The sequence below is a fragment of the Peromyscus californicus genome, unplaced genomic scaffold (genome assembly GCF_007827085.1).
Source record: "Peromyscus californicus insignis strain IS unplaced genomic scaffold, ASM782708v3 Scaffold_18__1_contigs__length_77618521, whole genome shotgun sequence".
NCBI lineage: Eukaryota > Metazoa > Chordata > Mammalia > Rodentia > Cricetidae > Peromyscus > Peromyscus californicus.
Window position 1 is genome coordinate 12,944 of NW_026294480.1, and position 72,089 is coordinate 85,032.

At 39.9% G+C, this 72,089-nt stretch overlaps 3 protein-coding genes across 11 annotated transcripts; 1 reads left to right on the forward strand and 2 right to left on the reverse strand.

Moving 5' to 3' along the window:
* Nucleotides 1-4,007: 4,007 nt before the first annotated feature.
* On the forward strand, nucleotides 4,008-36,756 carry LOC128113305 (zinc finger protein 420-like). Of its 9 annotated transcripts, XM_052742869.1 has the most exons (7): nucleotides 4,008-4,174; nucleotides 19,627-19,721; nucleotides 23,196-23,467; nucleotides 30,533-30,567; nucleotides 31,899-32,019; nucleotides 32,513-32,608; nucleotides 34,670-36,756. In XM_052742869.1, exons 5-7 carry the CDS (start codon nucleotides 31,986-31,988, stop codon nucleotides 35,848-35,850), a joined length of 1,311 nt encoding a protein of 436 aa, XP_052598829.1. In that variant the 5' UTR covers nucleotides 4,008-4,174; nucleotides 19,627-19,721; nucleotides 23,196-23,467; nucleotides 30,533-30,567; nucleotides 31,899-31,985; the 3' UTR covers nucleotides 35,851-36,756. The 9 variants fall into 9 exon arrangements, with proteins under 9 accessions (XP_052598829.1, XP_052598823.1, XP_052598827.1 ...); XM_052742863.1 differs by lacking the exon at nucleotides 30,533-30,567 and having other exon boundaries at nucleotides 4,008-4,215; XM_052742867.1 differs by lacking the exon at nucleotides 30,533-30,567 and having other exon boundaries at nucleotides 4,008-4,215; nucleotides 23,307-23,467.
* Nucleotides 36,757-43,836: 7,080 nt separating this feature from the next.
* LOC128113307 (uncharacterized) lies at nucleotides 43,837-51,723 on the reverse strand. Its single transcript, XM_052742870.1, has 2 exons — nucleotides 51,411-51,723; nucleotides 43,837-46,167 (listed from the first exon to the last, which is right to left on the reverse strand). Exon 2 carries the CDS (start codon nucleotides 45,134-45,136, stop codon nucleotides 44,465-44,467), a length of 672 nt encoding a protein of 223 aa, XP_052598830.1. The 5' UTR covers nucleotides 45,137-46,167; nucleotides 51,411-51,723; the 3' UTR covers nucleotides 43,837-44,464.
* Nucleotides 49,408-51,166, reverse strand: LOC128113809 (endogenous retrovirus group K member 21 Gag polyprotein-like). Its single transcript, XM_052743753.1, has 2 exons — nucleotides 50,794-51,166; nucleotides 49,408-50,705 (listed from the first exon to the last, which is right to left on the reverse strand). Exons 1-2 carry the CDS (start codon nucleotides 51,164-51,166, stop codon nucleotides 49,408-49,410), a joined length of 1,671 nt encoding a protein of 556 aa, XP_052599713.1.
* Nucleotides 51,724-72,089: the final 20,366 nt, after the last annotated feature.

Genomic DNA, 72,089 nt, shown 5'->3' on the forward strand with positions numbered 1-72,089 from the left:
TTTAAAGATCCAAAGCCAATGTATTAATCCTATCAATCACTTAAGCAGCAAAAACACAAACATGAAGATAGCAACAACTGGAAAACACAGATGTGCCAGAAAATGGGAAGAGGCAAGCGTCTAACATCAAGAAGAGAAAACTAAAATTGTCTCTCCACAGAAACTTCCCAAACCAACAAAAACACAAGGAACTCATAACAAGGAATTTTCTGAATACAAAATTGGTGAAGGTTCATCATTTTCCAGAAAATGAGCAATATAATTAGATAATTGATAAAATTAACAACATAGTTGATACCACTAACAAAACAAGACACAAAGACAGACCTATAAATATATATTGTGGTCCCTTAAACAAGAATGACAAGATTCTAATCAAAATCAAACACCAAGAAATCACTGACCAAAACTCATCCTGCACACTCCGGTCCTCTCCTTTTCCAATAACAGAAAATGGGTTGGGAGAGGAGGACTGTTCCACCAAAATTGAAGAGATTCATTTGAAGCTTTCTGATGTTTTAACTTTGTAGAAAATAGTTTTGACTACTAAAAGGATCTCATTCTCTTATGATAAAGAAAAAGATGTCTGTTAGGATCACTTAGACACCACTTTGTTTCCTATGTTTGATAATTCCCTGTAAGTCTGCATCAGAGTGAGGAAATAAAAACTTTTTAAAACAAAATTCAAGAAAACAGATTTTTAAGGAACACCTAAAGCAACTTGTTTTACTCTAATTGTTTTATAAATCAAAAGCACTTTTGAAAACAAGTTTGCTGCTACTTTTCTGAATAAGTTTGTGCAAGAGAATGTCTTCCACATGTGTACAGGTGACATACAAAAGAGGGTATCAGAGCCCCTGGATCTGGAATAGCAGAGAGTTATGAGCCTCCCAACTGTAGGTATCTTAACTCAGGCCATCACCAAAAAGAATATGTGCTAAGCCACATGCCAAGACCCATAATACCTTTTATCTAATAAAACAAAAGTCTTTCACAGATTAACAAAAACAATAACAAAATCTAAATAAAGTAAAGAAATGATCCTTGGGAGCATGAAGCATCAAAATTAAGATGTTCTGTATGATAAATTTGCACCATAAAATGAATACCATCCAATAACAGTGCTCAACAATTTATAACATGAAAGCTGATTACAAAGCTACATTCACAGTAGAAACATTCAGAATTCTCAATGGGATTATAAAAAAAAAAGGTACACAGATTGACATGACTTCTATACTTATCATAAAGATACAACAATCAAGAATGTGTAAAATATCTGTGAAAGAATAAAAGGGAAAGAGAGAAAAAGCCAGAAATGAAGGCAGGAAAATAGTCAACTTTTAATCAAAAGACCAAAGGAAACTTCACCAGGAAAAGTGTGATCTTGACCAATGTCACCCAGCTACCTATGATTCTATGTGAATAGAAATTAAACACAGACTTCACAACTTTCACAAAATTAACTTTAAGTGACCCTTAAACTGTTGTTTCTGACCCTCCAGCTACTGATATTTCTTTCAAAGACAGAAGCCCCATGATCTAAAGCTCTCTTTGCAAATGGAAGTGATCTCTTACTATGGCTCTGGAGCCCCTTATGCCTCTTTGTGGTTTCAGGTAAACCCAGCCCCACTGATGCCCAATCCCAAAACAACAGAGAAGAATAATTTAAAATCTGCTTTCTGCCACATGGATTATGGCACAAGATGTGAATTCTGCCCTATCTACCTGCCCAACACCATGCACAACTGAGAAATCTTTGAAGATCACTCCTTTTGTCCCCTGGAACTAAACTTCACCGAATCACACCACTGTGGCTGGTAGTAGCAGAACTTTAAAAGCATTCTAATCATGTATTGCTGACAGGTGATCCACATCACCATCTTTCTACCAGTTTCTAAACTATTTGTAACATTTATAAAATAAACCTGAAATTGGAATGCAATCAGAACTTCTAGAAACCAGACCTTCAGTTTTTCAATCTGTCTTCCCACTGCACACCAAAAGCAGTACCTGTGTGTGCCCACTGGACAGTGACAATACAAGCATCATATCCTCTCATGTCAGGGCTGCAGAGTCTCCCCTTCCCCAGGAAATCCATACACAGGGAGGCTCAGAGGACAAGGGCCACTGTCCAGGTCAACACATGGACCAACAGAACCAGTCTGCCTCATGGTCCATCCAAATCTCAGCAGAAATGACAGCTCCTTCACAGGTGTACCCAACTCTTTGGGTTTTAGTTAATTACAGTCAGTTTGACTACCAAGAATAGTCATCAAACAGCTAAGACAGAAGAAATGAAAGATTTCTTACCTGCAGGAGACAAGGAAAGTATGGGAGTTATTTCCAAAACAATGCTTTTCCTGAACGAAGCATAGGAAAACTTTCAGCTACACCGGGTCTTACCATATTGCCAAAGTTGACCCTAAATTTCTGGCCTCAAAGAATCCTTCTGCCTCACTCAGTCTCCCAAACATGGGACTTCAGGCTCCAACCTAAGTATCCCAATTTCAAATCTTATATCTCAGAATGTCAGCACCAGGACAGGAGTTAGAAGCAATTTTTACTCAAGCCCCTTCTATCTTGAGGGAAATTGAGATTACAAAGGGCTAATAATTCCTCTGGAGATGTCAAAACTTTAAATCCCAAGATGTCATACCTTTCACTTTGGGCCTGGACTCTGGAACCTCAAAAATGACTCTACTTTAAGACTGCAGAGATAGCTCAGAGGTTAAGAACACTTGTTACCCTAACCTTAACCCAAACCCATCTCCTACCTATTGTATTTCAATATACATACTAAAACTGTTTCTCTTGGGGTGTGTGTGTGTGTGTGTGTGTGTGTGTGTGTGTGTGTGTGTGTGTGTGTGTATGGATGTTTTATTTGAATGCATGTCTGTGCTAAACTTTCATAAAATGTCTGAGGAAGCAAGTGGGTGACAGATACCCTGGAATTGGAATGAGCTGACATAAAGGTACTGTGACTGAAATACAGGTCCTTTGAAAGACAAGCCAGTACTCTTAATCACTGAACCATTTTCCAGTCTTAAAACTTTTCTAACTATAAAATCTGACCCATTTATGGGCCACACATTTTACTAGATAAGATCAAGATTTTTTATTATTTCATTCAATTTTATTTATTTTAACCTTTTTAAAATTATTTATTTTATGTATACAAATGTTTTGCCTGCATGTACATATGTGCACCATGTGTGTGCCTAGTGCTTGCAGAGGTCAGAAGAGGACATTGGACACCTTGGAACTGGAGTCAAGAATATTGTAAGCCACAATGTGGGTGCTGGGAATCAAACCCTGGTCCTATGCAAAAGCAACAAATACTCTAAAGGGCTGAGTCATCTCTCTAGATGTATTTTCTTTTTGGTACTGGGTGTTAAAATTAAGACCTCCTGCATTGTAGGCAAGTGTCCTATCACTAAACTATCTCCCCATCACTTTGCATTTTTCACTGAGGGAAAAGTCTTACTAAATTGCCCAGCTAGGACTTGAAGGCATGTCTTTGGCCCTGCAATCTTGCTGCAGACTCCTGTGCAGTTTGAGTGTACGGGCCTTCACCACTAAGGCTGGCTTCAAAAATCATTTTTTAAAGTGTTAGGAGTGAGTTCCCATATTTTTTATTGTTTACTTTCAAGAAAGATTGAGTTGATGTCAATTTTCCATGTTATAATAATCATCTGTAAGTAGGCATGTGATTTTAAACCATCATAACCAGAAATAATATGTAAAACGAATAAAACAATTATTGTCAAAGGTTTTAACCACATTCAAATATTTCAATCAATTCATTTTGTCATTAGGGGAATTAAAAAGAAACATGATATTTACCTGTAGTTATTCAGTGTATGGAGACTGGTTGCTTGTATGACACCCTCAATCTCAGGAAGCAGAGCTAAAAACCCAGGAAATAATCAAATCTTTTCAAGGGTTCTTGAAATTCGCTCTCACAGATTTGTGGGAAATGTAGTCTTGCCTGGTGTGACGTCACAAGCAAGGGCCGTGGAAATCTTCTGTGCGCATATGTCCCAAGAGTCTTTCCTCGAGTTCCGGCCTCTGGATGTACTGTTCGCTGTCCTACAAGCTTGGGTTTGATTATTTGACTTGAAGGTACCTGCCAGCGGGGAGAGGAGCTCTACAAGCCTGAGACACTCTGCAGGTCGGAGGATGTTCCAATGCTTACAGAGAGCGGAAATGTGGGTGGGTATAAGGCAGATAGAACCTGTTTGGGAGGTTTTTGCGGTGATCTAGGCTGAGTTACCCGGTCAGAATCCGCAGGTCATGACTGGGGAGAGGATGATTGGAACAGTGCTATCTTTCAGTGGTCGCTCTGTTAGAATGTAGTGTGCTTCTAAGAATTGGACAGATGGCTCCCATAGCCGAATCCGACACTGCTCTCCTCGCTCCCTCCAGGTAGGGCTGTTTCAGCTGACTACCTGATCTTGGGAGGTGTATAATGTGAGTTCATTTTCCAGCTTTGCTGTGGAGAGGTCATGTTATCAGCTTAATGAGACTTACATGACTATTGTACTTATGAGATTCTTGGCGTATTTAACCAAGTGGAGTCTCTAGCCTGCCTAGTACTCTTTGTTTAACAGTTTATAAAAACAGTTTCTGGGGGCAGAGTTCTGTGAGGGAAGTTGATGTATTGGAATGTCGTTCCATTTTCTTTGGAATAAATCATTACAGATTTTAAAAGCCCCCCCCCCCCCCCTTTGAAGACAAATCCTCCAGGTACACTACCCTCTGACCTGAACTCTCCTAGCAACCCTTCCATATAGAAATAAAAGTTCCAGAAAGAGGACCACCTTAGATTTCCTTAGTCCAAGCAATTACTGATCCTACACTCTAGAGTGAAAAAAAATTTAATACTTATCAGGGACTGTGTGATGTTGGAAGCTTTGGACCAATTTTCAGGAGAGATGAGTTGGGCTGAGAAAGACAGTCATAGTCTTAGGAATTTTAAGTAATGTTGGAGGAGATTTAAGGTGTGTGTGTGTGGGGGTGAGGGGTATGACCTGGTGGTGTACCTGATAAGTCTCTGTCTACAGTCTCTACTCACACTTCTTTACATCTATCTATCCCCTTATCTATAGAGTATACGCTCTAAAATGACTCATCACCTAATGTGGCATCTAAGTACACTGATGCTCCATGTACATGACAGTTCTTCCTGGAAAGGCGTGCCAATATATTTATACTTTATCTGAAAGGTGAAAAATCAATTAAAAGAGATCTGACTTGCTCAGGGTCCCAAGATTTGTACATACTAGATTTCTAATGTCTTGTTCTGGTTTTACATATTTTGCTACATTTAATTAAGTTATGCCAAGTGTTCATTTGTCATGAGTCTGTTTTGTAGCATTAAAGTACTTATAAACACCTTATCTTTAATACTAATATTTTCTATGGATTATATAATTTTTATAAGGAAAACAACCCTGACACCTATCATTTACTATATATCTCTGATACGCAGGAAAATAATAGTATTCTATTATACATTATTTAAAATAGGAAAAGTATATTGCCTGATGCATATGAAGAAAACAGGTTTCTTAAAATCTATTACAGTAACATTCTCTCCAGTTACAAACCCATTTTATGTTTTTGTTTTCTGCATAAGTAAAATTTGTGGTGCATGCCTGACAGCAAGGCATTTGGGAGGGAGAGGCAGGATAATCAGGACTTCAAGATCATCCTTGGCAGGTCTGAGGTGTGGCTCACTAGTGGAGCCCTTGCCTAGATCATAATTCTAGCATGTGTAAGTCCCTGGGTCAATCCCTAGCACTGCAAAAATAAAAACAAACAAACAGAAAAACAGCTATGGAAGGCTCCTAATTAAAAACTATCTTTGGCTATGTAGTAGGTTCAAGGACATTTTGGACTATAAGACACTCTAGCCCAAAAGTGGAGAAATAGCCACATCCATGATGTACATGCCTTGCAATGGAAGAATATATTTAAATCATATATTCTAATGTTTGTTTTACCAAACCTAGTCAAAAGACAAAGTTTAGTTCATTGTTGAAACAAATTGTACAAGCATTCAGACACAGGAGAAACTGACATTGGGTAACATTACTGAAAGACTGTTCTGTAAGAAATCTATATAATCATGTGTTACAAGATACATACTTTCCATGATGCTTGGGTAAGTGTTGCAGTGAGGTGTGGAGTCCTATGTAGAATCCCTGCACTAAGAGAACAAAAAGTACAATGTATTTTTATAACATTAAGTTTAGTAAAGACAATATTTATTTTGTTTAAATTATTAAACAGTATCTTTTTTTTTCCTCTTTTGGGTGTCCACCACGCAGCTCCCAAATAAATACACAGAGACTTATTCTTGCCCAGCCTTAGCTTGTCTTATCTTGCTTCTAGCTAGATTTTCTAATTTAAATTAACCAGTCTCTCTTCGTTAATGTTTTGCCTCTGGACTTTTCTTTATTCTAACAACCTTTCTTTATTCTATATGTCTTTCTTCCCTTCTTACTCTGTGGCTGGTTGTGTGACTGGGTGGATGGCCCCTGGTGTCCTCATCTTCTCCTTTTTTCCCTCCTAGCTTTTCTTTCTCTCCAGCCTAGATTTCTTCTCCTATTTATTCTCTCTACCTGGCAGCCCTGCCTATCCCTCTCCTGCCTAGCTATTGGCCATTCAGCTCTATATTAGACCAATCAAGTGTTTTAGGCAAAGTAACACAGCTTCACAGAGTTAAACAGATGCAACATAAAAGAATGCAACACATGTTTATATCATTAAACAAATATTCCACATAAGGGAATATAACAATCTTAAACTAATATTTCACAACAATATCTTTAAATAACATGACATACTATTCTCCATTATCATACTCATAGATGCATCTTTAGTGAGTCCTTTTTGTACATCCTTCAGCTATATTTTCCCACACAAGGGCATTTTGGTGCTTTCCAGTTAATGTATGGGGAGAAGCAGGGGATTAGGGCCAAACAAGTTCTTATTCACTCCATCTACCTTTTCTCTTAGTTATATTTCCAGATGGCTTTTGGAATCTCCAAGAGTAACAAAAGTTGAACAAACCTCTGAGGAATTGTTATTTTTCATCTTATTTCTACATTTATGTACTTTAAATTGGATCTATGATTTAAAATTAAACCTAAGAAATAGTAAAACAGCTGGGCCAATAGTACAAGGACAGGATGGCTGTGGTGATGCATGCCTTTAATCCTGGGATTCTAAAGACAGAAGCAGGTGACTTTATAACCAACATGATCTACATATTAAGTTCTAGACTTGCCAAGCATGCATAATGAGGCCCTGTCTCAATAAAAAAGTTTATCCTCAGCTATAGAGTGAGTTTGCAGCCAGCTTGGCCTATATGAGGCCAACCCTATCTTAAAAAAAAAAAAAGAAAAAAGAAAAGAAAGAAATTGTGAAATACTTAAAGTTCATGTCTATAAGAGAGTCACCACTGACATGTAATCATAAGCAGGTGTTGTGCCACACTATTCCTGGGGAGACTAAATGCCTATGCACCCCAGATAGTGAACTAATGAGAGATCAAAGTAAGAATAACACCAAAACCCAACTTGGTGAACCAGTGAGTTTCCCCTGAGTTAGTTACTGAAGTGTAGATTAAAGGTTACTTAACAGGAGCAGAAATAACTCAAAGACAGCTGCATCACCAAAAACCTATCCTAGCATGGGTAATGCCTCACAAAAGCTGGAAACCTTGAGCTCACTGCACACCTTGTAGGCAGCTCAACAGGGTGTTTCTTTCAGGTAGCTCAGGTGTTCTGAGCCAATTTCAGGTGACTGGGATGGTCTCTGCTTCTTCCTGGCTAAGTGGCTCAGTTGCCTCTTCTAAGCAGCTTAGTTTGAGAGTGTCTCTCAGCAGCCCTTACTGCTTATATATATGCTTGGGACAGAGGGGCCTAGTGTATCTGATCACTCTGAGGGAATTCCTAAAGCAGTGGTTATCAAACTTCCCAATGCTGCAAGCCTTTAATATAATTCCTCATGTTGTGGTTACCTCAATCATAAAATTATTTTTGTTGCTACTTCATAACTGTAAGTTTGCTACTGATACGAATCGTAAATATCTCTGTTTCCCAATTATTTTAGGCAATCCATATGAAAAGATCATTTGACCTCCCAAAAGGATTGTGACCCTCATGTTGAGAACCATTGTCCTAAAGCTTTTGTTTACCTACTTAACTTAAGGACCTTCCCTGCAGGGTAGACTGTTTCACCTGTGTCTGAATGCTTGTACAACATGTTCCAACAATGAACTATACTTTGTTTTTTGACTAGGTTTGGTCAAACATACATTAGTATATATGATTTAAATATATTCTTCCATTGTTAGTTATACCCTTGAGCATAGATAGACTGTGTAGAAACCCATGGCCAGGACACATGCCCTAGGCAAGAGTAGGCAGAAGCCACTACACACATTAGGAAAGCCATCTTAAACCAACCTGTCTCAGTCAAGCACCAGACGACTAAAGCATTAGTTGTGATCCAACCAGCACTAGCACAGGAACTATCAAATGAATGCATTGCAAATATGCACAGCATGCTGAACAAAACAGGATTGATTGATTGATTGATTGAATTTTTCAGACAGGGTTTTTCTGTGTAACAGTCCTAGCTGTCCTGGAACTCACTTTGTAGACCAGGCTGGCCTCAAACTCACAGAGATCTACCTGCCTCTGCTTCCCAAGTGCTGGGATTAAAGGCGTGTACCACCACTGGCTGGCTCCACACATTTTTCTAAATTCATTTCTCCATGCAGAACACACAGCAAATAAAACAATATGAGAAAAAAGTCTACAAAAATACCATTGAGTGTGTTTTGTGTTGGCCATCTATTGGTGGGCATGAAACCTACCCTTAAGTATGTTTTAATATACCCAGTGAGACTCCATGGGAGAAAACTCAATTTTCCTTTGTAAGCAAATGCCATTTGGAGATATCTTCTTGGTTGCGGTGGGAACCCATGTCCACTACCCCTTCTCCACATTGGAACACCATCGGGCTTGAATTTGTGCAGAGCCTGAGGATGCTGCCACAGTCCCTTTGAGTTTATATTGTTGTGTCTGGAATACACTGTTTCTTTGAAGTCATTCATTCCCTTTAGCTCTCACAGTCTTTCAGCCTCCTCTTATGTATAGCTTGAGCCCTGAGTGGAGGGATTCGATGAAGACATCCCATTTATGACTGAGTGTTCCAAAGTCTGTCATACTCTACACATTGTCCAGTTGTGGGCCTTTGTGTTAGTTCCTATCTACTGGAAGAGGAAGCTTCTCTGATGATGGTTGAATCAGACAATGTCATTAGGAGTCATTTTATTGCTATGTTTAGCAGAACAATATTTGGATTCCCCCAGATTCATGGCCTAACCCGTCTCGGATTCTTCTCCAGAGCTGAATCAGGTATAGGTTCCATCTCATGGAGTAGGCCTTAAATCCAATCAGAAAGTAGTTGGTTGCTCCCACAACATTTGTGCTGCCTATTGTACCAACATATCTTACAGGCAGGTCAGTTTTGTAGATCACAGGATTTGTAGCTGGGTTGGCAGTTACCTTTCTCCTCTGGTTGTGTGCAGAGTACCTTCCAGTACTATGAATACTAGTCAGTAGGGGTGAAACCTCTAGTTAGGTACTGGCTTGACTTCTCTGTGTTCAATGAGATATGTAAGTGTTGTCTTCAGCAGTAGGGCCTTACTTTCAGCTTATGGAGAACAACCAATAGTCCAGGCAATATCCTGAGATGTTTGGAAGTTTCCATGGGGCCCCTTTGTCTAGCAAACAAACTGGATATAACCCATTCCTGGCAATGGATGTTTCACTTACTGGCAAAAGATGTCTAATTGGGGTATAATCTCCCACATTATTTAGATTTAGACTCCATTTAGATTTCATATATATATATATATATATATATATATATATAAAAGCCTCTAAATTGTTAGATTTCCAAATAGCCCCTCGAGTGGCCTTAGTGTTAGTTGTTCCTCCCCATATGTCCTCCCTTACCCCTTTCTTCTATCCCTCTCCCCATTTAAGCCTCACACTCCACTCTTTCCTCATCTTTCTGTAACTATTTATTCAATTTCTTCTTCTTTGGGAGATCCTGTCCTCTCTCCAGTCCCTGACTCAATACCTAATCTCTGTTATATGTATTGAAGCGTGCATATCAAGGGCTTAAAAGATAACATCCATATACAAGAGAAAACCTACAATATTTGTCTTTTGGGGTCTGGGTTACCTCAATCAGGATGATTTTTTTTCTAGTTCCATCCATTTACCTATATTAGTGAAGGTTCTCTAGAGTAACAGAACTTCTAGAATGAATCTCTCATATATATATATATATATATATATATATATATATATATATATATATATATACCTCACAGGTATGCCTATATTTTTGGGTTTTTACTTAATTCCAGATATAATCAAGTTGACAACTAAGAATAGCCATCACAAGTTCACCCCTTGTCAACTTGACACACAATCTAATCAATCATATCTCCTTATGTTGTGATTAATTTCCAATAACCAGGACATAATAACACCTAAACATACTGTATCCTACATATAATCAAAACACATTATATATTTAACCAGGTCATAATTACATGTAGCATGATATAACCATCCCTCGTACAACCACAAACACATTATAAATTTAGAATAGATGGCAATGTCCCTTGAGGGACATTCTTTTAGTATCTCAAACTTAAAGATTATAACCAGTAATAGTCTCTTAATTGATGTTACATCATATGATAACAAAATAGAGGAAAAGAAAACACAAATATCTGCACAAACACATTCTTAAAAAAATATGACAGAAACACTCATGTCAATTATAATCCTCTTTTCTGCAACTGGTCACATGGCCTCAGCTGGTATTTATAACTACCTTCCTCTATGCCCATTCTGTATTTCTTCCACCTCATGAAGTTTTGTCTCTTTTCCTGGAGGGGAGACCCATAACTTCATTTCTGATGGTTCTGTGCCCTTTGTTATCTTGCCTGGATTAGGATGTTGTAGTTTCCCATTGACTTTAATTACAGGACATGGTAGTATCAAGAGGTTCCCTTAAACAATCTCCTGCACTCCAAACATAAACTTTTTTATCTCCATTATGGAGAAGCAATTCAATTTCCCCATGGTAATTCAGATCAATCACCCCTCCTAACACTGTTGTTCCTTTCTTAGCCTGTTGGTTTAAGGGCATCAGAAGCCCAAAGTGGCCAGAGGGACATCTGAGTTTCTAGTACAGTGGAAAGTTTGTTATGGCTCCTGGCAGGAGTGCTCCTCCTTCTGGAACCAAAACTTCTAGGCCAGCAAAACTTAAGGTTGAAGGAACAGGAAGAAAAAATTTTCCTAGTGGGTCAGGAGGAGTGACAGTGAATGAAACCATCCTGTTTCCACCCCCTTGATTCCTGATCATATATTGGACACTGATTCAGAGTATATACCGTCTCATGGAAAACCCCACCCCAGCCGTACAGGCAGGCTGCTGCCACCTAATTGGCCCTGGGACTGTGTCTTTAAAAGGCCATTACATCTTTCTGTCAGGCCATCTGCTTCAGGATGGTAGGGAACATGCTAAGAGCAGTGTATTAAATGCTCTTGGGTTCACTGTTGCACCATGACAGTGGATAAGGCATTCTATAAGTGCACACATGGTGGTTTGGGCAGAAGCATTACATGCAGGAAAGGCAATTCCATAACCAGTTTATCTATTCCAGTAAGGACCAAGTGCTGTCCTTTCCATGGAAAAATTGATCCAATATAGTCAACTTACCACCAGGTCACTGTTTGGTCACCCTTAGGAATGGTGCATATCTGGGGCTCAATGTTGGATTGTTATTGTAAGATCTGGCACTCCACAGCAGATGTACCCAGGTCAGCCTTAGTGAGTTGAAGTCTTTGTTGTTGAGCCTATGCATAACCCCCATCTCTGCTACCATAGCCACTTTGTTCTTGTGCAAACTGGACAATGACAGGAATGGCTGGGGAAAGAGGCTGACTGTCCAGAGAATGGTGCTGTGGGATAATGCCCTTGTACACTGGTTTAATAAAACACTGATTGGCCAGTAGCCAGGCAGGAAGTATGGACAAAATAAGTAGACAAGGAGATTCTGGGAAGAGGAAGGCTGAGTCAGGAGACGCCAGCCTGCTGTCCAAGGAGCAACATGTAATGACATACAGGTAAAGCCACAGAACACATGGCAACATATAGATTAACAATTCTCTTCTTGTCTACTTAGATAATATTATATTCTTCTGAGGTCTTTGATGTAGTTGAGGACTAAATAGTTATGATTATAATACTCCTTCGTTATGATAAAAGATAAATATAAAACTTTAGACTCACAAATATATGGTAGATAGAATATTTTCTTTAAATTTGCTAAGTACAAATAGACTAGATATTATAACTATAATTCTTGCTTGATAACTGTTTTGTTATATGTAATCTTACTGTGTTAAAGTTAAAACCTTCCTTTTTGATTAGACAGAAAAGGGGAAATGCTGTGGGATAATGCCCTTGTACACTGGTTTAATAAAATGCTGATGGGCCAGTAGCCAGGCAGGAAGTATAGTCGGAGCCAGCAGACAAGGAGAATTCTGGGAAGAGGAAGAGCAAAGTCAGGAGACGCCAGCCAGACACAAAGGAAGCAAGATGACAAGGCAGAACTGAGAAAAGGTACCAAGCCACGTGGCTAAACATAAATAAGAATTATGGGTTAAATTAAGTGTAAGAGCTAGTCAGTAATAAGCCTGAGCTAATAGCCAAGCAATTATAATAAAAAAAAAGTCCAAGCAGTTATAAATAATATTAAGTCTCTGTGTGATTATTTTATAAGCAGCTGATTGACTGCGTGGCCATGAAGGACACAAAAAAAATTTCAGCTACAGAATGGGTATTCCTATCTACTTGATTATTGAACTCCTCCTCAGCTGAAATTGACTTTTGATGAGCATTTACATGGGACACAAATATCTTCACATCCTTTGTCATTTGGAGAGATCTATCTACATCTTCCCCAAATACCTTTCTCACTGATTTTCTAATCATGCTCTTTAAAAGTCCCTGACCATCCAGCCATTCATTGACTAGAGCCCATGATCAGTGAACAATCACACATTTGGCCATTTCTCCTTCCAGACAAAATGTGTGACAAAAAATACTGTCCAAAGTTCTGTCCATTGTGAAGATTTCCCTTTGCTAGTGTCTTTCAGGGTTGTCTCAGAAAGGGGTTTTAATGCTGCAGCTGTCCACTCCTGGGTGGTGGCTGCATAATGTGCAGAACTATCAGTAAACCAGGCCTTAGTCTTTTCTTCCTCATGATCATGGGGCATTTAATGAGGTTATAAGTACATGCTTGACAACAGATGGAATTGTAATGGAAGAAAAAACAATAGGCATTTGGAAAACTTCTTCCTGTAGCTTATTTGTGTCTTCAAGACATGCTCAGGCCCAATCATGTATATACCACTAACATTTGATAATAGATTGGTGCTTTGCACATCCTACTTTATGACTTGGTGGGTCAGATAACACTCAACTCATGATGGGCAACTCAGATCACATGGTAACTGGGTGGCTTATTGTCAAACATTCAGTTTCCACTAAGGCCCAATAGCAAGCTAAGAGCTGTCTTTCAAAAGAAAAATAGTTGTCTGCAAATAATGATAGTGCCTTGATCTGTAGTTGAACTTTCTTTGGGCCAGCAGCTCCCAAATAATGATACAGAGACGTCTTATTATGAAAGCTTGGCTTTAGCTTAGACTTGTTCCCAACTAGCTTTTATAACTTAAATTAGCCCATTTATATTAATATACGTTCTGCCACATTTCTCATTACCTCTCCTCTATACTGTACATTCAACTTGCTCTGTGTCTCACTAGCAAAATCCCCACCTCTCAGATTCTTCCCAGAGTTCCTGTTTCTGCCCAAAAGTCCTGTCTGTCCTCTCCTGCCTAGCTATTGGCCATTCATTTCTTTATTAAACCAATCAGAAGGTGCCTAGGCAGGCAAGGTAAAACAGCAACACATTTTCACACATTGTGATCAAATATCCCACAACATTGCTCCAAAAATCCCAAAGGTCTCTTCTGTGATTCACCTGTAGGGGCCTGCCAATGGCTCCAAACAGCATCCCTATCTGCCACTGACACCTGAAATATAGATAAGAGAGTTAAAAGGAGATGTGGTGGAAACCACTGATAGGTTTTCTGTATCATGCTAATAGGTTTCTCTGCTGACCAAGCCAAATTGAAATATCATCAAGTCTTATGGATAATGTGATCCAAGTGGTAGAACAGCCTGCACAGCGGCCTTGACCTGTTGAAGAGTTTTTGTTCCAGGCCCCACACAAAGCTAGCAGCTTTCTGAGTCACTTGGTATATGAGTCAGAATAACACACCCAACTGAGCAATATGCTGTCTCCAGAATCCAAATAGGCCCACTATATGTTGTGCTTCTTTCTTGGTGGTGGGAAAGGCCAGGTACAATAACTTATTCTTCACCTTGGAAGGAATATCTCTGCATGGTCCACACCGCTGGACTCGTAAGAATTTTACTGAGGTAGAAAGCCCTTGAATTTTGGTTGGATTTATTTCTCATCATCTGATGTGCATATACGTTACTAATGAGCCCAAAGTGATTGCTACCTCCTGCTCATTTGGTCCAGTAAGTATAATGTCATCAATATTGTGCACCAATGTGATATTTTGTGAAAGAGACAAATGATCAAGATCCCTTGTATGACACAGGGCAGGAGAATATAGTGATATTTTATTTGTACTGAAATGTGATTTGTATGTTAATAAATAAAGTTGCCCGGGGGTCAGAGCTATTAGGTCTGATAAGCCAATGGTATTGGGATGACTGAGCCCTATGGGCGTGGTCTTCTCTGGGTATGTGACTGGATAAGAACTGAGGATGAGGGGAAGTTTGGCTTGGCTTGGAGTTTCCCTTTGGCCCTTTGGGAAGAGGTTACAGTGCTGCGGCAGAGAGCGGGAGATGTGACCCAGATTCCTCCTTCTGTCTTGTAATCATTGTGCTTGGATTTGATTTAATAAAAGGTAAAACAGTCTCCAGTGTTCCCATTATAATAGCCCACACTCCACAGGTCAGGGAACCAATATGAGAATTCTGTTAACTTCAAATATATCTATCCCAATTATACATTTTGGGACTGGGGACCCACTGCAAGCCATAGTGAAAGCTGGGCGGTGGTGGTGCATGCCTTTAATCCCAGCACTTGGTAGGCAGAGCTAGGTAGATCTCTGTGTGTTCAAGGATACAGCCAGCATTGGAGACACACGCCTTTAATCTCAATACCATCCATAGAAGACCTGGAGGTCTGTACAGACAGGCAGTGACTAGGAGGTCATGTGGTTGGGTTTACAACCAATGAGGAGGTAGAACAGAAACTATAAAAAAGACAGACACAGGAAGTAGGTCTCTTTCAGAGAGGTACAGCGACCAGTGAAGGGTAAGGTTTTTAGCTCTTAGCTATTGCTCTGACCTCTTGGCTTTCATCTCTGTATTGGCTCTGTGTTTCTTATTGAATAAGACAGTTACTTCCACAGGAGAATTAATATATCCTTGAGGTAAAACTATAAAGGTAGTTTTATTGCTAGCCTTGCTAACTGAAAGAAAATTGTTTCTTGTGGTCCTTATGGACAAATAATAATCAATAACTGCATGCTGTATACCTGGAGATATGTTACTTTGCTCAGGTAAGGACACCACATCTGGTATAACAGCTACAATTGGAGTCACTATTTGATTGAGTGTTCAGTAGACAATTGTTATTCTCTACAATCCATGTCTTCTGCACTGACCAGATAAGAGAGTTAAAAGGAGATGTGGTGGAAACCGCTGATAGGTTTTCTGTATCATGATAATAGGTTTCTCTGCTGACAAAGTAAGCCAGACCAAGCCAAATTGAAAAAGTAAAAGAACAGGTTTATTTGAGCAAAACACCACCCAGGTTGTTGCTTGATTCTAATGGCTCCCTCAGGGGAGGAGGTGAGAAGGCTGAGAAGGCAGAGAAGGTGAGAGAGACATTAACAGCACAGATACTGGAAGTCAGTTGAAGGCAAAAAACAAACTGGTTTATTTAATAATGGGGGGGAGCAGCGGCAGGGGGAGGCCTTATATACCCTCCTCCCAGCACCCAGTCTGTGTTGCAATCTGGTGGCATTGTGTGGTCATCCTTCATTGGCTGGGCACAACCAGGAACTCCGTGCTTGTTGCTAAGCCCTCAGGTAGACTCTGCAGGATCAGGAACTCTTGACAATGACCAGGAACTCTGGACAGTGCCTGTTGCTAGGCCCTCAGGCAGATTCCAGGTTGGCTCATAAGGAAGTACATTATGTGCATGCCCTGGTCTGAGTCAATTTTCTTGGCTCTATGGACCTGTCCTACTACACCTGGTGAGTCTTCCAGCCACAGATATCGGAGCCAGAGAAATCACACAGCCAAACTAAAGCAGGGAGCTTATATACCCTGTAGATGAGGGGTGATAACTTGTCCTCCACAAGATAGATTTGTGTCCAAGTATGATCAAAAGCTGAGCGCTTTAGGCAGGGACTTGGGCTGCTGGCAACTTCAGGGGAGGAGCTGCCATAGCTGCAAAGAATGGAGATCTGGGCTTTTTGGCACCTTTTCTTTGTTGGAGATTCTCTGAGAGTGTGGGGTTTGGAGAGTGAGAGATGGGGCTTTCTGGATCGAACAAAATGAGCTGCAGGTTCTAGCTGAACCACCACCACCCCTGCATCTTTTAAGTCCTTGATGGTGACACTAATTTCTGCAGTTCCTCCAGGGATGTGATACTATTTTTGCTTGGCAGAGACAACTCTAAAGGCTTCCATTTAGCCTTTCCAACTATAATAGCCTGTAGTGGGAATTTGGTCTGATAAGCCAATGGTATTGGGATGACTGAGCCCTATGGGCGTGGTCTTCTCTGGGTATGTGACTGGATAAGAACTGAGGATGAGGGGAAGTTTGGCTTGGCTTGGAGTTTCCCTTTGGCCCTTTGGGAAGAGGTTACAGTGCTGCGGCAGAGAGCGGGAGATGTGACCCAGATTCCTCCTTCTGTCTTGTAATCATTGTGCTTGGATTTGATTTAATAAAAGGTAAAACAGTCCCCAGAGTTCCCATTATAATAGCCCACACTCCACAGGTCAGGGAACCAATATGAGAATTCTGTTAACTTCAAATATATCTATCCCAATTATACATTTTGGGACTGGGAAAATAACCACAGTATGAGTTTGGGGACCCACTGCACCTACTGTGAGTCAGATTTCAGCCAAAACTCCATTAATCACCTGACCTCCATAAGCTCTTACTTTAATTGGAGTGCCACAATGTTTCTTGGGATTTCCTAGAATCATTGTTAATTCAAAACCAGTATCCAATAAACTCAGAAAGTCTGACTGTTTCCTAGGCCATAGGTCCCTCTGGAGAAGGACTGGAGAAAAGCTAACAGTAAAACTTTTAGATATTTTATAAAGGTCCTTCCTTGGGGGAACCTGGCTGTCCCTTCATTCAAGGAGTTCTGGATCAGCAAACTGTCTCATCTGGAAATTGATTCATAGGCCTTTTGCCATTATACAATGTAGCCTTTCATTTGTTGGAGAATTTTTCTGCTTGTACAGATCAAACAAAAATTCTGTAGACCTCTTCTCTATTTCATGCCTGGAAATACCATGATTGATTAGCCTGTACCTAAGGTCCACATGAGTAATGCCACCGAAAATTCACTTTGTCTGTGCTGTCTGTTATGAGTCCTACAATCACCTTGTCTTTGGTGGCTCAGTGATGACACCTGGCCCCTGCTAGCTCCCAGCCAAATTAAACCCAATGTATTTAATTCATCCAACTGAGCAGCAGCATCTTCAACCCCAAGATCTGGCACAAGAAAAAGGGCAACAGCAAAGCTCTTCAAATGTGCTGGTGCCACTGTCAACTTTTTGCATCTTATAGGAATAGTGAAGGGCATGTCTTCTGGGACTTCGCATTGAAGTTTTACACAGCATTCCCAGTCTAGCATTTCAGTTTCCCTGAGTCTTAAAATCCGTTCATCAACACTAAGCCAAGGGATATCAGGCATCTCCAACTCCTTTTCATTAGGCCATCTTTTGACAAATGCTTCAGCCAACCATTGAAACAAACTTTTGACACCTTTTTAAACTGTTCAAGCTTCCATATTAAAACTAGAATCTCCTCTCAGGGCCCAATAAACTCAGCCTGATGCAGTTTTACATTATACTTAAAAGATGCATCCTTATACTTCTGTTGTTCCAGAACTACTTCTGGCACCAAAATCTATATTAGTCAGGGTTCTATACAGTAACAGAATTTATATATATATGGGAGATTTATTAGGGACTGTAGAGATGGCTCAGCAGTTAAGAGCACTGGCTGCTCTTCCAGAGGTCCTGAGTTCAATTCCCAGCAACCACATGGTGGCTCACAACCATCTGAAATGAGATCTGATGCCTTCTGGCCTGCAGGTATACATGCAGGCAGAACACTGTATAGATAAAAAAATAATAAATCTTTAAAATAAAAATGAAAGGATTTATTAGAATTACGTACGGACTGTAGTCCAACTAATCCAACAATGGCTGCCTGTAAGGGAAAGTCCAAGAATCCAGTAGTTGCTCAGGCCACAAGGCTGGATGTCTCAGCTGGTCTTCAGTATATGCTGGAATCCCAAAGATGTAGGCTCTAATGCCAGTGAAGGAATGGACTTGCTAGCAAGGTGAGAGCAAGCAGGCAAAGAGCAAATTTTTCCTTCTTCCATGTCCTTATATAGGCTCCCAGCAGAAGCCATGACCAAGATTAGATCTGGATTAAAGGTGTGTCTTCCTTCCTCAAAGGTCCAGATTAGAAGATCTTTCTATTTAAAATTAATCAGAAATCCCTTACAGGTATGCCCTCTATTTTTGGGTTTTAAATAATTATAGATGTAGTAAAGTTGACAACCAAGAATAGCCATCACACCTGCAAATTGTATAATTTCATTTTTGAACAGCTGAATAATATTGCTGAATAATAATATAATAAATATATATTATATAATACATAATATATAATAATAAACAACTGAATAATATAATATTGTGTAATCCACATTTTCATTATCTGTTCATCAGTTGATAGGCATTTGGGATGTTTCCAATTTCTGCTTGTTATGAATATAGCAGCAGTGAACATGGATGAGCAAGTATCTCTGGAATCCTTAAGGTTTATGTGCAAGAATGGTATAGCTGGATCTTGAAGTAGATCTATTCCCAGCTTCCTGATGAACCACTACAACATTGATTCCCATAATGGCTGTAAAAGTTTGCACTCCCACCAGCAATGAATAAGTTTCCCCCTTTTCTCACATCCTCACCAGCATGAGCTGACATTTGTTTTATTGATCTTAGCCTTTCTAACTAGTATAAAATAAAATTGAAAAGTACTTTTGATTTGCATTTCTCTGATATCTAAGGATGTTGAACATTTTTGAAAACTCTCTGCTTAATTTTATACCCATTTTTAATTAGGTTGTTTTATTTTCAATTTCTTTAGGTCTTTATATATTTTAGATACTAATCCTCTATTGGATGTGTAATTGGTGAAGAATTTTTTCCAAGTATATGTGAACATATCCAAATATAGAAAAGGTATAGTAAAAATGGTTTTTCTGGGGCACTTGCTGTGAACATTGCATGTACTAGTAGTTGCTCTGTGAAATAGTGAAGGATTGGTGAATGAATGTAATTATAGACTTTTGAGGTACTGAACTAGAATAAATTTATTAAAGACTACAATAAATTTGTTAAAAACATTTTCTTATATGAGTACTATTTTCTTTTGTTTTCATTACTTCTCTTGTTGCTTTGATAAAATATAAGACAAAAACAATTTAAAGAAGGAAAAATTTATTTTGACTCATAGGTCTGAGTTACAGACCATCCTGACAGGAGACTCATAGTATCAGGAATCTGGTCACACTATATCCTCGGTCAGGAAGCATAGAGAGCTGAATGTTGATACTCAGCTCACTTTCTCCTTTTCATTTGGTCTGAAACCTCAGCCTAGTAAATGGTGCCACCTATATTCAAGTTTGGTCTTCCAGCCTTAATTAATGCAATCTAGATTCATAGATATTTCCAGAGGTTCATCTCCTATGTGAGTCTAAATCCTGTTAAGGTGACAATATTAACCATACATTTTTTAACTTTATTACTTATTATTTGTGTGGGGCATGTGTGCATGTGCCAGAGTACTCATATAAAGGTCAGAGGGAACTTTCTGCAGTTATTTCTCTGGTCTGCATGTGTTCTGGAGGTGGAAGTCAGGTTGCCAGTCTTGTACAGTACCCTCACCCACTGAGCCATCTTGCTGGCCCACCTTTTCTCTTCATAAAACTTTTAATTTTGTTTTATTTTGTTTGTTTTAAGACAGGGACTTACCATGTAGCACTGGCTGGCCTAGAACTCAGAGATCCACCCGCCTCTGCCTCCCAAGTGCTGAGATTTAAAGGCATGCACCATCACACCAAGATGATTTAATTTTTAACTTCCTGGTACTTTGTAATTATACTTAAAACACAAATGTTGTATAGCTAGATAAAATATTTCATGTCTTACCTTCATTTTTTCTTATTCTTTTTTAAAAAAACTGACACAAATCTACACTTTCTTAAGTCTCTACATCTTCATACCTGTAATTTAAGAACTTGGAAAGCTGAGAACTATCATAAGTTTGAGACCACCGGGGTGCTTATCATCTTGAAAATACATTTTTACTAACTTCTGTTTCTATTTTTCACTACCTGTAAATAAGTGTTTTATCAATTAGACAGTGAAAGATGAGCAAACACTTCCAAAGTTAAGGCGTGCTTCAAAAAAAAAAAAAAAAGAAATTGTATTAGTTATTTTTCTGTTGCTGTGATAAAACATGACCTACAGAAGAAATATATTTTAAATTAGAGTGCAAGAGAGATAAAAGTCTGTTATGGAGGGAAGCACGGCAAAAGGAATACAAAGCTGAAAGGGCACATCTTTTACTACTAGCATAAAGCAGAGTGAGTTGATGTAGGGCAAGGCTATATAATCTAAGGTTGCACCACCTCCCCAAACAGCATCACCAAATAGGAACCAAGTATTCAGATATCCAGATCTGTGGGGGATATTTCTCATTCAGACCACCGCATTCAATTTCCTGGCATTTATTCCCCATAGTCTCTTACAGTTTCAACCATGTTTAAAAGTCGAAAGTTTCTTTTGAGACTCAAGGTAACTTCTTAATTGTAACCTTCTGTAAAATCAAAAGGCAAATTACATACTCCCAACATTTTATTTTATTTTATTTTTATTTTTATGTGCATTGGTGTTTTGCCTGTGCAGATGTCTGTGTGAGGGTCCCATGGAACTGCAGTTACAGACAGTTGTGAGCTGCCATGTGGGTGCTGGGGATTGAACCCAGGTCCTCTGGAAGAGCAGTCAGTGCTCTTAACCACTAAGCCATCTCTCCAGCCCCCTATTCCCAACATTTAATAGCGCAGAATATATATTACTATTCCAAAGGGGAGGATGGAGACATAAGGAGAAAATAATAGACTAAAGCAAGACTGGAACCCAACAAGGCAAATTCCAAATCATGTAGCTCCATTCCAGGTGTAAGAGGACTTAGATGACTCTGCACCAGATTTGCTGGCTGCAACATGCATGTCTCTCTTGGGCTAGTTGTACTTCTTGTATGCAACTCTCCTTAGCAGATTCAGTTTCAATCTCCAGTGAAACCCAGGCTTCACTTTCATAGCTTCACACCACGACCTCTCACAGCCTCTTGCTCTCTCAGGGCCTTCACACAGGGGACTCCCTTGCAACACATGGCATGGCCTTTGCACTCTGAGACCATTGACAAAGAATCCATGATCCCTTCACTTCAGACCTCTTAAAGCTAGCACCATGTGGGCAATACTGCCACATTCTGCTGCCAGCTTTGGATAGACCCTCACATTGAACCATATAAGCAGCTTTTGTTTTCAAGGAGCTAAAAACTTTTGCTTTCACATGTTGGAAGCTTAGCTGCATAGGGTCTTGCCCTGAGGAAGTCTTCCTTTTGTTCCAGTGTAAAGCAGACATCTCCTTAATGGCATTCATCTCCTGAAATTAGAGTGAGTTCAGAAGTAGACCCCTGAAAATCTGTTTCCCTTTCCTATTGTACAGTTATCCTGGTAAAATACTTTTGGTCCTTCTGGTGGGGAGGATAGGAGGAAGGCTAACAGTAAAACTCTTGGGTACTTTAACAAGATCCTTCTTTAGGGATTGTACTGGTTTATGTCAACTCAACAAAACTAAAGTCACCTGGAAAGAGGGAACCTCAATTGAGGAATACCCTCCATCTGACTGCCCTATGGACACATCTGTGGGGCATTTTCTTGATTAATGATTGATATGGAATGGCCTAATGCATTGTGTCCAGTGCCATCCCTGGTCAAGTGGTCCTGGGTTATATAATAAACCAAGCTGAAGAAGTCATAGACAGTAAGCAGCATTCCTCATGATCTCTGCTTCAGTTGTTGCCCCAGGTTCCTGCTTTGATTTCCCTCAGTGATGGAATGTAAACTATAAGCCAAATAAAGCCTTTGCCCCCCAAAGTTGGTATTAGTCATGATATTTATCACAACAGCAAAAAGCAAATTAGGACATTGACTTTATATTCCATTAGTAATTAGTAAATGACTTTCTCAGATTATTCTTCTTGGCAGGTGACTTTGAATGAAATTTCAATGCTTTACTGGTAATGCCACCAGAGAAAATAAATAGGAAAAATCTCTATTCCATTATGACTGCAAAATGTGTTGGGGGGGGATTTAAGAAAATAGAGAAGATAACTTATAATTGAAATTTATTACAATGATTCAAAAATACAATAAATCCTCTTTTGAAGGCTTCTTATGGGTTATCCTCTATCTTGTTACCTGGATATTGAAGTTAAATAGTAAGTCATATGGGAGGGAATTGGCAATTCTAGAGTGTTCATATATGATTTATTGGTCACTTCATAGTTTGTTGTCATTGAAAAACAAGTAAATTCATTTATTTTCTGAAAGTTATAGGTAACTTTTTCTTTCTTTTCCTTTTTAGGTATGAAATATCAATGCCTCATAATTTTTCCCCTCCTTATGTAGATAGAAACACTGATCTTGAGTGTTTTTCTGGATTTAAGCTGAATACTGTCTTATTTAAAACTATTAGTAAAAATGAGATGCAGAAATACCTCAACACCTGAGTGAACGCTAACATCAATCTTGAACCTACAAAAAGAGGTCCATGAAAGTCTACATGATCTGCCGTCTTTTGAGTCAAATACAGGAAGAAGCACAGGGAAGGAAGAAGAAGAAATGGCTGGTTCTAAGGTAAATGTGACCCAAGACAATGGCTGTCTTAATTTTACCCCCAAAGTACATTGTATTTAAAACATGTAAATCTTGACCGAGTGGTGGTGGCACATGCCTTTAATCCCAGCACTCAGGAGGCAGAGGCAGGCAGATCTCTGTGAGTTCAAGGCCAGCCTTATCTACAGCATGAGTTCCAGGAAGGTTCCAAAGCTACACAGAGAAACCCTGTCTTGAAAACAAACAAACAAACAAATAAATAAATAAATAAAACGTGTAAATCTTTACTTTTGTACACCTTGTAATCATTTCAAATGCTTATTTTCCCCTTCCTATGATAGCCAAAGTTATCTATGTAAAATATATCTTTCTTGTATTCAGAATCTTCTCCCATTCTTTCACCCTTGTCCTCCAAGCCATGAATAATTCTTACCCTCAGTTACCTTGAACTGTTGTATTGAAAGTATTTTCATTGAGACAACTGTATATGGGAAAGCATTGATATACTACATTCCCACTGAGAATATATGGGCCTTAATGTACTCCTGAGGGAGTGTCAATGTTATTTTTTATGATCCATTGTTGCTCCATCAGCTTGATGCACATGAGACAATAAAAGCACATTGAAGAGAAAGCTACTCATTTCCCAAACTAACTTAGAAAGGTTTGGAATAGAGTCTCTTCCCTTACAGTACCAAGGAAAAATAAATTGCACTATTAAAATTTTCAGAAACACAGCTTCAGGTTTGCAGAAGACCCATGAAAGAACCTAACTATAATAATGAGTGATGATAAAGATTGCAAAGAAGAAAACAAAGCAGCTCTAAGGTTGAGATGATGGCAATGATGTAGGCATACAACTTCAGACCTGCAGTAAACCAATGAAGGGACTTAGCCACTGAAATGAGTTCTATATGTCAAGATAAATAACAAAATATTAAATATTTTTTGTCTACTATTGGATTTGATATGAACCAACATAGTTCTTGTCATTGATAGAACCTCAGTTTATGTGTACATTATTCACATTCTTCTCTGTTAGGTTGAAAAATGAAATTTTACTCTTTTCTAACCATGATTCAATTTAATGATACTTGTTTACATTTTTTAAAGGGGTCTCACTATGTAGCTCTGGATGGCCTATAACACTGTTTTGCAATGTAGATCAGGCCAGCTTCAAACTCATAGAGATCTGACTGTCTCTACCTCCCAAGTGCTGGGTTAAAAGTACATGCCATTATACCAGCATTTGTTTTCATTCTTAGCCACTAAAAATTACTAATATTTTTGCCTAGAATTCTACATGCCTAGGAGCCTTCTGTCAAGGCAATTATGTTCATCAGTTTCCTGACCTTAACCTACCATCACCAAACATTGTTAAATATTAATTATCATTTTAATCATACAATAAAGCCTTTATTAATATTTTAACTGAGGTTCTTTAGCTATTACTGAAACTTATAATTTCTAAACTTCAATCATAACAAATGGCTATGGTGTAGTGTAATGCCATCATTGCCCACCTGGAATGCAGACCCATCAGCCAGAGATCTAGATACAAGTTTGACTTTCTGTATGTTGTAATCAAAAAGAGCGTGGCAATCTTCCTACTGCTTGCCTGATAAAATGAGCCTCTGCTGGTCATGGAGGGATGCCTTCGTTATTCTGGATCTTGGATTTCACATTATTCAGGTGAAAGTGTGCTTTCACATACTGTGTTCCATCTCTAAGTCTTATTGCTTAGGGTCTTCAAAAAGATTTGCATTTTGACACATTAGGAGTGTGATGAAACTACAAACCTCCACCCATATCAGAACACCTAAATGCAAAAGCTACTGGACCTGACAAAGCCTCTTGTCACTCTTATCAGTGTTTTAAATGATTCCTCAGCATAATGTTTAAGGATGGGATTTCTTCTGGGGCAGAACCTAGAAACTAATTCCTAGATACATAATAGTAGTATATTGAAGGTAAAATTAAAATCGCCTTTCAGGCCGGGCAGTGGTGGTGCAGGCCTTCAATCCCAGCACTCAGGAGGCAGAGCCAGGCAGATATCTATGAGTTCAAGGCCAACCTCGTCTACAGAGCAAGATCCAGGATAGGAACCAAAACTACACAGAGAAACCCTGTCTCAGGAAAAAAAAAAATCGCCTTTCTACTTTGAGGTTCTATGTAAACTTTGATAGTTCAACTTTTAGTCTATATTAGCAATAGATAGTTGTCAGTTTATATTTCTCAAAGTTCACGTTGTTATGCACTCAATCTGAGTTTCCAAATATAAATTTAATATAAATTTAGTGAATCTTTTTGTGTTAACTTGTGCTAACTACCTATGAAGGACACTTTACACTTTAGAGATAAAATCAGTAGCAGCCCCGTGGAAAATGAGACAATGCATTCATTGAGTTCTAAATATAAACTTTTATTATAAACTGTTTCTTTGGGAAACAAAATTAGAATAGCTTCTTGGTTATCCTTCAGAACATGATGGTAAGAACTTATTGCTAAAAACACCACATACTTAAGTCATAGGACTTGGAGAAATGTAGCTGGTACCAAGCAGAAAGCTTCATCCTTACTGTTTAGCTTTCATAGTTCTAGAAGGGATTAGGTATGCTATTGAGAGAGAAAAAATAATCAACAGTCTTTGTAAATGGACGTTTCCTGTCCCAACTGCCCAGTCTCAAATAACCCACTCAGAGACTGAATATGAATTATAAATGTTCAGCCAATAGCTCTGACTTATTCTAACTAGTTCTTACAACTTAAATTAACCCATTCCTATTAATTTATATATTACCACAAGGCTCATGACTTTTACCTCTGTCCCATTTTGTGTTTCTGCCTTGTTCTCCATCTGGTTGGCAACTCCAGATTCCATCCACCTTTCTTCTTTCCAGAATTTTCTCTATGTCAGGCTATCCCACCCAATCTCTTCCTGCCCAGCTATTGGCCAATCAGCTTTTTTATTAACCAATGAGAGTAATACATATTCACAGGGTACAGGATAATTCCACAGCAAGTTCTACCCAGCTGTGAACTCTGTGAGCTACAATAACTACTTGCCTGCAAAGATATGCCTTACTTGTGTGAGTGTTAGGGGAATAACCAACCACTTTCTGCTTGGATTTAAGATATGGGACACAAGATAGAACTCATGCCTGGTACTATAACTGTGCAAAAAAAAAAAAATTCATGGCTGCCTAAGTCATAGGGGAGAACATGCTACTGTTATTCTCTTAAATGAATATAAAATTCCCCCTTAAGTTCTTAGTCTTAGACCAAGAGTATAGATAGGGAATCATCAACCCTCATCTGAGAAGGTTCTTTTATAGTAGATGACAATTAATATGGTCAGTGTGCAGAAAATAAGATTCTGTGATATGCTTAGCTATAAATGCGACATCTATGTCACACCCCTTATCCCAAAGCTCAGGAATCATTACAGAAGAGGGGAAAGATTTTTAAGAGCCAGGGGTAGTAGACATCTACAGAAAAATTTTTGCTGTGCATGACAGGGTTACTAGACACATGAACTCACAGTGGCTATCACTGCATGTTTAAGTTCTATACAAGATCAAATCAGCCAAAATTCCAGCAGGGAAGGGGAAAGGGTAAATTAATCCACACTTCCTAGCTAAGAAGCTATTGTCAAGTGATGTCTGCTGGTGGAGTAAGAGTTTTCTTCAGGGATATGTTTATAGAGAAGCTACTTATACTTTAGGAAATGTTGGGTGCCCATGTCTATAAGTTAGCACAAAGTGAGCTCAGTGGGTTTGAAACAAAGCACAGGAAGACGGGAGGGGAAAGTGACAGGAGGGGAATGGGGGGAATTTTAATAAAAATGTCATGTGCATGTATGAAATTATCAAGCAATAAAAATAATTTTTAAAAAGTAGAATAGGTCATATTTGTCCATAAACCATTATTATGTGCATTATTGTTGCTCTTATTATATGTTTTTATGCTAGCTTGTATTATACTAATACCTGTAGTTAGTGTTGAGCTGGCCCAGATCTTTTGCCAAGATGGAGTCACCTAAGACACCAAGATGGATGACCCATATGGGACCCAGCCCCTTTGGGAAAATGGAGACTGAACATTCTGTAGTTCTCAGAAGTCTTCTTGATGCCTTATCTCAGCAGAAGAGTTTGACCACAGCCTCCTTCCTGTCCTAATGGCCAGAGCCCCCACACATATAAAATTTTGCTTATAGCAGCCCCTTTTACCTGCAACAGTTCCTTTTCCCTTACTATTCTCCTGCCACTCTCCCACCCAACTTAAACCACCCTATAAAACTCACCTTTTTGCAAGGAAGCTCTCCCTCTTCTTGGAGACAGCCTGGCAGTTCATCCCTTAAAGCTTTGCCTTTACAGGAGGATCTCTGTGAGTTCGAGGCAGCCTGGTCTACAAAGCGAGTTCCAGGAAAGGCGCAAAGCTACACAGAGAAACCCTGTCTCGAAAAACAACAACAAAAAAAAAGCTTTGGCCTTAGCACAGCTCTGGTGGTTTTATTCTCTCATTAAGCCTCACAGTTAGTTTAGATTTTATCAGTTCTGTTATATTTATCCTTGGAACATCTTTCAAGTACTTTAGGTTTGTAAGTGAAAAGTTTACTATAAAAAATATCAAAACCAAAAATGTGTTGCTTTACAAAATGAGTTTATTAGAATATGTGATGGGTGTCAACTTTGAGTTTTATAAACAACAGTGATATTTGGCTTCATAAATGTACTGTGAAGTAGTAGTGTGATTCATAATATTAAAGCAAAAATAGTTATCAGCAAGTTGACAATAGAAAAATTGTAAGATGTAACTCAAAATAAATAATAAATGAAATTAAATAACCAAGAATCTATGACTCAGAAACTATAGCTTATTTATGGTTGCTTTTCTTAAATATGTCATGTCACTTATGTTTTCATACTTGTAAATTTTTTAAAATAGCATACACAGTATTGGGTGTCATTATGGCATTTCCTTTTTTTGATAAATTAATTTATTTCACATTTTGGCCATAGCTTCCCCTCCTTCCACTCCTCCCAGTCCCCCCCACCCCCCTCTATTCCCTCTCCCTAATTCACTCCCCCTCCATTCCTGTTCAGGAAAGGGCAGGTGTCCCATGAATATCAACACAACATGGCACATCAAGTTGCAGTAAGACTAAGCACTTCCCTATGTATTAAGGTTAGTCAAGGTGACCCAATATGAGGAGTAGGGGCCTAAAAGCAAGTAAAAGAGTTGGAGATAGCCACTGTTCTACTGTTAGGAGTCCCACAAGAGGACCAAGTTACACAACTGTAACATATATGCAGAGTGCCTAGTTCAATCCCATGCAGGCTCCTTGATTGTTGATTTGGTCTCTGAGCTCCTATGAGCCCAGGTTAGTTGATTCTGTGAGTTTTCTTGTTTCTTGTTTCCATCAATTGCTAGATGAAGCCTCCCTGATGACAGTTGGGCCAGGGTCCAATGTGGTCATAGGAGATGGCCAGTTCAGGCTATATATCTGCTATTGCTAAGAGTCTTAGCTGGGGTCATCCTTGTAGATTCTTGGGAGATTCCCTTGAACCAGGTTTTACCTGACCCTGAAATGTGCCCCCCTTTCCAATAGTCTCTTTAAGTAGTCTCCTCCATTCCTCTCCCTAATTTGATCACTCATGTTCCCATTCCCACCTACCTTTTGTGAGTGTCAGTCCACTCACAAAACTCTATTTTCTCTTCCCAAGGAGATCCAGGCATTCCCCCCCAATGAACCCTCCTTGTTACCTAGTCTCCCTGTGGATTGTAGCATGTTATCCTTATCTTACAGCTAATATCTACTTATGAGTGAGTACATACCATGTTTGTCTTTGTCTGGGTTACCTCACTCAGGATTATTTTTTTTTCTAGTTCCATCCATTTGCCTTCAAATTTCCTGATGTAATTGTTTTAACAGCTGAGTAATACTCCACTGTGTAAATGTACTACATTTTCTTTATCCATTCCTTGGTTGAGAGACATCTAGGTTGATTCCAGGTTCTGACTATTACAAATAAAGTTCCTATGAATGTAGTTGAGCAAGTGTCGTTACAGTATGATTGAGCATCCTTTGGGCATATGCCCAAGAGTGGTATAGCTGGGTTGTAACTGAAGTTTTTCTGTGTCCCACCCAGACAGAAAAGGAGAGGTGCTGTGGGATGTTCTGTATGCTGTGAATATGTGTTGCTCTGATTGGTTGACAAATAAAATGCTGATTGGCCAGTAGCCAGGCAGGATAAGCAGACAAGGAGAATTCTGGGAAGAGAAAGGCTGAGTAAGGAGACACCAGCCTGCCCTCCAGGGAGCAGCATGTAATGGCACACAGATAAAGCCATGGAGCACGTGGTGACATACAGATTAACAGAAATGGGCTGAGTTTAAATGTAAGATCTAGTCAGTGGTAGGCCTGAGCTAATGGCTGAGCAGTTTTAATTAATATGAGCCTCTGTGTATTTACTTGGGTCTGAGCAGCTTTGGACCAGGTGGGACACAGGAAAACTTTCAGCTACACTGGGTCTTGTGGTAAATTGATTCCCAGTTTTCTGAGAAACCACCACACTGATTTCCAAAGTAGCTGGTGGTACAAGTTTGCACTCCCACCAGCAATGGAGGAGAGTTCCCCTTGCTTCATATCTTTTCCAGCATGAGCTGTCACTTGGGTTTTATATCTTAACCATTTTGATAGGTGTAAGATGGAGAGTAAGATCACAGAGTCATTTTGATTTGCAGTTCCCTGATGGATAAGGATATTGAACATCTTAAGTGTTTCTCAGCCATTTGAGAGTCTTCTGTTGAGAATTCTGTTTAGATCTGTACTCCATTTTTAATTGGATTATTGGTTTGTTGATTCCCCTTTCTTCTTCTCTTCCTTGTGCCCTTACATGCACCCACCTCATATCATCCTATCTCCTTTTATGACATATTTCTTTTTATTAACAAATTTATTTATTTGTGTGTGTGGGTGTGTGGGTGTGTGTATGAGAGAGAGAGAGTAGAGAGAAAGAATATAGTACATGTAGAGGTCTAAGGGCAACTTGCAGGAGTCTTTTCTCTCCTTCCATCATGCAGGTATCAGGGATGGAACTCAAGCTGTTCTTTACCTAGTGAGTAATCTCTCTAGCCCTTATTATCATATTCCTTATTTTCAAAGAAATTAAAATTTTTTCCTAATATTTAGCTCTTTTTATACATGCTATATCAGATATAAATATTATTTGAGCAGTTTCCTTTGGCTGACTTTGTAATAGGTTTTCTTTAATCTTTTTTCGCTATGAAACTATTTTAAACATTATTTTGGCACAAACGCCTGATTTTTGGCTCTTTTTAAAATATTCCTTTTTCTATACTTTTGAGGTCATATAAACTTAGTTGAAATGTTATTTTTATAATTGTCTAAATTTTTAGCAAAATGATGTCAGAAAAGAAAAAAATAACCAAGAAGTTGTGAGATATATAGATAGATAGATAGATAGATAGATAGATAGATAGATAGATAGATAGATGATAGATAGATATAATGGAATACTATTCACATATGAAGCAGAATGAAATCCTATCATTTGTAACAAACTGGGTAAATCTGGAAATAATTCAGGCAGAGAAAGATAAATGCCACTTGATCTCAATCAAAATTTGATCTCAGAAATTGAAGGTTAATGATGTTTCCCAGAGGCCAGTGACATCAGGGAATGAGAACTGGTGCTATTATACTTTTAGGAGGAAGCAAGACAAGAGTACTATCATACAGAATGGTGACCACAGGTACCAGTTACATACTATACCTTTCAAAAATATAGAAGATATGGTTTTAGACTTTTGATCATAAAAAAGATAAATGTTTCAGGAGATAAATGACATGTAGTGTATTTTAATATTCTAAAGGTATTATTGCTATACTTTCTATGTTTTTAATATATAACTTATTTAAATTCTTGAAATTCAATTTTATCCATGGCTATTCAGATTAGTCACTGATATCAATACTGAGATCTGTACATATTCAGAAACTCAGAACTTAGTCCAGAGTTGTTGCATCTGAATATGCATTTTAATTACATTTCCTATTCATAATTGTATATATTTTTAAAAATTTATAGTGTTCTAACTTACCATTAATGGTCTTCCATGTGAAAGATATACAATTTATATAGTATAATACAAATTTAGCACACACTATATATAGTGTGGATTCTTTCAGTTTACATTATATTTCACTAAAAATGTGAGTTTTGGTGGATCTTACATCATTTTTCATTAAATACATAAGACAACATTCCTACATGTCAAAGAATTGTATTGATTAATATTACTTAGATCCAAACCACTTCTAGCTCTCCTTTCATCTTTGGTAAAATTAGGAACTGAGCAAATATATAACTTTATTGATTGATAATTACTTACCTTATGCAATTAATTTATTTCTATATTGGGGCAGTTGTCATTCAGAGATATAGCCATTGATTTCTCTCCAGAAGAGTATGAATGCCTGGACCCTGCACAGTGGGATTTGTATAGTGATGTGATGTTAGAGAATTACAGCAACCTTGTCTCTCTGGGTGAGTATCACTCCCCTACTGATTTCTTAATTCATTGTCAATATTTCAATGTCTTTCTTTGTAGAATATCTCATGGGAGCTTATGCTTTATATCAATGAATTTCTTATTTCTGCTTTTAAGGAAAAAATAGAAGAGTGGCTAAATTAGATAAGTTTATTATATTCCTTCTATTTTTAACCTTTTTTGTTTTTAAATTATGAATCCTTCACTCTAGTGGTAATTTTCGAAATTAAGTTGCATGAGACATACCACACAATCTTAAAACAATACACCCTTTAATGTTAAATTTTCTGTATTTGTAAATAAAGCTCAAGATCTTCAAATTGTAAAATCTTCCTTTGTATTCTAATATACTTATCAGGAAAGATTTAGAGAAATGGTTTTTTTTTCCTACAAGCTTTCATTTATGTCATCTTTCCTTATAAGCAAATACTAGGATAGAAATGCTGATTTTCCAGAGACCAACACAAAGCATCATTTTTCTACAAACAGGTCTTGCTTTCTCTAAGCCATATCTGATCACATTTCTGGAACAAAGAAAACAGCCTTGGAATGTGAAACAACAAGCAATAGTAGCCGTGTACCCAGGTACGTAGGAATGTATGAGTGAGAGGATGCAGATGAGAGGTTCAAAACTCCAACAGAATGCCAGGCTTTTAAAATGTGGATTGAGAAGCTGTTTCATGGAAATAATTTTAGGAGTCTCCATTTATTTCTCTTAACTATCAAACAAGGACATTTCATGTGGATCTCTCATACTTTGAAGTCCTCTGAGTCATGTTCTTCCCCTCCAGTGATCTCTACCCACATTCATAGTGACTGACAAAGTAATTACTTTTGCCTATGAAGAGCTACATCCTGATAGATGTTTCATTGCTGTGTAGAGTTCAGACAGTTCACAGATACTTCTAAAAACCACTGAGTCAAACCTTTATAATATAGTAGCCACAACTGGGTTTTGCTATGGGATGTCTTTCTGTATGCTGTGAATACGTGTTGCTCTCATTGGTTGATAAATAAAGCTGCTTTGGCTTATGGCAAGGCAGGATAGAGCCAGGCGGGAATTCCAAGCAGAGATACAGGAGAAGAAGGGCAGAGTAAAGGGAAATGCCAGCCAGCCACCAAAGAAGCCAGATGCCATTAGATCAGTAATGCTGCAGCCATATGGCAATACATAGATGAATAGAAATGGGTTAATTTAAATGTAAGTGGTAACTAGTAATAAGCTTGAGCTATCAACCAAGCATTTCCAAGTAATATTAAGCCTCTGGGTGATTATTTTAAAAGTGGCTGTGAGAGTGGGTGGGACAAAAAATCTTCCACTTACAGAGTTTCTCTAATTTTATCTATATGCTCATTGATCAAAATTGTCAGCTCCGAGCTCTCTTTGAATGTATGATTTTTCTTTTCAATTTCTCTACACCAATGATTTAAAATGCATGTGTTTTTATAGTCCCAGCCAAAAAGGATATATAATTGGATTAATTTTTTAAATAATTTTTTTTATTCTTTCAGGATATTATGGGTTCAAAATTCTCCTTGTCTTATTTGGAAATCCGTTTTCTGTGTGGGGGGGTTGTTTTTGGTCTAGTTTTTCACAAATAAGTTGATAATATGTTTAGGCATATTCTGATTGGATTAGAGTTAAGAAAATGTAAGACAATGAAAAAATCTGTTAACTGTATCTATATTTCCAATAGAACTTAATTTTTATTTACCTATTCCCATGTTTTCATACTATATACAATAGTTGCTTACTCCTGCCAGATTTGTAGAAATTATGCTGTATTTATCATCTGTTTATGAATAAACATGTTGCCCTTACTGAAATTTCTGTGATTTACAGATAAATTATATAATTATAAATTAATACATTTAAATTTATTTCAATTGCATAAAAGTATCTTGAGCCGGGCGGTGGTGGCGCACGCCTTTAATCCCAGCACTCAGGAGGCAGAGCCAGGCGGATCTCTGTGAGTTCAAGGCCAGCCTGGACTACCAAGTGAGTTCCAGGAAAGGAGCAAAGCTACACAGAGAAACCTTGTCTCGAAAAACCAAAAAAAAAAAAAAAAAGAAAGTATCTTGAATATTTGAGTATGCTATTCAATAGCATTGTTTATTCAAATTGTTTTGCAGTATATTTTTAGAAAATGTTTTTGCTTTTGAAGATAACTCTATACTTATGAAAGAAACTGTATATTTTTGTCTCCATACAATTGATTACATTCAGCATTCTACTTTCAGTTTTGCAAGTTTTATTACTATAGAATCTTCAAGTAATTCAGGTCATATGTCTTTGTGTAATAGGTTTTATTTCATTTTTCATAGCACCTTTAAGATTCATCCTTATGGTAGATAGTACATGATTACCTTTTAAAGGTGGAATAGTATTCCATTGTTTGTATATTCCATATTGTCTTCATCTTTTTGGTACAATGGAAATTTAGGTTGTTTCCACCTGTGGTGTTTTCTGAGTAATGCTGCAATGATTTGGGGTATAGAAATATATTTTACATTCTATATTTTATGATTCATTGGAGGGTAAATTTCATATAAAAATGTAACTGAATAAAAATATCCAATGTTAACAATAAGCATTATAAATATAAAGATTATTGTTCTTATTGATACCTTATATTTATTTAATAGGAACAAAACCTTATAAATGTAAAGAATGTGACAAGGCCTTTGTTCGGAATTCACTCCTTATTCAACACCAGAGAATTCATACTGGAGAGAAACCCTACAAATGTGAACAGTGTGGCAAAGCTTTTAGCTGTTCTTCAAGCCTCACCCCACATCAAAGAATTCATACTGGAGAGAAACCCTACAAATGTGAACAATGTGGTCAAGCATTTAACTGTTCTTCACACCTGTATAAGCATCAAAGAATTCATACTGGTGAGAAACCCTATAAATGCACAGAATGTGGTAAAGCTTTTAACTGGTCTTCAAGCCTTACCCAACATCAAAGAATTCATACTGGAGAGAAACCCTACAAATGTAAAGAATGTGACTTGGCCTTTAATTGTTCTTCACACCTGTATAGGCATCAGAGAATTCATACAGGTGAAAAACTTTACAAATGCAAGGAATGTGGCAAGGCCTTTAACTGTTCTTCATACCTTAATTATCATCAGATACTTCATACTGGAGATAAACCCTACAAATGTAAAGAATGTGGCAAAGCCTTTACCATGGTCTCTTATCTCACTCGACATCAGAGAATTCATACTGGAGAAAAACCCTATAAATGTAAAGAATGTGACAAAGCATTTAATAATTGTTCAGCCCTAATTCAACACCAAAGAATTCATACTGGAGAGAAACCCTACAAATGTGAAGAATGTGGCAAAGCCTTTAATAATAGTTCAAGCCTTACTCATCACCAAAGAATTCACACTGGAGAGAAACCCTACAAATGTAAAGAATGTGGCAAGGCCTTTAACTCGTCTTCACACCTAAATTATCATCAAAGAATTCATACTGGAGAGAAACCCTATAGATGTGAAGAATGTAGCAAAGCCTTTAATAATTTTTCAGCCCTTATTCAACACCAAAGAATCCATACTGGAGAGAAACCCTACAAGTGTGAAAAATGTGGCAAAGCCTTTAATAATTGTTCAGCTCTTAGTCAACACCAAAGAATTCATACTGGAGAGAAACCCTACAAATGCAAAGAATGTGGCCAGGGATTTAACTGTTCTTCAAATCTTAAACAACACCAAAGAATTCATACTAGAGAAAAACTCTACAAATATGAAGATTATGGCAAAGCTTTTAATAATTGCAAAGCCCTTACTCAATACCAAAGAATCCATACATACTAGAGAGAAACCCTGTAAATGCAAAGAGGGTGGCAAAGTATTTAACAATTGTTTTACACTTACGTAATATTAAAATTTTATGCATAATAGAAACACTGCAAGTTAAAATCAAGTGGAAAATCCTTTATTCTTCATGACATAATCAACATCAGAGATTTTTGTATTGATGAGAAACCTTGCACATATAAATAATGTTGCACAGCCTTTAGCTGAAGCTTGATCTTCATTAACCATCAATGAATTCATATTAGGTAGAAACTTTATACATGTAATGACTGGAAGGAATTTAGTCTAATATTTACAGCTCAGAAAAGCAAAGTATACTACAAAACATGTAACTAATAAGAATATAGCCAAGCCTTTGCTGACACCTCAAATCTTACTGAATATAAGGAAATTATTATAACATAAATCCAATGAATATATGGAATGTCACAAAAACTTGAAGGAAGCCAGGCATGGTGGCACACACCTCTAATCCCAGCACTCAGGAGACAGGGGCAGCTAGATCTCTGTGAGTTTTAGGCCAGCATGGTCTACAAAGCAAGTTCCAGGACAGCTAGGGCTGTTACACAGAGAAACCCTGTCCAGAAAAGAAAAAGAAAAAACTTGGAGTGCTTATAATTTAATTTATAGGGCTCCATTATTTGATATAATGAAAGAAATATCACAGACATCAGAGTCTTCAAATAACTTACCTCTGTAAGAATATCAATTTGTAATAAAACCAAATTTACTATGTAGCCTCACTTTTTAAAACTTAATGAAGCATAGCTCTCAAATGATTGTATCAAAAGAACAAAACTGGTTCTTGAGAGTTACTTTTTTCCAGAAACCATATGTTAGATTTGGAAACATAGATTGTGAAGTTTAATTGTCTTAATAAAGGTGTTTCTTAATGTATTGTCACTGTTGTATATTGAATGACATATTATTCTATCTTAAATTAGAATATTCCACTTTATTTAGGGATACAGATAGCAGTTTTTTGTTTTTTTGTTTTGTTTTTTTTTGTTTTTTTTTTTTTTTTGGTTTTTCGAGACAGGGTTTCTCTGTGTAGCTTTGCGCCTTTCCTGGAACTCACTTGGTAGCCCAGGCCGGCCTCGAACTCACAGAGATCCGCCTGGCTCTGCCTCCCGAGTGCTGGGATTAAAGGCGTGCGCCACCACCGCCCAGCTCAGATAGCAGATTTTAATTCTGTATTGCTAGCGATTACTAGAATGACATATCATTCTTTGACCAGTGTTAAAAATATCCTTCAAGTAATTGGGAAGTTATTGTTCTATATAGCATATTTTTTTCAATTTTTTTTGTAATTACTTGGAAATTTTTGTACTTCTCTTTCCTATTCTTGCTCCTCCACCCATTCCTCTGAGATAGTACCCTCTCTACCTACCCAACTTCATGTTCTTAAAAAAAAAAAAACTAAGAAATTGTTAAAATAAAATAAAAATCACTTTTCCTAAAGGACTTTTGTAGATGAATTTCTAAACGGTCTCATTAAATAAAAAAACATGGGGTTGGGGATTTAGCTCAGTGGTAGAGTGCTCGCCTAGCAAGCACAAGGCCCTGGGTTCGGTTCTCAACCCTGAAATAAAAAAAAACAGAGAGTAGGAAATTGGGGTTAAAGCCTGAAAGAGATCAGAGGAATAGGAACAGCCACATCTAACCTCACCTCACCAACTCTGCAGCTTCCAAAAGCGAGATATTTCCTGTCTACCCACACCTAAATTCCTTTGCTGTTCTTCCATCTGATTTGCTCTCTGTCCAACTACATCACTTCCTCTTCTTGCATAGCTCTGTCACTTCCTGTCTGTCTGTACACACCTCCATGGTTAACTAGTGTTGGAATTAAAGGCATGTGCCATCACACCTGGCTCTGTTCCCAGTGTGGCCTTGAAAACACATAGATCCAGACAGATCCCTGCCTCCCAAATGATAGGATTAAAGGCATGTGCTAACATTGTATGACTTTTGTGTTTATTTATAATGGTTGACTTTTTCCTCTGATCTCCAGGCAAGCTTTATTTTTTAGAGCACAAATAAAATATCACCACAGCCTTTAGAAGTAAAAAAAACAAACAAACAAACAAACAAACAAAAAACCCCTCCATCTAGATTAACATAGCCACTCAAACAAGCACTTTCCCAGACCCAAGGTCTTCTGAAGTGGTGGAAATTCGCTTTGGATTTTACACTTTCACTATAAATTACATTATTTTTATACATTTATCCATTACACACACACACACACACACACACACACACACACACACACACCCCTTGTCTGTCACTGTGTCTCCTTGTGTGTACCTAACAAAGGCTTTCCTCTTTTATTGAACAGCACAGATGGTGTCACATGAGGAAGGAATGAAGGATCCTTTATAGAAATCTTTAACAGAGTTGATTCCAATTGACCTCAACTGACCCAGCTAACAAACAAATTCTATCAAGCAATATTCATATGCTGTTTCCAACACTTTTGGTGGATATTTGTTTTATGACATTGCTCTCAACCTATTTGCTGTTTTCAGCAAATCATTATTACAGTGCACATACAAACACATGCATTGCTCTCTGGATCAAGGAAATGGGAGAGTATTTTAAGATTACAGTTATGCATTGCCTTAGATTGTAAAAGTTGTTTACATGGGAAATCCAAGGCAAGAAAGGTTGATTGTTACATTGTCCTCTTAAAGGCAGGTCAAACCAAAACAAAAACAGGCTGAGTGAGATATCAATCTTAAGTCTTTAGGGTCCTCAAAGTATATTATTAACTTTGGCAGTGGTCCAGCAAAAGTGCCAGTCTCTTATAATGTAAAAGATACTTTAATAATAATACATCACCCCATGTGTGATGTACATGTCAGATTTTCTTTATCATTTGTTCCAAGCACCATTCAATAAAGAGGGTGTCTTTCCTCTAGTGTACATTTTTAAAGCTGTATAAAAAAATTAGGGGGATGGAGAGAGGACTCTTAAGTGGTTAGGAATACTTATTGCTTTTGCAGAGGACCAAGGTTCTATTCCCAGCACCCATATCACATGGCTCACAACTATTTGTAACTCCAGTTCCAAGGGATCTGATCTGCCCACTTATGACCTACATGGGCACCAGGCATGCACATGGTGCACATACATACATGAAAAGAAAATGCACTAAACACACAGAAGTAAATCTAAAAAATTTTTCTCAATTAAGTGGCTGCAATTATATGGATTTACTTCTAGATCGCATATTCTATTCCACTGGCCTACACATCTGTTTTTGTGCTGGTACCATGTTTTTAGTGCTACAAGTATGTAATATAATTTAAGATTATGTATTATGATACTACCAACATTGTTTTTTCTACAAAGGATTGCATTAGCCTTTCAAAGACTGTGAATTTTAGGATTCTTTTTTTCTAGGTCTATAGAAAATGTCATCTGAATTTTGATGGGGATTGCATAGATCTGTGGATCATTTGGGGGCAATACAGCCATTTTCACAATTAATTCATGACTTTTTTTTTGTTACTTGACACAAGACTAGAGAAGAGGGAACATCAATTGAGAAAATGCCCTCAACAGATTGGCCTGTAGGCAAGCCTGTGGAGCATTTTCTTGATTATTGATTGAGGTTGTAGGGCACAGCCCACTGTTGACTTTGCCACCCCTTGGAAGGTAGTCCTGAGGTTTATAAAAAAGCAAACTGATCAAGTCCTGGGCAGCAAGCCAGTAAGCCACATTCTTCCATGATCTCTGCTTCGGTTTCTACCTCCAGCCTCCTGTTTTGAGTTCTGCCTTGACTTCTCCTGATACACTGTGACCTATGAGGTAAAATAAATCCCTTCCCCTACAACTTGCTCTTGGTTGTGGTGTTTTCTCACAGTAATAGAAATCTAAGACAATATTAATCTGACTCCTAATAACATGTCACTACACCCATAGATTAATATCTCAATCCTCATTAGAGAAACTTTATACAGTAGATGTCAATTAATACAAAGTCCCCCTGTACTCTGGTAATGTACAGAGAATAAGAGACTGCAGAATGCTCAGTCTAAATTTGGACAGCTATATCACACCTCTTCCCAAGGCACAGAAGCATTGTGGATGAGGTGCCAGAAAGATTATGAGAATTAGAGGCAGTGGGTGAATCTAATGAAACTTTTCCAGACACAGTAGGTAAGCCATTCATACTTACTTCACAGTGGTTCTAACAGCATGCACAAGACTTATATGGACTCAAGCCAACATAAAAAAGGAGGTAAGCTTGAAGTCCCAACCCTACCTAAGGAGCTATTGTGGGGAATAAGGGTATTGTGAGCTATTGGACAGTGTGTGGATCTGGTTGCAAATGTTTAGATGAGTGGAGGGAACTGTTCCCACACAAAGTTCTTCACCCAATACTTGGTGGAGTATAAGGTATGCTCTGGGGTTCCAGTGACAAGAAATTGAATCAGTACTACTTGTAAAAGAGCCCAATGTTGCTATGCCCTCATAATATGGTGGGCCTGTATCATAACAAAGCCAGCAAGAGGTGGTTATATTAGGTATAAAGGAGTTTAAAACTCTGTAGGCTCTCTCTACCAAAGTTACCAGAGAGTAAGTGTTAGGGGCTTCTGTAGAGATTCTTTCCAGGTGAGAGATTTTGGGGGTTTCTGTGGTATAGTGGTATAGATGAATGATCTTGTTAAATAAGAAACACACAGAAATTGCTTGAATGATTGGGAGGTATATGCAGGGCCATTGTCTGTTTTAAGTTCCCAGAGTACTCCCATTACCATCATGGCTGTTTTTAGAACTTTGAAGGACTATGATGCCTTTTCTCCTGTTTGGGCTATTACATAAACAAAGGTGGAACAGATATCAAGAATCACATGCACATACCTAAGATTGCTAAAGGGGGCATAGTGAGTAACATCCATCTGTCATAGTGTGTTAGGTACTAGGCCTCTGGGGTTTACTCCCATTTTATTCAGGGGCCCCAAGGGTACTAAGGGGGTGCATGTGGTGGAAGTTCATGCTAGGTGCTTACAGCTTGACAAGGGCAAGTCAGGTAGAAGTTTATGGAGGTTGTGAGGCGACAGGTGGAACTGTTGGTGTAAACGCCTGGCCTGCTCCAGCGCTGGCAGTGACACTGTCATGATCATTTTTTCTACATGGTGGTTGCCAGTGGCCAGCATTCCTGGCAATCCCAAGTGTGATCAAATATGATATATATATGTATCAGGGGTGCTTTCTATTTTCTAGTAGATCTTGAACTGATTTCATTGTTATAGAGATGGGGTCCCTCAGGGTCTTTAATTTGGCAAAAGGCAACAGCTTACAGGCTTGGGTCGAATAGCAACTATCAGAAAAAATATTTATGGAATTTAATTGACTTAGCTTTAATACCTTGAGAATTGCTAAAAGTTCTCCTAACTGCACTGAACCTGGGTTAGGTTGGGTATATGTTATTTCTTTAGCACTAGGCATGGCTATTATTAAGTTGAAAATTGGTCTTATTAGCATCTGTAAAGGCTATTGCCGCTTGAGGAACAGGAGTTTTAGAGGGGTTGGCAAATGGACTCAACATCAGCTCAATGATTGAAAGGGCTGAAAGGGGTCTATCTTGTGGGAAATGATTGTCCACGGTGCCTGTAAACCCTGTCATCATCTGCTGATAGGGGAGAGAATCTGCCCATAAGGTCTGGGTATTTGGAGGGAGAAGGGGAGGACAATCTTATCTGGTTCATGGCCCATGATTCTCCTAACAGTTGCTTTTGCTTTAATGCCTATCTCAAAGGCAATATCAAAATTTGAGTTAATATGGGATAGCTCAGAATGTGATAGATGTATTCAAATTAGGGGGCCTGATTGCCACTGTGATCCCAATATGCTGCCCTTCATCCAAAGGACTAAGACTATCAGGGGAAATTTTGGATTATGTCTCCTCAGGGAGGCATTATAGGCAAGTTCACTAGCCCTCTTTAAGAGATCCCTGGCCCCCTCTGTCAACCATATCTTTGCAGAGGAGGAGATATGCCCCTTGAGAAGGGAGAACAGTTGTCTCATGTCTTCATCAGGAATTGGGAGAAATTGTTTGAGCCAACTAATGCCACAGAGTTCCTAGAGGTCTGTAAGGGAGTAGGACTCCTGTATGCTTATAGAAGGGGTTGAATTGTTTGGCTTATCTGATAACCCAAAAAGGTAAAGGGAGGTAGCCATTGTATCTTTTCTGGGGGCACCTCAGGGTGGAAAGCCTCCAAGTCTTTTAAAAGCTGGGGCAGCAAGCCCTGAATTTTCTGCCTGTCTGAATGAGCAAGCAGGATATCTTTAATATCAATATTTAATATCAATATTTCCTTGGGGATTCTCTTTAAAGCCTGCTGACCATATAGCTGACAGATAACTAGATTATTCTTCATGCCTTGTGGTAATACCTTCCAATGATAATGGGAGGTGGGTCTCTGAACATTAAGTTTCCAAACAGTAAACACAAAGCATTCTCTGTCCCCTGGGGCCAGTGGTATGGAGAGGAAAACAATCTTTAATATCTATTACAAGGACATGCCATCCAGGCGGAATAACACTGGGATGTGGCAGTCCCGCTTTGGGGGAGCCCCTCTTTTCTATTTGTGCATTGATTTTTCTCAAGTCCTGTAAAAGGCAGAAGTTCTCCAATTTTTTCTTAATTACAAAAATGAGGGTATTGAATCGCTGTAGGAATGTTCAATTTGACCTGTCGGCAGTTGTTCTTTAACTAACTCTCTCAGTGCTGATAATTTAGGTTCTATAATAGGTCACTGATCCACCAATATGGACTTTTCTGATATCCAGTTTAATGGTATGGGCTCTGGGATGTCTACATGGGGGAAAGTGGCCATTAGAATTGGGGGTGAGTGCTAGAAACTCTTCCTGATTGGCCTGTTACATCATGTGTTACTATGTCCTCATAAAAGGCTTTGTCATCTGTACTAAGCACCGCTCCCATCTCCTCCAATAGATCGTACCCCCAGAGTATATGGGGTGCGTAGGCTATGATGGGGCAGAATTGGTCTTGATTACCATCTATGTCCTTCCAATGAACTGGGTGGCCAATGGTTTTAGAGGGCTTAACACCACTTACTCCAGTAATGGTAAGGCCATCCTTAAGTTTCCAGTGAGGAAATGCCTGCACATCATTAGTAGATATTACAGTTGGGTCTTCATCAGTGTCTACTAGACCCTTGGTGGGTCTGCCATCCATACAGATGGTCATCATGGGGGAATATGGGAAGGGTCCAAAATACTCTGGGTTTGGAGGGACCCCCTCTTACATGCTGGACTGAGGGGTGCCCCTCCTCAAGTTGAAAGAAACCTGGGGAGAGCTCTTGCAGTCATGTGCCCAATTAAACTGTTTTTGGCATTTGGGGCATTTGGTCCTGGGTTGAGTTTTAGGGAAGTCTCAATAAAGGTGGCCTGACTGACCACAGACCCAGAAAGAATGGTCAGGTCAGTTGGGAGAGGACTATCCATGACATTATCTTTGGAAGCTAATAGTGCATTTAGAGAGGCAGTAAGAGCTGCTATGGGCCCTGCCTGAGGGTGGAGATCACAAGCAGTGATCACCCGTTTATGAATGTCCTCATTATGCACTGCTGCAACTGCATTTCAAGCAGGAGCATTAAGCCCCTCCAATGTTAATTGCTTAATGAGAATCTCCCTGGTCAGGCCAGGATCCATCTCTGTAGCTAGAGTTTTTCTGCCTTGCCCACAGTCAGGACAAATCTTGTCACCCGCCAGTCCCACAGCCACTCAGACCCAACCAAGTAAACACAGAGACTTATATTGGTTGCAAACTGTATGGCCGTGGCAGGCTTCTTGCTAACTGTTCTTATAGCTTTAATTAATCCATTTCCATAAATCTATACCTTGCCACATGGCTCGTGGCTTACCGGCATCTTCACATGCTGCTTGTCATGGCGGCAGCTGGCAGTTGTCGCAGCCGCCTCGACCAGCAAGGAAGACACAACACCGAGCTCCTCTTCAAACTGTTTTTATTCAGGCCTTTTCAAATCTGTTTCCTTTGTTCTTCTACCCCTAGGGAGAGCCCGCCCCAGCCTTATATAGGTCTCAGTCCACCAGCCACCATGCGCCACATGGGATTCCTGGATAGGTACACGTATGCCTTAGCAAGTCAAAATCTAAAGCCAAGCCAAATAAGGAGTTGTTTAACATAGAGAGCACTCGCCATCGGGAGGGCGGGGGACGGAAGCCAGCGCCATCTCAAGGATGCAGCTCCACACAGCTCTCTACAGTTCCCCCTTTTTGTTTTAGACAACAGGCAAGAGTAGAGGTTTGATCTCTGAGAAAACAAGAACCTGTACTAATGCTATCCAGGTGTCATCCACCTAGAGAGTACCAGACCAGTTCAGCATCCTTTTTTCAGAGGCGGGAGATAGATGCCAACCCGCATGCAATCAAACATGCTCTTCTTGAGGTCAGTGTTATTTCGACCTCAAGTGCAGTGTCATGCCTCGCAGCCTGTGCTTCAAGACTGCAGCTTTACTAGCCAAGCCTGAGGGGACTGACCAGCCTCGATGGTGGTAAATGCTTGGACAATCATGGCTGCCTGATGGCGCTGTGCAAACCTCATCTTATGGAAATATCACAGGCAAACAAGGAAGGCAAGTTTCACAAGAACCAACAAGGCACCTAGTCCCGCCCACTCCTTCAAATGATTTGCTGCAAACTGGATCCAGGAAGTCAAGCCCTCAGCCATGCTGATGTCCACTTGAGTGGAGTTAATGGTCACCACCACTGCTCTCAATTTCTCCAGGGTTTCTTCGAACTTTCCAGACCAGTTTCCTACAAGAAATCTAGAAAGTTCTTTAGACAAATTTGCGGCTCGGGAAGCATTCTGAAATTGAACACTGGTAACACACAGGCCAGGCATTCTCCACTCACAGCCCAACTGGGCCATTTGCCAAAGGATATCAATTTGTTCCTGCACCAAATCAATGCGCTGGTTGAGTACCATGAGGCCTCCTTTCAACTGCGCATTCAGAGAGGTTTGGGCATCCAGGGCCTGGGCCACTGTAGCAGACAAATCATTTAAAGTTGCAGCTGTTTGCACAGTGGTAGACATAGCTATACCTGCAACAGTGGCAGAGACTGCGGCAATGGAGATAGCAGTTATAATCGCCACAGTTATGCCAAAATCTCTCTTGGGTCTAAACAGCACCATAGTACTAGGCACTTCTACTGGTACTGGAATCCACCAAGGCACCCAAGCAACAAGGGCTCTGGTAAACAGCTTACTGTCCCAGCATTGGGACATCCAACAAGTACTATTTGTACAATTTGCAAAGCTAAAATTTGACAAGATAAACAGAAATGGAGGATGCACACATACAGGACTGGCTTTAATAGTGGTGGTATTCACTATGGGCTTAAAAAAATTGAGTGCAAGTTATAGAAACATTCTGGGGGTCAGAGGCATATTCTCCATACCCGCACTGATCATGCTGAGAAGAACAAAGAAGTTCATGCACTCCATAACTTCCTCCCTGAATCATGACAATAGGGGCTATATCCGTGCAGCTTCCGTTTACACCGCACAGCATCCATTTATTAAATGGATTCATGCACTGGTCCTGCAAGAATAGCCCTGTCTTCATGTCTGCTTTGATACCCCCCTTTTCAAGGGGGCCACTCATATCAGGTGAGAAAGTAAATCTTTGTACTTTATCAGCCCATCTGACAATAGTGGATTGGCAGTCTGTCCAGGGCCAGGGGTCGCCTTCATATGCTCCCCAACAAGTAGGACCCCACTTGGCTTGCTTAGGGGGTATATAAGTATTATTAGGCAAGGTGATATTACAGGTGAGCATAGTGCCATTCAGCCAGATAACAGCTGTAGTATAATTTTGTTTCAGGGTAAGACAGTCATTCCCATGGCTAATTTGCTGTTGCTTAGTGCCTGGGACACGATTTTTATTTCCATTAAACCACTCATAAAGGCCTTTGGTCAGGGGAATGCAGTCTCCAGATTCATCTATTTGAAAGCACAGGGATCCTTTTTCCGGGAAACTATGATTCTCTCCTAGAGGCATTCGTTCCAGATCCAAATGCAAATAAGGGAGATTAATAGCATTATTAGAGGTAAACATCCTAGGAAAAACCTGTGCATCATGTTGTACTGGCATTGGTTTAGTGAATGCAGACAGGATCCCCCATCTCTGTTCCATCTTCCCTGGCTGTAGACTCAGCAGGAACATCAGGCATGTTTGCAGAAGCATCTTCCTGAGACTGCGTCAATTGTGCTTTTCTCACCAATCTTTCCGGTACCCAGATCGGATCTTGTTGACCCTGTGGGAAAACACAAACAGAGCCTCATGCCCATGCAAGCATGGGATCAGGTCCATGCCAGATACCCGTCAAGGCATCTTTCCATTTTACCATCCCTTTAGAGGGACTGTGCTGACATTGATGTCTATCTGCAGCTGAACAGTTTGATCCATCCAAATTTAAAAAATTCAAGGTAAATAATGCAAGAGAGAGTCTATCCTTAGGGGTACGGCTATGGCCTATTCCCCCTTTTTGTTTTTGAAGCAGTTCCTTCAAGGAGCGATGTGCGCGCTCCACAATGCCTTGACCCTGGGGATTATAGGGCAGGCCATATACAAGTTGAACATCCATTTGACGGCAGAAAGAGGCAAACTTGTGGCCCGTGTAAGCAGGACCGTTGTCTGTTTTTATTTGTTGTGGTTTGCCCCATACTTCCCATGCCTCTAGGCAATGGGTGATCACGTGAAATGCCTTCTCACCTGCCATTGGGGTGGCATGGATGACTCCAGAACAAGTGTCAACAGACACATGGACATATTTGACCCGTCCAAATTCAGAGATATGTGTAACATCCATTTGCCATATTTTCAGAGGGAGCAAACCACGAGGGTTGACTCCTAATGCAGGAGGGTGCTGAAAAATGACACACTGAGGACAATCTAGAACTACCTTACGTGCATCAGCACGTGAGAGAGAAAACCTTTGTTGTAATGTTTTAGCATTAACATGATATTCCTTGTGGAATTCTTGTGCTCGTTGCACTGCTGAGGCCACAAACATCCACTCTTGCCTGGTACAGAGGTCTACAACATTGTTGCCCTCAGCTAATGGGCCTGGTAGGCCAGTATGAGCACGAATATGTTGTGCAAAGAATGGATTTTTCCACTGCCAAATCAATTGTTGCAATTGGCAAAAAACCGACTGTACGGGACTAGAGGATTTAAGAGGCCCTGCACATTCAAGAATTCTTAAGGCATTAACAACATAGCAGGAATCTGATACCAAATTAAATGGAAATGGACAAACCTTAAAAACTTCTAGAGCAATTAAAAGTTCCACCTGCTGAGGTGCGCCCGGTAAATATTGGTGCTTCACAGGCTCCCCTGAGCCCACCATATAAGCCCCGCAACCTGTTTTAGATCCGTCAGTAAAAACAACGGCAGCTCCGGGAATTGGCCAGGAAGCAGCTATTTTAGGAAAGACTACAGGATGTTCCTTAAAAAAATTCAATAATGGATGTTTTGGATAATGGCAATCTATATGCCCCGCATAGCTACAGTGAAATATGGCCCAATCATCAACAGTGGCACATAAAACTTTCACCTGGTTGACATTATAAGGTACAATCAGCATTTGCGGGGAAGTTCCAAAATATTGCAAGCACTGCCGAATACCTTGCTGGGCAAGTAGTGCCACAGTTGTGGGATAATATTCAATGGATTTTGCAGGGGAAATTCTAGTGTAAACCCACAATAAAGGTCCATCCTGCCATAAAATACCAGTGGGCTGCAAAAAGGTAGGCAGAATGTATAATACAATTGTGTTGGGATCTCGAACTCTCTGAAGAAAGGCCTCCTGTAATCTATCCTCAACTTTGCATAGTGCTTCACGTGCTTCTGTGGTTAACTGTCTAGAGGAATCCAAAGCCGTGTTACCTGCTAATGTATCATAAAGCGGCTTTAGCTCATAATTTGCCATTTTTAAACTGCCTCTTATCCAATTTATGTCCCCTAATAATTTTTGAAAATCATTTAATGTACATAAATGATCTTTTCTCAATTCTACCTTTTGAGGCCTAATCTGTTGACTGGTAATCTTAGAGCCTAAATAAGTAACCACCTGATCCTGTTGTACCTTCTCAGAAGCGATGTACAACCCTTTAGCTCTTAACACTGTCCCTAAAAAGTGATATGCAGCTTGTAAAACATCCTTTTCTTTTGCTGCGAGGAGGATGTTGTCCATATAATGGACACATCTAACAGTAGGGAAGCGGGCCCTTAATGGCTCTAGAGCTTGTGCTACAAACAACTGACACATAGTAGGGCTGTTGGCCATGCCTTGTGGTAGGACAATCCACTGATATCTCTTATCTGGCTCTTCATGATTAGTAGATGGCACTGTAAATGCAAATCTTTCACTATCCTTGTCATGCAAGGGGATGGAGAAAAAACAATCTTTAATATCAATCACAATAATGGGCCAGTTCTCTGGTAAGGCTGATAATAATGGAAGACCTCTCTGTACAGGCCCCATAATATTCATCTGGTCATTTATTGCTCTAAAGTCATTCAACAATCTCCATTTCCCTGATTTTTTCTTTATAACAAAAATGGGTGTATTCCAAGGAGAAAGGGAAGGTTTGATATGTCCCTCTCTCAACTGCTCTTCCACTAGCTGCCTTGCTGCTAGCAGTTTCTCGGAGGAAAGTGGCCATTGAGGAACCCACACTGGTTCCTCTGTTTTCCAGGATATGGGAACTCCTTCCTCAATGGCTCCTAAAAAAACCCAGCCCTTGCCTTGGCTTTCTAGGTGTTGCCTGTATTGGCTCCTTTCTCCCTTGTAAAAACTTTCCTAATTCAAAATTGGGATGGCATCCCATCTTTTTCATAATATCTTGAGATTCTTTGGAATACTCATTGCTTAATTTGAAACCCATAGACTTCATGAGGTCCCTCCCCCAAAGGGAAACTGGAAGCTCAAGGACATAGGGTTGCATAACGCCGGAAGGTCCTTCTTCATCATGCCAATTTAGCAAACTTGCTCTAATATTAGGAGTGCTAGCATAACCCAGTCCTTGTAGCGTCTGGGAAGAAATTTGTATTGGCCAATCCCGAGGCCAATCTTTGCTAGCAATAATACTGTGGTCCGCTCCAGTATCTAAAATTCCCATAAGTTTAATGCCATTGATAGTTAGTTGTAATGTAGGTCTCTGATCTAAATCCAGTGATAAGAATGTGAGATCTGTTCCTGATGACCCAAATCCTTTGTCTCCTCTTTCTTTGTCATAAGCCGGGTGGGTGCCATGCAGACTGGGGAGTAAAATAAGTTGTGCAATTCTATCCCCTGGGGATATGGCAGTAATTCCTTTTGGTGACTCTACCATAATCTTTACTACTCCTGTGTAGTCAGAGTCAATCACCCCTGGATGAATACGCAATCCTTTCAATAAGGTAGATGATCTCCCTATTAACAGCCCTACTGTTCCTGGGTCAAGGGGGCCTTGAAAATCAGACTCTATTACTTGTACCCCCATTTGCGGAGTTAGTACGAGTCTGGTGGTGGCACGGAGGTCCAATCCTGCTGAGCCCGCATTGGCTCTCCGCGGTGCTTGGGATGTCGAAGGGAGGGCCACTGCTCCGGAGGGGAGTCCTGTCTCGGGGTCTCCATCGCCCCATATATTTGAGGGCCCTGGGAGCGTGGGCCCCGCTGGCCGTTTTTTGGAAAGCTGTCGACCGCAATGGGTTGCCCGTTTATATCTTTAACGGACCAACATTCATTGGCCCAATGTCTCCCCTTTCTGCATTTTGGGCAGAGTCCTGGCTGAATGCAGCGCTGGCTACTTCCTTGTTCCTGTTTACTACCCACCCCTAGTGGGCAGTTGTGTCTTATATGTCCTCTCTTCCCGCATTTAAAACAAGCATTTTGAGTATTACTCTCTTTTCTCTGGGTAAGCTGAAGGACTGCAGCTGCCAGACCTGCATTGGTCAGAGGTCCTCCTAATTCCCGGCAAGCCTTCATCCAGGCTTCCAACCCCCTGGCCTTATATGGGGTGATGGCGGCCCTGCACTCCTTTGTACACTGCTCATATATTAGCTGCTTTATCAGGGGCATTGAGGCATCTGTGTCCCCAAAAATTCTACCAGCAGCCTCTATCAAACGGGCCACAAAATCTGAAAAGGGCTCCATGGGACCTTGGAGTATCTTGGTCAAATTGCCACTCACTTCACCTTTGTTAGGCAAAGATTTCCAGGCTCTAATGGCTATTTGATTAATTTGAGTATATACATTAGGAGGATAGGTAGTCTGTTGATTGACATATCTGCCCAGACCAAGCAGCATATCAGCATCCCATTGCAGGCCTGTGTTGTGGTTTGCCGCCGCCTGCTCATTAGCAAATTCAATAAAGAAGGCCTTCCAGTCTAAATACTGGCCTGGACTAAGGCAGGCACGGGCAAGATTCATCCAATCTGAGGCAGTCATGCATTGTCTTTGCAGAGTCTCAATCTGAGTAAGTGTAAATGCAGCGGTAACGCTGTAACTTTTCACAGACTCAGCTATAGACTTGACAAATTTAAAATCCAAAGGTTCATGATATCTTTGATTCTGATTATCTACAAAAACAGGACAAGCCACCTGCATCTCTCTTCTAACCTCCCTCCACAGCTGTGGATGAAGGCTGCTGCTGACCAGCGATGCTCCGGGAGCCGCCGCAGCCTCAGGGTAAGGGGGAGGAGCGGAGGGGATTATGGACCCATAATCCCCTTTTCTTTTGTCTTTCTTTCTCACCTTGTTTTTTATCTTTACCTTTTGTAATGATCTAACTAGAGACTCTACCTCCTCTGAAACCGAGAGAAGAGTCAGTAGACTCGGGGTCTTCAAGGTCTGATAGGGAAGGATAGAGTTGTGTCTCCTTTCTCTTTTCTTTACTGCCCTTGGATTTTTCAGACTCCGCCTTTTCAGACCCCGCTTTTTCTGATCTTTCCTCTTGTAACTGCTCTAGCGTGGCTTGTATGCTTTCCAATGCATTGCTACAACGCTGATCCTCTAAGCAGCCACATACTAATCTCCAAACTGGTCTCACCCCCGGTTTCAGTGTCCCCTGTTCTGCTGCAAAGTCCAAGTCTCGTCCCAATTTTTCCCAGGAGGACACTGTGAGACTCCCGGAAACAGCAAACCATGGGGCCACGACATCACATTCCTCTAGGAATCTTTGTAAAGTTCCCTTCTTTATCTTTAAGTCTTTTGTTAGAAGCAGCTCGTTGAGAGCCAAAAAAATTGGGTGCGAGGAGGAAGTGCCCATCCTTGTACAACCCTTTCTTTTTAACCTAAGCGGTTTCTCAGAGCCTTTACCAAACAGCCCCAGTTTATCACTTCCACTTTTGCTCCACGTGATGTAACAGCCAAACTAGTTTCGTTTCGATTTATCCCGTCCGCTTTTTTTCACGGCTCTATGATAACCGCTCTCCCTTTATCTACAGAAGAGAGCAAAACCCGCTTTTGTCGCAGTTCCCCAATTAACCCAGGGACTTACCAGGTATACCTACCCTGACAGCAAGAAGTTCTGAGCTCCCTTTCTTCAAAGAGTTTTCCCTGTACGGGGCCGCCAATTGTCACGTCCGCCTCGACCAGCAAGGAAGACACAACACCGAGCTCTTCTTCAAACTGTTTTTATTCAGGCCTTTTCAAATCTGTTTCCTTTGTTCTTCTACCCCTAGGGAGAGCCCGCCCCAGCCTTATATAGGTCTCAGTCCACCAACCACCATGCGCCACATGGGATTCCTGGATAGGTACACGTATGCCTTAGCAAGCCAAAATCTAAAGCCAAGCCAAATAAGGAGTTGTTTAACATAGAGAGCACTCGCCATCGGGAGGGCGGGGGGGGGGGGGGGGGGGGGGGGGGGGGGGGGGGGGGCGGAAGCCAGCGCCATCTCAAGGATGCAACTCCACGCAGCTCTCTACAGGCAGTGTCTCCTCCCACCTTCCTGTTCTCTCAATTCTCCTCTGTTAGTCCCACCTATACTTCCTGCCTGGCCACTGGCCAATCAGTGTTTTATTTATTGACCAATCAGAGCATTTGACATACAGACCATCCCACAGCACATCTCTTTCTCCACTGCCTCAATGGCTAGAGCTAAGAAGTCAGTAAACAATCCTCCTCCCCGTCCCGGGGAGGCTGCTGTATCAGATTACAAAATTAGGCAGTTGGATCCCAAGGAGTGCAAGATTTCAAGGCTTTAAATGCAAGTTCAGAGACCTGCTGAAAATAGGGATGTAGGCTAATTCGAGCTTAAGTCATGGGATTAACATATTGGCCCCAGCTGGTCAGCACTTCTAGGGATATAGCAATATTATATTGTATATTGAGGCATGCCTGTGTCTCTGCCTCATCATCATATGCCACTCACCAGTCAAGAAAAACTGAGAGCTCAAGCACAGCTTTCATCAAATTATACAAGTCATAAGTCTGTAAATGTATTGCCCATTGCCCTAAGACTTGCTCAAAATACAGGGAGTCAGGACCGATTTATTAGTGGCTTTATGAATCAAGGACAGATCCGTAAGAAGAGTGGGCACCCAGGGCTGGTTGGCCGCATCAGGTCCCACATTGACTGGAAAGGCAAAAGTGTTAGTAGAGTGATATTTAATTGTTGGGGCTTGCATCAGGGGCTCAGGTACTGGGACAGGATTAGTCATAATAGGAGAAATTGAGGGACAAGCTTTAATTACTGAGGGGATTTTTGCCTTAAGGGAATCACAGTGAGGCTCTTTAGGGCATGAGGATGAAGGGAGTTCTGCCCAAGGATAGAGAGTTCCCTCTGTAGGAGGTGAGGCAGGAGGGGATTGTATAGGAGGTTTCTTTGGCAGGCTATCCTCGTCCTCCAAATCTGGCTCTACATATGGAGGTGGGAAATCAAGCGAGAGGGAATTCATTTTTTGTGTCTTACAGTGGTCATTAAAATCTCTAAGAACATTGTCCGTGGTACCTGATTTTATACAGGCTATAATGCCTAGTAGTATGGGTATAAACGCTGAATGAGGGGACTTCACTTCTTGAACCTTCCTTTTCATGGTCAAAAAAACCCCCTCTCATCCATAATGAGGTGCTGTGAGATGTTCTGTATGACAAATGTGTTGCTAATTAGTCAATAAATAAAACACTGATTGGCCATTGGCTAGGCAGGAAGTGTAGGCGGGACAAGGAGGAGAATAAAGCTGGGAAGTGGAAGGCTGAGTCAGAGAGACACTGCCAGCCGCCACGATGACAAACAGCATGTGAAGATGCCAGTAAGCCACGAGCCATGTGGCAAGGTATAGATTAATAGAAATGGATTAATTTAAGCTGTAAGAACAGTTAGCAAGAAGCCTGCCACGGCCATACAGTTTATAACCAATATAAGTCTCTGTGTTTACTTGGTCGGGTTTGAGCGGCTGTGGGACTGGCAGGTGAGAGAGATTTGTCCTGACTGTGGGCCAGGCAGGAAAACTCTAGCTACAATGAGGGATCCCAGATGTTCTCAGGAGAGATCAAGGGCCCTAGAGCAGAGGTGTTGTCACAAAAACTGACTGGGTGAGAGTGTTTGATGCAAATATCTCTGATCTGTATAAGAGCTTTAAGTGCCAATATCTGAGGCTCCTTTGCAGAAGAAGGGAAGTTACCCATTACCTATGAAAGAGGCAAGGGTAAAAAGTGCACTCTCCTGGGAGTGGACAAGTGCATTTGGGTCCAGCGCTTGCACGGCTAACAGTGGGAGTGGAAAGCTGCAGTAGCTGTGGGTCCAAGCACCCCCACTCCTGATTACTGGCGTAGCCTGAGAGTGCGTAGCAAAAGGGAGCATGGAGGTCTTGGCCACCCCGCCTCATAGTGAGTGGTCATTTGGGCAGAGTGGAGATGTAACCAACCATCTTATTAAATAAGAAACACAGACCCAATGCAAGGAAGAAAGCCAAGTGATCAGAGCTAAGAGCCTTACCCGCCTGTTGCAGCTAGCCTCTTCAGTCAAGAGACCTCTCCGAAAGAGAGCTACTTCCTGTCTGTTTGTCTTTATATAGACTTTCTGTTCTGCCTTCTCATTGGTTGTAAACCCAACCACATGACTTCCTCGTCACTGCCTGTCTGAACAGACCTCCAGGTCTTCTATGGTTGGTATTGAGATTAAAGGCATGTGTCTCCAATGCTGGCTATATCCTTGAACACACAGAGATCTACCTAGCTCTGCCTACCAAGTGCTGGGATTAAAGGCGTGCGCCACCAACCCCCAGCTTTTGCTATGGCTCTAATAGCTCTGATCCCTGAGCAACTTTATTTATTAACATACAATTAAAATCACATTTCAGTACAAATAAAATATCACCATAGAACAGGCTGGATGTGGGGCTACTGCAGCCCAAGGCTGACCAAGGTATCCCACCATGGGGAATAGGTTCCAAAAAGCCAGCTCATGTGCTAGGGACAGGTCCTGGTCCCAATGCTAGGGGCACCACAAACAGGCCAAGCTACATAACTGTCACCCACATGCAGAGGGTCTAGATAAGTCCCATTAGGCTCCCTAGCTGTTGGTCTAGAGTATGCGAGCTCCCACAAGCTCAGGTCAGCTGTCTCTGTGGGTTTCTCCATCATGATCTTGAGTCCCCTTGCTCATATAATCCCTTCTCCCTCTCTTCAACTGGACTCCTGGAGCTCAGCCCAGTGCATGGCTGTGGATCTCTGCATCTGCTTTCATCAATTACTGGATAAAGGCTCTTTGATGACAATTAGGGTAGTCACCAATCTGATTATAGAAGGCCAATTCAGGCACCCTCTCCACTATTTCTAAGAGTCTTAACTGGGGTCATCCTTGTAGATTACTGGGAGTTTTCCTGGCACCAGGTTTCTCCCTAACCCTATAATGGCCCCCTCTATCAAGATATATCTTTCATTGTTCTCCCTCTCCATCCCTTCCTCAACTCAACCATCTGGATCTCTCACATTTCCATCCCCCATCCCCTCCCTTTTCTTCCCATCCCCAGTTTACCCAGGAGATCTCATCTATTTCCCCTTCCCAAAGTGATCCATTTGTCCCTCTTAGGATCCTCCTTGTTACCTAGTTTCTCTGGGGTTGTGGATTGTAGCCTGGTTATCCTTTGCTTTACATCTAATATCCATTATGAGTGAGTAAACACTATGTTTGTCTTTTTGCATCTGCGTTGCCTCACTCAGGAAGATTTTTCTAGTTCCATCCATTTGCCTGCAAATTTCATGATGTCTTTTTTTTAACAGCTGAGTGATACCCTATTGTATAAATATACCATATTTTCTTTATCCATTCTTCAGTTCAGGGACATCTAGATTGTTTCTACATTCTGTCTAGTACATATAATACCGCTATGAACATAGTTGAGCAAGTATCCTTGTGGTATGATTGAGCATCCTTTGTGTATATGCCCAAGGGTGGTATTGCTGGGTCAGAAGAATGATTCCCAATATTCTGAGAAATCACCATACTGATTTCCAGAGTGGATGTACAAATTTGCACTCTCACCAGCTGTGGAGGAGTGTTTCCCTTACTCCACATCCTCTTCAACATAAGCTGTAATTTGCATTTTTTATCTTAGCCATTCTGACAGGTGTAAGATGGTATCTCAGAGTCATTCTGATTAGCATTTCCCTGATAGCTAAGATTGTTGAACAATTCTTTAAGTGTATCTCAGTCATTTAAAATTCTGTTGAGAATTCTGTTTAAATCTGTACCCTATTTTTAAATGGATTATTTGGTATTTTAATGTTTAGATTCTTAAGTTCTTTATATATTTTGGAGATCAGCCCTCTGTCAGATGTGGGGTTGGGGAATATCTTTTCCCATTCTGTAGGCTGCTATTTTGTCTTATTGACACTTTACCCTACCGAAGTTTCTCAGTGTCAGGAGTTCCCATTTATTAATTGTCAATCTCAGTATCTGTGCTACTAGTGTTATATTCAGGAAGTGGTCTTCTCAGATATTATTAAGGACCAGCCTTATTAATCTTCTTCCTGGGGGCTCAGAAGAGAAGCTACAAATGGTGAGGATTATTTTTTGGGAAAAGAATCCAAGTACACCAAGCTCTTTTGTCCATCTAGTTTATTCCTCTGGGATAAAATTCTATCTACATCTCTCTATATATATTTATCTGCTGTCCCCTCTAAGTTCTATCTTAATTCTCTCATCTTAGTTCTGTCCCATCTTGGTCTTCCTCATCTCATCCTTACCCATCTCATCCTTCCCCATCTGGCTGTTCCTCATCTTCCATCTCATTCTTCTAGTTCTCCATCTAGCTCTCTAGTAAAAATCCTCTCCACTCAAAGTCCTCAAAATCCTCTCTATGTCTCTGAGATTTACAGGTATATGCCCATGCAATAGCAGTGCTCTAACTAAAGCAAGATCACCAGGCTTGAATTCTTATAGCATCATAAAGGCAGACAAGAGTTTTCCTCAGGCAGTGACTGTCAGGATTTATTTTACAACTCAAAAGGAGAGTAGTTAAAGGAGGAGGTCGACTGAGAGCTAAGATTGGTTAATATATCAAAAAGGGAATTTATGTGCTCAATCTACATTTCTAGAGGTGGTTAGGTAAATGTTAGGAGTCTATAATGTTAATATAAATACCACTAAGGCTGTATAAGAAGGGAGGGTCTGAACTTAATTTACCTTAATTCAGGAGATTGCTTGGCCTTGGATGCTTGAAAGGTATTTCAGATAAAATACACTGTTATGAGTTCTTGGAAGCATATATAGCATACAAGGAAATCATTCCAGGAATTGGCTAATATATATACAAAAGCTAAAATATCACCAAGACTTCTTAAGCCATGGCTTGACCTTCAGAAAAGTCCTTGACTATTCCAAGAAGTAGCTTTTGTGATAGTAGCTGAATTCCATTACATTTTCTGCTGCTTGCAGCACAGTCTCCTATGCCAATGTGTTCAAGGCTACTTCCTGCTTTCTCTTCTATCAGTTTCAGTGTAACTGAATTTATGTTGAGGTTTTTGATCCACTTTGGTTTGAGTTGTGTGAATGGTGATAGATAGGGATCTATTTGCATTCTTCTATATGTTGTCATCCAGTTATGCCAGCACCATTTGTCGAAGACGCTTTCTTTTTTTCCATTGTACAATTTAGGTTTCTTTGTCAAAAATCAGGATTTCATAGGTATGTGGATTTATGTCAAGGTCTTCTATTTGATTCCATTGATCCATGTGTCTGTTTGTATGCCATTACCAAAATGCTTTTATTACTCTAGCTCTATAGTAGAACTTGAAGTCAGAGATGGTGATACCTCTGGAAGTTCCTTTATTGTACAGGATTGTTTTGGCTATCCTGGGTTTTTTGTTTTTCTATATGAAGTTAAGTACTGTTCTTTCAAAATCTGTGAAGCACTGCATTGGGATTTTGATGAGGATTGCATTGAATCTGTAGATTGCTTTTGGTAAGGTTGTCATTTTTACTGTTACTCCTACCTGTCCCAGAACATGGAAGATCTTTCCATTTTCTGATATCTTCTTCAATTTCTTTCTTCAAATACTTAAAGTTCTTGTCATACAGATCTTTCACTTGTTTGGTTTGAATTACCCCCACGATATTTTATATTTTTCATGGCTATTGTAAAGTGTGCTGTTTCTCTGATTTCTTTCTCAGACCACTTATCATTTGTATATAGAAGGGCTACTGATTTTTTTTTAGTTAATCTTGTATCCTGCCACATTACTGAAGGTGTTTATCAGTTGTAGGAGTTCCCTGGTAGAATTTTTGGGATCACTTATCTATATTATCATATCATATGCAAATAGTGAAAGTTTGACTCCTTCCTTTCCAATTTGTATCCCATTGATCTCCCCTGAATGGTCAAGAGTTCTGGTGTTTGGCTGGTCATTGGGTCCAGCCAAACACCAGAGGTTTGTGGGGTTTTGGGTGCCTAAATCCAGCATATCCTCCAGTTCTTCTGGCTGGTGTAGGTTTTACTTGTGCCTTTGAAGTCTGTTCTTCCTACTGGTGTGGGTTGTGCCTGTGCCTGTTCTTCCAGCCATTGTTGATGTGTTTGTGCCTATAGGGGCTATTGTTCTTCTGACTGGTATTGGTGGTGCTTGTGCCTATAGGGTCTGTTGATGTTGCAGGGGAGGGCTGGCCATGGGGAAGATGCTGGAGTAGGAGGCCCATAAAAGTTTCCTAGTGAGATCTGAGCTTCCTTCACCCAGAAGGGCTACATTAGAGGATTGCCTGACCACATGCATGGTTACAAGGTGATTGAAAGGGTCTATACTTAGCTGAGCTAGAGGGAGGTCTTTTGCTCCACCCCTTGGACTTCCTATAAATAGCTCTTTAGAAGAGACAGGAGGGGTGAGTGGATAAGAATCCAGGCCATCCTGAGGCTATCCTGTGTTTCTATCTGTTTCTCTCCCCTCTAGCCTGCTATCTAAATTTCTTATTCCTCACTCTTCAAGAGTACCCTGCAGTAAAATGTGAGAGCTGGTCTCCCAGCTGGCCTCCCATGGTAGGTTACAGAGTCCAATGGGTAGAGGCAGTGATGGAGTGGCCTGCCTACAGGACTCTTACCTTCTGGCCAGCTGCTGGGGCTGAGATAAGAGGAGAGGGGCACAGGATGAGCCCTTGAGTTTAGGGCCTAGAGATTGGGGCAGTTTAGCTGAAAGACCAGTCACTTACCTCTTCTTCCAATTGGTACAGGTGGTGCTTGTGCCTCTAGGGGCTGCCGATGTTGTGGGGAATTGGTTGGCTGGGGGAGGATGACGAGTTCAGTGGGTATGGGTGGCAGGTGGGTCTTGTAGGTTACAGAGTCTAATGGTGGTGGCAGTGGTAGATCGGCCTCCCCGCAGGACTCTTACCTGCTGGCCAGCTGCTGGGGCTCAAGTTACCCTTTAATGGAGCAAAATGCCCCCTCCTAAACACTATTTGCTATCAAATTAAAAAAAACTGACAGGAATGGGCTATCTTTTTTGAAGTTTTTGGTCAGTGGGGTTCCATAGACCCACAAACATTACAAGCTATTGCCATTGTTTTGGTTATCCTCCAGAACTTCATAGTAAGACTGTATTGCTGAAAACACCATATACTTGAGTCATAGAACACGGAAAAATCAAGCTGTCACTACTAGCTATTTTTCATAGTGCTGGAATGTGGTGATATTTTATTTGTGTTGAAATATGGTGATATTTTATTTGTGCTTTAATAAATAAAACTTGCCTGTAGATCAGAAGAAAAAGGCCAGCCATTATATGTAAACAAAGAAGTCAGGCAGCAGTAGCACCTGCCCTTAATCCTATCACTTAGCAGACAGAATCTCTGTGTGTTCAAGGCCACACTAGGGAACAGAGCCAAGCATAGTGACACATAACTTTAATCCCAGTACCAACCATAGAGGTCTAGAAGTCTGGACAGATAGACAGAAAGTGACAGAGCTGTGTAGGAAGAGGAAGTGATGTAGCTGGGCTAAGAGAGCCAATGAGAGAACAGAACAGAAAAGGCATGTAAATGTGAGTATACAGGAAGAAGCCCTCTTTGGAAGCTGTGGAATTGATGAGGTAAGGTTAGCTTGTGGTTTGTTCTATTCCTCTGATCTTTCTCTCAAGCTTTAACCCAAATTTCTGGCTGCTTGTTTTTTACTTATCAAGATCATTTAGAAATTCATCTACAATCAGCGTCCAACTTGTGGGTCAGGAATTCACAAAAAAAGTCAATTGCCTGTGGCCTTGTGGGGCCCAGTTTGGCCAGAGCTGCATGCAGCTGGACCTGCATGTGGCCAGATCTGCATGCAGTCAGTCTTTTTGACTTTTTTTTTTCTCCTGGAGGGGTGGTGGGTTTTCTCTGGATTCCCATTTCAGACTGCCACCACACTAGGTAGCTGCTTTGAAATTCCCTCAGATTTCTACTGTTCTACACAGTTGACAGACTTGGTAAGTCAAGTAAAGTATCTTAAAGTGTGAAATTCGTTAAAAGATAATTTTTCTCCAGCCGGGCATTGGTGGCGCACGCCTTTAATCCCAGCACTCGGGAGGCAGAGCCAGGCGGATCTCTGTGAGTTCGAGGCCAGCCTGGGCTACCAAGTAAGTTCCAGGAGAGGCGCAAAGCTACACAGAGAAACCCTGTCTCGAAAAACCAAAAAAAAAAAAAAAAAAGATAATTTTTCTCACATTAAAAAAGGGGAAACATTTTTACCATGGAATAAATTTGGTCTCTGTTTGATAACACATTAGGCAGTCTGAAAATGGAACAATTAAATGAGAGGATAATTAATGTTGATGGGATGTATGCAACATCAATTATGAATATTATTTGTTTAATCATTTTTATTTTAGCATTAAAATGGTTGGTCAATTTAAGTGCCAAGATTAAAGCTTTAGAAAAACCTGTTAAAATGAATCATAGAGAAATTCAGATCCAGGCAGGAGAATTTAAAGGTGAACCTAACTCAGGATTGACTTTAGAAAAACCTGGTAAAATGTATTATAGAGAAATTCAGACCCAGACAGAAAAATTTAAAGATGAAATTATTTCAGGATCGAATTATATGGTTACAGAGAGACAGCCTGTTTTCAAACAACCAAACTTAATATCTGGTAACCTTACAGGAACTACCTGTTCAAGGGTGCGTATAAGCTAATTGGACCCCAGTGGATATGTTCGATTTAAGGAGATTTAAAGAAGCTATAGTATTATATGGCATGCATTCTACATTTGTAAAGCAGATGTTAAATTTGTGGTCAACTTTTAATAGATTTACCCCTCAGTTAAATCCTTTGGTTAAAGAAGCTAAAACAATAGAACAACAATGTAGGACTAGAGGTATGGAAATTTCCCAGGATCAGCTTCTTGGAGAAGGTGATTACACTAATAAACAAAGACAATGTTTATATGATAACAAAACCTTAATTCTATGACACATGGCAGCTATGAATGCATGGGACAGAATTGAGGAAGCAGGGAAGAAAATTGAATCATTTATGAAAGTTATACAAGGCCTGAAAGATTCCTTCATGGATTTCTTACACAGGCTATCTTCAGCAGTAAATAGAATGATATCAAATTCAGAAGCTAGACAGATAATAATTGAATCTTTGGCTTTTGAGAATGTGATTACAGCATGTAAAAGAATAATCAGGCTGTTAAAGGCCAGATCAGCACCCTTGGAGGATTGGATCAGGGACAGAATTAATATTGAGTGTTATGACCATGATGATATGTGGATAGGAGAGGTGATATCAAAAGCTTTGAAAAAAAATAATGTCAGATGTTTTGTTGGTGGTAAACAAGGTCATTTAAAAAGGAAGTGTAAACAGGGCATTCCTAGAAACAATGTTTTTTCAAGGAACAATGGCAACAGAATGCCCCTCCCTTCTGGATTATTCAGAAGGTGTGGTCAGGGTAAACATTGGACCAATGAATGTGATCAAGAAGGGACAGACAAGGTAATCCTTTGCCTCTGCCATTGGGAAACTCTCAGAGGGGCCTCATGCAGGCCCCCATGGCAAATTCAGTTCAGACTTTTCCTGCCATCATAGAAGAAACCCCTACTCAGAGCAATTAAATAACCAAATGTCTATTGGAATAAATCAGGGTGCTCAGGGTGATAGAACAACTGTAGCAGAGAGAACAGGAAATTCAGGAGAAACCATAAAGCAATTTTGGGCAAACTTCTATAAATGAACAAAGACCAAAATTAAAAATATGAATAAATGATGTTTTCATGGAAGGTTTGGTAGACACAGGTGCAGATGTTACAATAATTGCACCACAATTTTGGCATCCAAATTGGTCTCTTCAGGAGGTAAATGTTCAGCTGTTAGGGATTGGAACATTATCTCAAGTGAAACAGAGCACAAGATGGCTCAAAGGGCCAGAAGGACAGAGAGGAAAATAAAAGCCATATGTGGCTAATACAGCTATGGATTTATGTGGTCATGATCTATTACAACAATGGAATACCCAGATTAACATTTCTCCAACCTCAGAAACAAACCATAAACTAACACATGTTTCTGAGAGAAATATTAGGAGGTATTATTATAAAGAACAGTCACTGGTCATCCAGATTGTACAAGAACAGGGCACAACAACTGATGATCTTTCAAAGACACCAACAGCTCTACCTTTGAAATGGTTAACAGACAAGCCTGTATGGGTTCAGCAATGGCCTTTAACAATAGAGAAACATCAGGCTTTAGAAGATCTGGTACAAGAGCAGTTAAATGCTCAGCATATTGAAGAATCAATCATCCTTTGGAAATCTCCTGTATTTGTTATTAAAAAGAAATCTGGTAAATGGAGAATGGTAACAAACCTAAGAGCAATTAACAAGGTAATTGAGCTAATGGGCTCTCTACAATCTGGAATTCCTTTGCCTACTCTGTTACCTAAAGGATGGCCTCTTATAGTTATCAATTTAAAAGTCTGTTTATTCGCAATACCCTTACAAGAAAAAGACAGAGAAAGATTTGCCTTCACCATGCCTACTTATAATAATTCTCAGCCAGTCAAGATATATCAATGGAGGATTCTCCCACAGGGAATGTTAAATAGCCCAACCCTGTGCCAATATTTTGTATGGCCGCCATTGGAAGTAATACGTAAACAATTTCCTAAATCTATAATTTATCATTACATGGAGGATATTTTACTAACTGACTCATATGCAGATACTTTAGAAAGAATGTTTGAAGAAGTAAAGAAAATTTTGCCTTGTTGAGGATTACAAATTGCTCTTGAAAAGATACAAAGAAGAAATTTTATTAATTATTTAGGGTATAAAATAGGCCTATAAAAAATTAGACCCCAAAAGGTGCAAATTAGGAGAGATCGATTATGAACTCTTAATGACTTTCAAAGATTATTCAGAGACATTGCCCATCTACAAACTGTTGTTGGGGTAAAAAATGATGAACTGAGCAATTTGTTTAAAACCTTAGAAGATAATAAGGATGTAATCAAAATGGTACTCAGAGGAATGAAATCTGGCAGATGGTTGTGTTTCACTTTGCAGAACTTGGAAAATTGAAATATGTACACCACATCATTGATACTTCTTCAGGATTTCAATGGATGACTGCTCTGAGTTCTGAAAAACTGATTCAGTAATCACACATTTGCTAGAAGTTATGACCATCATGGGTATACCTGCACAAATTAAAACTGACAATGCTCCAGCATATGTCTGTTAAAATGAAACAATTTTTTGCTTATTACAATATAAAGCATATTACAGGTATAACACATAACCCTACAGGCTAAGCAGTCATAGAAAGATCAAATAGAACTCTAAAGGACATGCTAAATAAACAGAAAGGGGTACCAAAATCTCCCAGAAATACATTACATAATGCTCTATTAACTTTGAATTTTCTCAATGCTAACTTTTGTTATGATTTTAATGGTCATACAGAGTACTAACTAATTCTAGAAAAGGGGCTTTATTTAGCTGCCTATACATGTTTTTGTGTTGGAGTCTCTATCAGTTTTCTGCAAGGAATCATGAACAGGCCTAACATCGAATTTGAATTCTCCAGAAAGATGATGGGGCTCCACAATGATGATTCCACATGGATAATAATAATAACACTAAGCTGACAAACATTACCCAAGGATCAGCTTTGGACTACAAACTGCACAAGACAATTTCAAGATGGCTAGGTGAGATGCTCCAGCTCCACAGACTTCTCAAGCAAGGACTTGAGATAAGCCCTGCACTTTCACATTATGTGGAGTCTGGACAACAAATGATACAGCTACCTCTCCTGGAACTTGACAATTAATCCAAACTTTTTCTTTTCAGAATCTCCTAAAGATGCCTTTGCCCACAAACAGCAGGAAGCAATTTAAAGAACATGATGCCCATATTCCCAAGAGACATGTCTGCTCCTGGCAGCACCAATCTACTTCAGAGAAGACATGGGCATTGAAGAAAATGCATATGGAATTAACTTTTGTTGTGGCAAAAGTTAGACACTGGGCAACAAAGTGCCCTAGCATCAACTGCTGACCATAAGCTATCCAAAATGGAAAATTAGGATGCAAAACAAAGGACTACTAATCCTTTCCAAGAGAAGTGTGGTTGCAGCTTTGGCAACAGGCTCCTCTGAGGCCAGGACAATATGGCACCATCACTGAAGTGGCTTTACAATCTGGAAAAGATACAGTGCCCCTTTCTTTGAAGGCAGTTGGACAGGCAGTGGACCAATGACTTCTGGTGTGCAGTGTAACAGTAGCTGAAACAGTTACTCTTGAAGGAGTAACTAGGCTAATGGGGTCTAACCTCTCAATGGTAGACTGGTATTTAATAAAGGAAATGAAGCCACCCACAAGCCAAGAAGAATGGGAAACTGAATTCCAAAACACCAGCAATTCCCAGAATTTAAAATCCTGAATAATGACAGGACACTGGCAGAATTCAAGTTTATATGGTACATGGAATACTTGAGCCAAATGTGAGGTCGAGCTGTGGGCCTTGTGTACATCCTACTTCACAAATGAGTCTCAGATACACTAAGACTGTAGGCCGAAGATGATGCCCCAATGTGCAGAGAAACCTCAAGTGACTGTCCAGGAAGCTGGCTGTTTCTGTCATAACTCATTTTTTGGAAGTCACCTGTTTGCACTTCCTATTTTACTAGGTAATATTATTTCCTTCTCAGGTCTCTGAGGGAATTGAAGATTAGATAGTTATAGTTACAATTTTCCTTGTTAAGAAATTCAGAAAAGAAACTCATTAAGAGGTGTTAAGTGTATAAGTTTGAAAGACATCATAAGGTAGTTTTCTGTTGGTAATATAAGTTAGGATAGAAAGTGAATTAGGTACATTTTGGATTCACCAAAATAGGACAGATAATGGAATATTTTCACTGAATTTGTCAAATGCAAACGGACTAGACATTGTTGATGCATCTATTGCTTGTACATATTGTATATAGTTATTGTACTTATTGTATATAGTTTCTTATATTAGTTATAACTTTTTTATTTTACAAAAAGGGAAATGTGGTGATATTTTATTTGTGCTTTAATAAATAAAGCTTGCCTGAAGATCAGAAGGAAAAGGCCAGCCATTATATGTAAACAAAGAAGTCAGGCAGCAGTAGTGCCTGCCCTTAATCCTATCACTTAGCAGGCAGAATCTCTGTGTGTTCAAACCACACTAGGGAACAGAGCCAAGCATGATGGCACATGCCTTTAATCCCAATACCAACCACAGAGGGCTGGAGGTCTGGACAGGTAGACAGAAAGTGACAGAGCTGTGTAGGAAGAGGAAGTGATGTAGCTGGGCTAAGAGAGCCAATGAGAGAACAGAACAGAAAAGGCATATAAATGTGAGTATACAGGAAGAAGCCCTCTTTGGAAGCTGTGGAGTTGATGAGGCGAGGTTAGCTTGTGGTTTGTCCTATTCCTCTGATCTTTCTCTCAGGCTTTAACCCAAATTTCTGGCTCCTTGTTTATTTATTAAGACTTTAGAAATTCCTGTACACTGGAAGGTGATCTGCATGCTAATGGAGAAGAAAAGTAACTGGAAAACTCTAAAAGTTACAACATTGACCAACCTAACAGAATAGGCCCACTGGGGCAAAAATGGCATGAATCTTATAGGAGCAGTCAATCTCTTTTTGATTGGATTTAGGGCTCACTGCACAAGAGGGAGTGCATGCTTGGTACTATTATAGAGGCCAATAACTCATGGCTAAATAGGTCATAGGCTATAGGGGAGAATTACAGCTATTATTCTACTATATGGATATAGTATTAAATTGACTCCTCATGTCTTATCTATTGTTATAACTGCTAGAGTATGTCTTTCTGTATGCTGTGAATATATATTGCTCCCATTGGTTAATAAATAAGCTGCTTTTGCTTATGGCAAGGCAGCTTAGAGGCAGGTGGGAAATCCAAGGAGAGAGATAGGAAATAGAAAGGCAGATTCTGGGAAGACACCAGCCTGCTGCCCAAGGAGCAACATGCCAGCAGACCAGTAAAGCCACAGAACACATGGCAATACATAGATTAATAGTTATAGGTTAAGTTAAACTATAAGAGCTAGCTAGTAAAAAGCCTGCCATAGGCCATACAATTGATAATTAATATTAAGCCTCTGAATGATTATTGTATAAGCAGCTGAGGGACCATGGGCCCTGGCAGGACTGGAGGAACATGGGACCCTAGTGCCGGGCAGGACCTGAGAAAGCTTATGGCTACATTTGGTGCTCAATGTGGGGCTTGAGTTTCCACCTAAAACCTGAGAGAACTTAATAAGAGATTCTAAAATGGAGCCAAAAACAGCTTCTTACTTCATGTCTCATGCAGGCTACAAGATGCTGCAGCATTCATGCTTGAGCACAGCATGGTGCATTTTCACTTTGGTACACAGAAGTGTCTCCAAGCTGCACAGTACACTGCATAATGGATTTAGCCTTTACTAATATAGACAAAAAGGGTTTATGGGCCAGATGTATGCTATCTGATGGCAGCATGGACCCCAGAGTTGGTGGAATAAGCGTGACTCTCCTGGATACCTTCACCATATTGGAAAGCTGAAATGGGTGGAGTCAGCAGCCAGGACTGCTGCTTCAATCTTAGCCATGCTGCAGTTTGCAATGATCAGAAAAGGATTATAGATACACAAAAGACAGATTCAGGTGGAATAAACCTCTAAATGGTTTACGTTTAGTGTAAAAATGTACATAGGCTTGAAAGAGAGAGGAAAAGAGGGATAGATAGTTATATAAAGAAATAGATAATTTTAAAAAATAAAGTCTATAAAGAGACAATAAAAGTAATATAAAAAATAAGCCACATAAGGATGAAAAACCCACAGAGATTTTATATTTATATTTTCTTTGGGATTTTTAATTGCAGAAAGACATTTGATTGTAAAGGATACTCAGTTAAACCAATGTGTATATTTTAAAGGTATCTTGACTTCAAAATTTGTGTCTAAGGATATGTTGCTTTGGAAAAGAGGTTCTGCTTTTGTTTCCACAGAAGATGAGAACTTATGGGCTGCTTCCAGGCTAATATGGTTCCATCAAGGAAGACCCCCTGAGAAGTCTCCAGATAATCCAACATCCAGGACAGCTTCAATTAGGTAGGTAATCTTCAAACACTTCAAAGACCTACAGAATATGGCATTTAAAATGTTTTAAAAACTTAGACTTTCTGGACAGTGAGACACATCTGCTCCTAGCAGCACCATTTACATCAAAGAGGATGGTAGGCATCAAAGAAACTCCATATGGAGTTTGCTTTCTTTATGGCAAAAATAGCCATTTGGGCAAGAAACTGCTCTTGCCTGGACTGCTTGATAATATGTTGTATAAACTGGACATACAGGACCCATAGGAAAAATGACCACTAAATTATGCAAAACAAAGTGAGATAGTTCTTCAGGTCCCTGCTTTGCAGAGGAGACTGCCAGACTTTCTACAGGACATAGGGAGAAGTGGCTAAAAAACTCTAGGCCTATAGGATGAAGATAAATGGCCCAATATTGCAGAGGAACTTTGGGTGACTGTCCAAGCAGCCAGCTGTCTCTGTCATTCTAGATTTTTGGAAGTTGCTTACAATGCTCTTCCTGTTTACTTAGGTAATATTATATACTTCTGGGGTCTTTGGTGTAGTTGAAGACTAGATAGTTATATCTTTCCTTGGTTATGATAAAAGATAAATTAGATATGAAACTTTAGACTCACAAATATAGGATAGATGATAAAATATTTTCTTTAATTTTGCCAAATACAAATAGACTAGATATCATAACTGTAATTCTTGCTTGATAACTATTTGTTATATGTAATTTTACTATATTAAAGCTAAAACCTTCTTTTTTGATTAGATAGAAAAGGGGAAATGCTGGGGGATGTCTTTCTGTATGCTGTGAATATATGTTGTTCCCATTGGTTAATAAATAAACTACTTTGGCCTACAGCAAGGCAGTTTAGAGGCAGATCTAATGAGAGAGACAAGAAAGACAAAGGCAGACAAGGACTAGCCTGCTGCCCAAGGAGCAACATGCCAGCAGACCAATAAAGCCACAGAACACATGGCAATACATAGATTACTAGTTATGGGTTGAGTTAAACTATAAGAGCTGGCTAGTTAGAAGCCTGCCATAGGCCATACAATTGATAATTAATATTAAGTCTCTGAATGATTATTTTATAAGCGACTGAGGGACCACGGGGCCAGGTGGGACCAGAGGAATTCAGGACCCTGAAGCCAGGTGGGACCTGAGAAAACTTATGGCTACATATAACCCTATATTACTGTATCTCTCAACCTTCATCAAAGAAGCTTCTTTTAGCAGAAAATGCCAATTAGCACAGAAACACACAACTGGTCAGAGTGCAGAGAATAAGTCACTGTGGAATGTTCAGTATTAATTGGGACATCTATATCACATCTCTGTTGCTAGAGTTTTCCTGCCTGGCCCACAGTCAGGACAAATCTCTCTCACCCGCCAGTCCCAAGCCGCTCAAACCCGATCAAGTAAACACAGACACTTATATTGGTTTCAAACTGTATGGCCGTGGCAGGCTTCTTGTTAACTGTTCTTACAGCTTAAATGAATCCATTTCCATTAATCTATACCTTGCCACATGGCTCGTGGCTTACCGGCATCTTTACACGTTGTTTCTCTTCATGGCGGCTGGCACTGTCTCCTCTCTCCCAGCTTCCTGTTCTCTCAACTTTCCTCTCTGTTAGTCCCGCCTATACTTCCTGCCTGGCCACTGCCAATCAGTGATTTATTCATTGACCAATCAGCAACACATTTGACATACAGACCATCCCACAGCACCTCCCCTTTTCTTTTCTTAAAAAGCAACATATCCTTACATCCAAATTTTGAAGTCAAAGTATCTTTAAAATATACGTACTGGTTTAACTCAGCTTCCTTTACAATCAAACATCTCTCTGTAGTTAAGAATCCCAAAGACAACACAATCCAGACTCTCTGTGTAATAGTCATCTCTACATGGCTTATTTTTTATATTAATTTTACTGTCTCTTTAAAGACTTTATTTTTTAAAACCATGTATTTGTTTCTATACTGTATATATCACCTTTTTTTGTCTCTTTCAAGCCTACGTATATTTTACACACATTTTAAACTATTACATCTGAATCTGTCTTATTGTAAACCTGTTGCTTTAAATTGCAGCCTTCTAAGCCTGAAACGGCACTGTGGCTGCTGGCTCCGCCCACTTTAGCTTCCCAACATGGCGGTGGTTTCCCGCCAGCTCTGGGAGCTATCGTGGGTCTATGCTTTTAGCCAAGCAGCGTGTAGCCCAGAAACCTCTTTTTTTTTTGTTTTGTACTAGCAAAGGCTAAATCCACCACACAGCTTAATGTACCACTTGCAGAGGACTCATTCCCGCCATACTGCAGGTCGAGCACGCACGCTAGGAACCCGCCAGTAGCTCAAACCCGCAGCTGCCGCTCATTTGAGAGAGACAATTAGGAACTGTTTTTAGCTCCGTTTTAGAATCTTTTTTCTCAGTTTTTAGGTGGAAACTCTTGCCACCACGTTGGACGCCATTTGTTGCTAGAGTTTTCCTGCCTGGCCCACAGTCAGGACAAATCTCTCTCACCCGCCAGTCCCAAGCCGCTCAAACCCGATCAAGTAAACACAGACACTTATATTGGTTTCAAACTGTATGGCCGTGGCAGGCTTCTTGTTAACTGTTCTTACAGCTTAAATGAATCCATTTCCATTAATCTATACCTTGCCACATGGCTCGTGGCTTACCGGCATCTTTACACGTTGTTTCTCTTCATGGCGGCTGGCACTGTCTCCTCTCTCCCAGCTTCCTGTTCTCTCAACTTTCCTCTCTGTTAGTCCCGCCTATACTTCCTGCCTGGCCACTGCCAATCAGTGATTTATTCATTGACCAATCAGCAACACATTTGACATACAGACCATCCCACAGCACATCTCCTTCCCACTTGGGCTCAGGGATTATCACAGAAGATGGGATGGAAAGATTATAAGTGCCAGAGATGGCAGATAACTGCAACAAAACAGTATTTTCAAGACACAAGGAAGTTGGACACATGGACTCACACAGGTTGTTACATTATGTATAAAACCAGCACAAATTTAATTCAAAGTACCATCCTGGATGGAATGTGGTTACAAAATCCCACCCCTAGCTGAGGAGAAACAATTGATGGCTTCTGCAAGAAGAAGAGGCAATCTTCTTCAAAGATGTGGCCCCTGAGAGGCTACCCATCCTCCAGTAGATAGTGTTACACCCATACACACATTAGCAATGATGGGGGTTGGAAGAACACATTAAATTGGGAGGGAATAGTGAGGGTAAGTTGGGGTTAGAAGAATTGGTGCAGAGGGACTAGATTGAGGGTATGAACTGGATCAAAACACATTGTATGGATATAAGATTTTCATATATTTTTTTAAAGGTCCAAGAAAGAATCACAAAATTATCACAAATAATTCTCATGGCTCAACTTTCTTTTTTTTTTGGTTTTTCGAGACAGGGTTTCTCTGTGTAGCTTTGCGCCTTTCCTGGAATTCACTTGGTAGTCCAGGCTGGCCTCGAACTCACAGAGATCCGCCTGGCTCTGCCTCCCGAGTGCTGGGATTAAAGGCGTGCGCCACCACCGCCCGGCATGGCTCTACTTTCTTTCATGCCAAGTAAGATAAAAATAGAAACATTCAGTGGCTTTATGTATGGGAAGGCAGATAGATGATTGTATTCATATTTTAATGGGAAACATTACTTATTAATGAAGCAACAACCAGAGAGAGGGATCTTTTTGCAAGTTAAAACTTACTTGGATTTGGAAGAAGTGGTAACTATTCTTTAAATGTTATTGTAAACAGAAAAAGTGAGGTGATGCTGGAGCCTTGAAATTAAACTCAAAAGAAGGTTCTTAGATTGGGTATGGTGGTACATTCCTATAATACCTGCACTTGGTAGGTAGAATAGGAAGATCAAGGGTTCAAATTTATCTTTAGTTACATGGCAAGTTCTAGACTATCCTGAGCTAAATGAAATTCTGTACCAAAACAAAGAGAGAGAAAAGAGTGATATTTCTCTTCAAGTTGAAATCTTATGTAATGCTGGAGACTTGAAGATTTCATTTGAAATCAGAAATATGAAGTTATGAGACATTACAGACAAGAAAAGTCATGAGTTTTGGAATATAACTTATGAAATAGGGTAGATATGAACACTGAGATATCATTGAAAAGTAATCATAATAAGGATCAATATAAAAAAACAAGTAAGCTTTATTGCATAAGCAGAAATAGTATGTCAAGTTATCCATTTCAGGCATGCACTTGCTACCTGACAACCAGAGTTAGAGCCCCAGAACTCACAATTATAAAAGGAAAATCTAACTCATGCAAGTTGTCCTCTGACCTCCATATGCATACTGTGGCACACACATGCCTGCGCTTGTGTACACACACATACACATGTACAAACACAAACAAATAAATGTAATTTTTAAGTATCCATTTTACCTGTGAAATTCTATAAGCATGTCAGGAGGTTCAATGTATTCATGGAGCATTTAAAAATGATATAATTTGGCTGGGCAGTGGTGGTACACGCCTTTAATCCCAGCCCCTGGGAGGCATAGGCAGGCAGATCTTTGTGAGTTAAAGGCCAGCCTAGTCTACAAAGTGAGTTCCAGGACAGCTAGGACTGTTACACAGAGAAACCCTGTCTCAAAAATTAAAAAAATTATATAATTCACTATGTATACTATTATTTCCAAACATATTTCAAAGTGATTCATACAGCAGTGAATGTAGATCTAGACCAATAATAACCTAGTCACATGTTTATTTTATACCTTAAAGGATAGATGTTAGCATCACTAATTTTGGGTTCTTATTTAACAAATATGGTAACAGTTCAGAGGCCAAGTGTTGTAGAATATTAGTTTAAGATGTGTTACATTTATTTATATTGTGGAACATTTATCTAATGGTGCAAAGATGTGTTGCATTCTTTTACGTTGCATTTGTTTAACTCTATGAAGCTGTGTTACTTTGCCTGTCAAAAACACTTGATTGGTCTAATAAAGAACTGAACAGCCAATAGCAAGGCAGGAGAAAAGATAGGCTGGTCTGGCTGGCAGAGAGAATAAACAGGAGGAGAAATCTGGGAAGAAGAGATCAAGGAGCAAGAAAAGAAGGGGCCAGACACCCAGCTACACAGCCAGACATGGAATAAGAAGTAAAGA

What these genes read in the sequence shown, in the direction of transcription:
- LOC128113305 (XM_052742863.1), top strand. An exon ending in CAGCAACCTTGTCTCTCTGG is followed by an intron (nt 32,020 to 32,512) that starts GTGAGTATCACT and finishes TTCTACAAACAG; the next exon opens with GTCTTGCTTTCTCTAAGCCA. An exon ending in AATAGTAGCCGTGTACCCAG is followed by an intron (nt 32,609 to 34,669) that starts GTACGTAGGAAT and finishes TTTATTTAATAG; the next exon opens with GAACAAAACCTTATAAATGT.
- LOC128113307 (XM_052742870.1), bottom strand. Translation starts at nt 45,136, where the DNA reads ATGTCCCAATGCTGGGACAGTAAGCTGTTTACCAGAGCCCTTGTTGCT.
- LOC128113809 (XM_052743753.1), bottom strand. Translation starts at nt 51,166, where the DNA reads ATGGGCACTTCCTCCTCGCACCCAATTTTTTTGGCTCTCAACGAGCTG. An exon ending in GTCTGAAAAATCCAAGGGCA is followed by an intron (nt 50,706 to 50,793) that starts GTAAAGAAAAGA and finishes TCTCGGTTTCAG; the next exon opens with AGGAGGTAGAGTCTCTAGTT.